Below are 72,089 nucleotides of genomic sequence, written 5' to 3' on the forward strand. Positions count from 1 at the left end.
AAGGAAAATATGTTTATCTGTATCTGCACATTTTTCAGCATCATCTGGTAGTTCTGTATTACTGAGCTTTTCGAAGCTCACTCTATTACTCACCTTTTCAGGTTAAAAGAATTGTACCAGTGCATCTATCGACTTCAGTAAGGGAGTTCTTTCAGCATTGTTGCAGAGTATGGTACATGTGATTAGGGGGCATGTAATTGTATTTTGATTTATATATGAGTCTGAAAATCTGTTTTATTTTTAAAAAAGCGACAAATGATTTTATAAGTTTACATGTTTTGATAAAAAGTTTTAAATTTTCCGCTATTTTTACAGTGGGTCGCTCCGGTGGCCCAAATGTGACACCCCAGATCGGATCGGGTTACCCTTATCGGTCTGGGGGGTTACATTTAGTGGTATCAGAGCTATGGTTTGAGTCAAAAATGTTCAAGATAGACCGGCCGATCAAATGTCAAAATATGTCTGATCAGTACATGCCCCTAGACTGTGATCATACCTCTCTGAGCATGAACTCCAGGGCTGAGTCCCTATCTGCAACGAATAAACCGAAGTTTCTATCCGTTAAGGTTATACTTGTACAAAAAGGAATACTAGTAACATCTGTCTAAACGTTGTAAAGTATCTCATGAGCCATGTGAGAGTTATTTATTTGAAACTCCGGAAATTAAATTGGGATATGCTACTGCTCTATGAGCATATTCTCATGACCAAGACTGAATTGATTACTCAATGCCATTTTCGTTCGGATTCTTTTATTGAAATGAGAGAGAGTTCTGATAAGAATGTATACTCAACTGGTTAAGGATTAGTGGAGAATCCGTATTTCTATAAAAGCTACTCGAAGATATGGAAGAGTTGATGAAAGTTTCATTTCTACAATTATGTGACATGAATGAATTTCGAGGACGAAATTCTTTTAAGGAGGGGAGAATTGTAACACCCCAATTTAGGGGCTAAAATTTAGAAATTTTAAAGTGGTGAATTTAATTGGTATTTTTGGAAGAAATTGGGGATTAAATTATAAAATCGTAAAATTGGCATACCATTTTAAGAAGTACAGGAAGTTCAAATGACTAAACTCATAATTTAGCCATTTTCCTTTATGAGAGAATTTATAACCCCCTCCCCGTGCTGCAGAATGTATTTTTCCAGTTTTTCTCTTCCGTTGACCCAACTTCCAACTCTGATCTACTCGCCGTCCGACCTCCAAAACGACGAGTCGAAACCACCATCGTGTTCGTTGTCAATCGAGGAACAAAACCCCTCAAACCTTTCGTCGTGAATCATCTCCGTTCGTCGTGAATTTCAGTCGGAAGTATCGTCGGTAATAACTCAGTTTTAGTTGGTTTTTCATCGATTCACGACGATCGGGACATCCGTTTACGACACCTCCCACACCATCGTGTTCGTTGCATCGTTCCGAGTTTGCCGGTGTCATCCTTGGCCTCCGTCGACGGCGGCGCGTGAGGAGGTGAAGCGGTCAAAGTTTCCGATTTGTTGAAATCGAGCTCTCCGCCGTTCAAAATTGTGAACCGAGCTTTGTAAGTATCTCGAAATCGCTCAAAATAACTTTTAGAAATTTTTCCGGGATTTTAACACTGTTCACGCGCCCCCACGCACCGCCACTGCGCGTGGGGAAGGAAAAAGTTACCGGTTTGACCGGTTTTGGAACTGTTTTGACCGGTTTGACCGATCATAACCCGACCCGACTCGTTTACCCGATCCGTTGACCCGACCCGACCTGTTGATCCGACCCGTTGACCCGTTGACCGTTGACCCGTTGACCGTTGACCGGCGTTGACCACTGTTGACCAAAACTTTGACTGGCTTTGACCGGGCATTAAACGACCTTTGACTTCGACCGAGTATACCTATCCTGATATTTTTCGACGTTCCAAATCCGATTTCGCTATCCGTTTTACGAAATTCGAACCCGAAGGCCTTGAAATTGCCGGTCAAACCCGTTGACTTTGATTTTGACCGAAAATTCCAAATTTCTGAAAAGTCATATTTTATGCTTTCGACGTCCTGAATCCGAATCTGAAGTCCGTTTCGCCAAATTCGAACCCGGTAAGCCATCTTTTACTGGTTTATCACCCGATTCGATCCGTTTATCGCAATTAAGCTCTGTTTCTGATATAATTTATGTTGATATGTATCTGAGGAATTATTGGAAGTTGAATTGAAGATCAAAGGCGTTCAAATGGAATTTTTATGGTCGATCAATATTGCATGGAAATCGAGGTAATACTTTACTACCTCTTTTGCTTTATGGAACATGTGAATATTGGTAAATGCATGATTAAGATAATGTTGGTCTCATTTGTGTAGTTAATTAGTTTCTACACTCGATCTGAATACGGTAAAAGGGTTCAGTACTTGATTATGGTTCAGATGATTTCTATAAGAAATTGAGGGATTGTTAGAATTAAATTACAAGTTTTGTGCTTAGTGATAAAGAAATCAACATGGGTTTGTAACTTATAGTTTATTTCATCAAAGGTTAAATGTTAAAGGTACTTGGATGGGAAATTTTGATAATACTCTGGTAGGGTAAAATTACGAAAATACCCTTAAGTTGGAAAATGACAAGAATTGTCTCTGGAAGTGGATTAATAAATCTGAAAAGAATTATTGATCTACTAAAACTGTTGATGTACATAAGAAATGTTAGTTTTACTTGGAAATTATGGATAACCGGTTTTTAACCCCAAGAAGGTTTATGCTAGATACTAGAAGTCTTTTAAGGAATCATTTCAAGATCAAAGAATGTTCGAGGAAGCAATTAATCATAGGATCTCTATATTATATTATTTTTGTTAAGAGCTAATATCGAAATTATCTGGTTAAGAAATTACGAAAATGCCCTTGAGAGATAAAATAGTCCGAATTGACCCTGAATGAGAAAGTACTTTGAGGATTTGTACTTAACTCGATTAAGTACGAATTTAATTGTTAAGATCCTGTCTTTGTACAGAAAAATTTATGATATTCTATTTGTAAAATCTGAGAAGACACTTGACCCAAAAATATTCGAATAATGAGTAAATACTTGAAGAGTAATTTATCGGGGGTATTCTATTGTTAGAATTGTTTGAAAGGACTGAAGTAAATGATAAGATTGAATTAAATAATAAGATCGGATGGCAGGAAAAGATTGAAATATCGTAGATCGGTAAAATAACCAAAATACCCCTGTAATAGAAATGACCCAAGAATATCACCAAGCTCAGGAATGATTGGATATCCTCGAGCTCTGACATGAATAGAATAAAACTGAACATCAAAATTACCAAAATACCCTTATGACCTAAATTAAGTAAATGTCTTGGATTAATTAAGGAATCCAAGTAAGCATAAGTATTGTACTACCTTTAAAGGTAATGGAAAATAATTTAAGTGAATAAATCAACCCTAAAGCTATGTCAATACCTGAATAACATAGATATTACTGGAACATGTGTTCGTCTTCTCAAGTTTGGCTCGATGATAAATTTTGGAAGTATTCAGCTCAGCTCTAGATCGTATTCAGTACTAAGAATTGGACGTTTGTTCGACAAATCAACCACGAAGAAACCCTAAAGAATCCTAGCTATTGCCGCCACCTTCCTCATTCATTCCTTATTGTTCTTCATCGAGTCTAGAGCTTTTCTAGGTTTGATTCTTCAACAAGAGCAACGTTCATCAGTCCGCCACCGCTTCCCTATCAATTGGTATCATATTTGGGTCGATTCTTGGAGAGAAACAAGCAATCTTGCTTGTTCTTGCACACAAAACCGTCAAGGTACCCCCAACGGAGCTAGTTCACAAACGATTCAGCGTTTCAGGTTCTTTTTATTTAATTTTAATTTAGATTTAAATCATTCTTGTTAGTTTGCTATTTTTTTCCAAAAAAAAAAGGCAAAAAAAAAAGCCAAAATTTCAAAAAAATTGCAAACGAAGGTATTTAGGTCTGATTTTATGCAGATATCATACTCATCTTAAGTGTAATCTCCATTCCAAAATTCACTTCAATCAGAGTTCATTAGAGTCTTCAAATACATCATTCAAGTTTTATCGGCAGATTCGGTCTAGAATATTGTCGAATTTCTTGAAAATTATACAGGAATTTTGTGCTGAAAATTTCCAGATTGAAACTTCATATATTGGAGACCATTAACACAAAAAATAAGAAATTTTGGAGATCAATAACAACTTCAAAAAAAAGCGATCAAGAAAAACAGATTGTTTGAGGACTCACCGTTCAACAGAGTCTACTGGATACTACTGAAGGTATTTGGTTCTGAAATTTTACAGGTGGTTGCTTGACGCATCGAAATTCATTCAAGAATTGTTCCAGAATTTTTGGACACCGGTAACCTCCTCAAAAACGTTGCTCAAGTTGATCCAGCATTTTCTAGGTTTTCTGGTTTAGTCCCTTTTTCTTTGACTCTTAGTGCTTTAGGTTCTTTTGTTTTTCCTTGTTATTGTTCTTTTGCATTATCTAACACATTATCTTCTTTGTGTTAGTAGGACTAAAGAGTTTACATACTTCTTCCTTCTTTGCATTCTCGTTCTCTTGGAGTCTAACTTTTGTTTGGCCTCTTAGAGCTTTTAGGTTTTTCTTATCGCCTTTGCTAGTAATCAAACTCCGATACGAACTGTGAAAGACTACTTGGTAAAGTGAGTTTTAAAGAGTACAATATCGGCTTACTTGCCTCTCGTTGTGTTACTTTCTTGGAGTGACTTGTGAGGTTTCTTGCTTTGTTGAATTTATTTTATTTTTATTTTACTTTAAAATTTTCTTTTGAGTGTTATGATTTCAGAATGGGCGACACTAACAACAAGACACTTACGGCTATCTTAGCCACACTTTCCCGACTCACGACTCAAGTTGAAAGATTTGATGAAATCGTGAGAGAATGACAAGAACCACAACTGGATCTACCAAACCAGAATCCAAGACCAAACAATGCTGAACTTTTGGTACCCGAGAAAGAACAACCACGTTTCCAATCACCCAAACTCTTTACAAAAACAAAGTTCACGATCCTGTCTTTCAAAGGAGACAACGATCCAGACAGGTACATCGAATAGGAAGGAAAAGTTGATCTCATGTTCGCATACCATGACTTCCCCCAAGCTCAACAAGTTCACCTCATCACCACACAATTCGAAGGATATGCTCGAACTTGGTGGATGCAAACAAGGAAAAAGATCCAGAACTTCCAAATTCCAACAATCACTTCTTGGACCGACCTTAAACAAACTATGAGGAAGCGATTCCTACCGACACATTATACACGTGAAGTTAAACTACGACTAGACCGACTTCGACAAGGTAGAAGTTCAGTTGAAGAGTACTATAAGGAGATGCAGTCCTTACTCAATAGGGCTAACATAACCGAAAAAGAAGAGGTCACCGTGTCAAGATTCATCGTCGGTTTAAACTCAAACATCATTGATCTTCTTGATCTACAAGGGTACGAAAACCTTGAAGACGCACTAAAGAAAGCAATGACAATCGAAGCACAAATCCAAAGGAGATCTCGATTCAGTGAACATTACCAAGGTACTTTATCCTCTTACCAAGGTAATCCTTCAAATCCTTCCTCATCTTCTACTCCATCTTCTCTAAAAAAGCCAAGAGATGACAAACCTGACAAGCAGAAAGAACGACCAGCAAAGAATGACACACTTCCATTCCCTAAAGATCAAATGATAATTTGTGAGGAGGTAGGGAAAGCAAAAAAAGAAAAAGTTGAGAAAAAGGCAAAAGCAAAAAAGGTCACTAGTTATAAAAGCCAAAAGAATAATGACCCATGGGAGGTGAGTGAACCTAAATGTGAGAAGAAAAGAGTGACTCAAAATCTATGTGTGAGCACAACAGAATTGAGAGAGAACCTTCTTTACAAACAGCCTTGCATCCTTGTTCGCTTTAGGGAATCAATTGTTTTGATTTCTAACATTAACAAGGATTTGCCTAGTGTGTTTTCATCTCTTTTACATGATTTTCGAGAACTGTTAGGTGATCTACCTAACGAATTATCACTGAAAAGAGGAAAACAACGCCAAATCAATCTAATTCAAGGTTCCATCATACCTCGTCAAACATACAATCTCGAAGAAACCAAATAGTTGGATTTGTTACAAAAAGGCTACATCCAGGAAAGCCTTAGTCGTGACGCCATCATAATGACGAAACATGATTTGAACAACTCTACAGGCTTTATAGTTCGTGCACAGGAAATCCATGTAAATGATGAAATAGTAAAAGCAACACGAGACTGGCCCACACCATCTTCCATAGCCAAGAGTTGTCGAATAATATTAGGTGACCCTCCTGACGGGTTACCACCTGAAAGCCCTAATCGCTATGTCATATCAATGAAGAGTCACAATTTATGGGAGTCCAAAGACCGAGGTAAACAAAACACAGTAGACGATGCACTACCACGAAGGTATACTCTTACCTATCAAACACATAATAATATTCCGAGAATTGAACATATCAAAGATCTATATCATAATAACTCGGATATTTCTGATATTTCTGATATTTCTACCCATACTTTTAAAAGTGCTTCTAATGAGTTTTATCGTGTATATGAGTTTCCTTGCCAACTAAACAGGTTCTACAGTCCAAAAATATCCTCCAGAGAATTTTTAATTCATGAACCACACTTAAGAGACTTAAGGGATTACTTTAACAAACCAGTTGATATGGTTTTTAATCACTCATTCTCGCCACACACGAATAAAACCATGGAGAAATTATCTGAAGCAATCATACATAAAACCAACAGTGGTCGGCACCATGTTGAATTTCAACCTAAACATCATATTACAAGACTTGTATGCAAAATAGGATTTCAAGACTACAAGAAATCAGTTCCTACAAAGAAGAAACCTCGACTAAAACGCATAAAGACACATCACATTGATCCTGGTAAATGTTTCACAAGTTTTTCTTCCAACAAATATAATTCTCTTTCTCTTGGATTTTCAGATTCGAGGACGAATCCTTTTGAGGAGTGGGGGAATGATACATGCACCAGAGTCATAATAGATGCTTCTTTGGACTAATGTTTCTACTCGAATCTATTAGAAGAACAAAGTCTCGAAGATTCAAAGCATATCTATTCGGTAAGTATAATGTGAATGAATCATTAAATGATTCTAATGTTGCTCCCTTTAATGTTTCAGATTCGAGGTCGAATCTTTTTGAAGAAAGGGAGGATGATACATGCATCACAAGGCTCACATCAAAGGAAGAAGTAATAACTCTTCCAAATGATCCACTCGTCCAAGCATTGGAAAAGAAGATCAGAATAGAAGTAGACTTTTTGAATGGGATCCTGATCTTATTTAGTCAATATGTCTTCTGGAGATACAATATTCTGTCTCTTATCTTTCCAACGGTTCTTGAATCGCATCAATCCGATATCGGGAACTCAAGATATGGCTATTTTACTGAAGACGGTGCATGCAGAAAATCCTATACGGGATTAATACGGGATTTTGTAAATATTACGAATTTTCAATATTTTTATTGATTATTTGTAATATAACTTAATATAGGATGATGCATTATCTTTTAGGATTAGATTTATTATTTTATTAGGAATTAAGATTGAATTAAAAATATTATCTGTACTTATTATTATTTTATTAGGAATTAGAGTTAATATATGTTTAGTTTATTATTATTTTATTCATTAGTTATTTAGGACCTTTAGAACTCAACCCCTATATAAAGGAGGCTTCATTAAACTTTGTAATTCAAGATTTCTTTGATCAATAATACAACAAGAGTTTGTTTTTGCAAGTGCTGATTGCCTTGTGCCTTCGAAGCTTCTTCTCCTGGAGTTCTTTCAAGTTCTTGTGAGGGATATTAATCTTCACACTCCAATTTGCCTTTTCATCACGACTAGGAGGGTTGGTTAGAGCCATATTATCGTGTTTACCTTTTCATTGCGACTAGGAGGGCTCGATAGGACATTATCCATCGATTTTCCACATCCATCCACGCCATCAATCATCTTTACCGTTCACTTTCATAAGGGAGATCTTTGATTTCTTGGTTATTTTCTCTATTCTTAATTCCTTTATCTTTTGTTTATCTTATTTTAATCTTGTTTCTTTTCTTGTTTCTAGCACTAAAAGAAACCCTAAAGAATCCTAGTTATTGCCGCCACCTTCCTCATTCATTCCTTATTGTTCTTCATCGAGTCTAGAGCTTTTCTAGGTTTGATTCTTCAACAAGAGCAACGTTCATCAGTCCGCCACCGCTTCCCTATCACATGCCAAGAGTCGAGGGTCTTATGTGGTCCTTCGGGACAAATATGTGGCACTTCAGTGCAAACCTATGTTGTCATTCGAGATAATTATGTGGCACTTAGGTGCAAATTACGAGTTGTGGTGACAACATTAGTGCACAACCTCATAGTACTCAAATACCTAGAGTTCTCAATAGTATACCTTGGGCATTTGGAACAAAAATATACAAATGGAAACTATTCATAAGTATACTTTGATACGAAACATAATGGAAGCTCTTTGTAAAACATTTTGAATAAAACAAATAAGATTTTATTTATTAAGTTAGCACTCTTAGTATTTGCCTCACTAAGTCATCGACTTAGCGTTTGATTTTTCTCACGCGTAGGTTTGAAGAGAGCTGAAGACTGAGTTATCGAGGATAGCATATTACTTGAAGATCAGAATATGACAAGTTAAATGTAGGTTTTTGTGTTAATTTTGTAAACTGTTGGCATGTATTAAACGTTAAAATTGGAAATGCTTTGATCTATTTTGTAAACTCATATATTTTGATATTTATGTAAATTATTAAGATTGTATGTAAAAATGTATGTGAAATAATGATTTTATTAAAGAAATTTATATCTTTTTATTTTGATTAAAACATTTTAATTTTGTTCTGAATTGTGTATTTCATATGTTTTGAAAAGTTAAATGTGACACCTCGGATTCGTATTCGGGTACGGGTCGGGTACGGGTCAGGCGTGTTACATTCCCTCTCAAGTTTTGGGGAGAATGTGTCCTTATTGCCTGCTATATAATTAATAGACTTCCTTCTTCAGTCCTTAATTGGCTATCACCCTTTGAAGCCTTATACCATAAGCCTCCTAATTTTTCTCACATTCTTGTATTTGATTGTTTATGTTATACAACTACACCCAAAAATTCTGATAAATTTTCTACATGAGTTGTTCCCTCTGTTTTTTTTTTTTTTTTTTTGTTATTTTGCTACTCAAAAGAGTTATCGTTTGTTCAATCTTCAAACTAAAACTTTTTTTGTTAACCGTGATGTTTGTTTCCATGAAGGTGTATTTCCTTTCAAGTTTTCTTCACAGTCTTCTTCAGTTTTCCCCCTGCTCAACCTACTGTGCTTGATTAAGACTTTCTTGTTCTTGATAATTCCTCTAATTGTGAATCTTGTTTATTACATTCATCACAAGACAATAGTTCCCCCATCTTGTTCCTCCTTCACGTTCTACAGTTAATAATTCACCAAATGATGTTTCTTCTTCACATAATTCAGTGCCTCTATTTCTTGATCATGCTTCAACAAATATTCATGAGGTTTCACATCCTTTATTAGAAGTCATTTCTTGTAAGTCTTCTCGGGTTTCAAAGCCTCCAGGCTGGTTAAAATACTTTGTTTGTAATTACCAATCTTCTTCGAATTAGTCTTTTGTTTCCTATAATCATTTACCTTCTCATACTCAGTCCTTTATTTTTACTATTTCCATTGATTTTGAACCTCAATTTTATTCTGAGACTATAAAAAATAATCTTTGGGTTAAGCCCATGGAAGAGGAGCTTCAAGCTTTGTAATCTAATAATACTTTGTCATTAGTTTCTTTACCATATAACAAGATTCCCATTGGTTGAAAATAGGTTTATCAAATTAAGTATAAAGCTTCGGGAGAAATAAAATAGTACAAAGCCTACCTTGTTGCCAAGGGCTAGAATCAATGCAAGAGGATTGATTATGGGGATAATTTTTCTCCTGTTATGAAGATGGTTACAGTTCATTCAGTCTTGGACTTGCTTCCATTTTTTACTGGCATGTTTGACAAATAGATGTTTATAATGCCTTTCTTTAAGGCAATCTGGATGATGAGGTTTATATGCAACTTTCAGAGGGTTTTTATAGTTAGGGGAGAAGGTTTGTCGGCTACAAAAGTCCTTATATGGTTTGAAACGTGCCTCAAGATAATAGAATGTGAGGCTGACAGAAATATTAGTTTTTTTTGCAGGGTTGACACAAAGCAAATATGATTATTCTTTGTTTATCAAAAAGCAAGGGGAAGATACATTTATTTTGTTAGTTTGTATGGATGATCTACTTGTTACATGAAACAATGCGGAGATGATTGATGAGTTAAAGGCAAGCTTGCATCAAAGTTTTAAAATGAAAGGAGAGTTAAGGTATTTTCTTGGAATAGAAGTGTTCAGATCAAAAAAAGGGCATTATTCTTAATCAGCACAAGTACGTCATAGAACTTATCAATGATGAAGGATTGGAATGAACTAAACCGGCCTCAACACCATTAGAACAAAATATGAAATTAACCACTGTTAATTTTGATTACAGTTTGCAGTAGAGAAATGATGATGAATTACTTGAAAATAAATCAATTTTTCAAAGATTAATTGGAAGGTTGATTTATCTTACACATACAAGACCTGATGTTACTTATGTCGTGCACCATCTAAGTCAGTTCATGCATCAACCCAAAAAATCTCCTATGAAGGCATCATTACGAATAGTAAAGATATATTAAAAAGGATCCTGGTCAAGGTTTGTTACTGCCAGCATCACCTAATTTTTAGGTGCAAGTGTTTTGTGATGCTGATTGGGCATTATGCCCAACGTCAAAGAGGTTGGTTACTAGTTTTTGCATCAAGATTGGAGAGTCCTTAATTTCATAAAAATCAAAGAAACAAAACACAATAGCAAGGTCGACTGTTGCAGCAGAGTATAGGAGCATGACGTTGACAATAACTGAGTTAGTTTGGATTAAAGGCCTTCTTGGAAATTTGGGTTTGAAGAAATTGAAACCTATGGAGATGTTTTGTGATAACAAAGCAGCCCTTCAAATTGATGCCAACCCAATGTATCATGAGCGTACGAAACACATAGAAATTAATTGTAATTTTGTGAAAGAGAAAATTAAAGAAGGCCTTGTATAAATAGAGTTTGTTGCTTCAAAGGATCAACTAGCAGATATCATGACTAAGCTAGGGGTGTAAACGAGCCGAGTCGCTCGAGTATTGCTGAGCTCGACTTGAACTCGAAAACTTTAAACATAGGCTCGACTCAACTCGAAAACTCGCGAGCTCAAAATTATCAATCTCAGTTCAAACTCAAAAAATGAATATTAAAACTTGACTCAAACTCGAAAAGGCTCGAACTCAGAAAAAAAATTTCAGGAGATCGATTGAAGCTCGAGACTCAAGCTCGATTGAAGCTCAGTTCGAGCTCGAACTCACCCACTACCACAAATTATGACATAGGCTCTCCTACAATGGGGACTGGGGAAACCTTAGGCGAGCGCCCCTCCCAAGTGCAATGGAGGTCGCTTACCTAGGCCATGAACCTTGATGATCGTCGATTGACCTCGTTCAGGTAAGATGTTGAAAGGAGGTAGCTGCCTTTTATTTATAATGTCAAATAAGTGGTCCACTCATGTACTTCCCCAATGTGGGATATTGCTTCAGGCTATAGTAGCTTCACTTAAAGAGCTTCGTGTAGATTATAGCCGCTCAAAGCCCTTCCTAAAGCAGTTGGGAAGATAGAAATGTTGGAGGTTTTGTCCATGCACTATAATAACATCAAACAATTGCCAACAACGATGACATTTTTGACAAACTTGAAGGAACTAGATGTCAGTTTCAACGAGCTGGAGACTTTGCCTGAGAGTTTATGTTTTGCCACCACACTCGTGAAGATGAACATAGGCAACAATTTTGATGATCTCCGATCCCTACCAAGGTCTATTGGGAACCTTGAGATGCTTGAGGAGCTGGACATTAGTAATAATCAGATTTGGGTCCTCCCAGATTCTTTTAAGATGCTAACACGCCTTCAAGTTCTACGAATGGAAGAAAATCCCCTGGAAGTGCCTCCTAGGCTTGGGTCTCCACTCCACGCTCCATGTTTGTAGAATAACGAGTAATGATAGATACGAGGGGGACATGGACAACTGCCAAGGCCAACACTTATATTCCAATCTCAATTAATATATTGTTAGACTCAATTAATATAATTTTTTTCTAACGATGGACATATATTAACAATACAAGCTTTTATGTGAGTAGACACATAAATGGGTATATGTGTTAGGGTTTAGGATTTATTACAAAGACATTAATTAATCGACTTGGTACTGATTTATGACGTAAGTACAATATAGTGACTTGATATTAAATGCTCAAACCTTTGATATTTATGATATTTGAATCCGAAAACTCAAAATATAACAACAATTTAAAAATTAGTTATTAAAAATATTATCATTAGAAATATATTAAATATTTGTCATTAGATAAATAATTTTTTTATTAATTCAAAATAAATATAAGAATATTTATTCAAAAATATTTTTTGAGGGTAGTTGTATTATAGAATTTTTAATATATTTTTAAAATTTTATAATTATTAATAGTGTATTTTTAATTTATTTTTAATAATGTATTTTTAAAAAATCTAAAATTATAATATAACATTTTTTCGAGCTGCTTACGAGCTTTTCGAGTCGAATATCGAGTAGCTCGTTTCGGCTCGTTAAGAACTCGAGTCGAGCTCGAGTCGAGTCCATTCAATTCGAGTATTTATCGAGCCTTGATCGAGTCGGTCTCGAGTAGCTCGCGATCTGTCTCGTTTCATTTACAGCCCTAGACTAAGCCACTGAGTACACAACATAATTTCTTAGTTTCCAAGTTGGGGATTAAAAATGTTTTTAATCCACCAACTTGAGGGGAGTGTTAAATATAAAATAAGAATTAGTTAGACGGTTATAAATATGTTGTTAGTCTGTTAGTAGAACAGCTAGATCTTTTGTATATATATTATTGATTGACTGTAAATATTCTGGCATGATAATAAAAGCACTCAGTATTATTCATTTTATCTCTTAACAATTCTCTTTGAAAATAATAATTTGGAAGCTTACGTTAGAACAACCATACTGTGCCATAAAAAGGTAATTTTGAAGATTGAAGAGTTAGATTACACATGGGAAACATTAGAGTATCTTCACCATGTCCAAAATTAATATCTTTATAAGAAAAATAAAATGTTATCCCGTTTTAAGGAAAAATGGTTGGCTACAAAACAAGTGTTAGTAATAATCTCAATAATGATGTTTATTAAATTCGATATAAGATAAGAAAAATATATAAAATAATTTAACCTGAAAAAATATGTTCATGGATTGAAATATAAATAATCAGTCATTGGTGGTAAAAACTTTATTAGAATATCAAATTAGGATTAAATTGAACAATTACAAATCTAAAGTTTATAATTTATCAAACTAACAATTAGTACTAAATTAAGATTAATTTAAAATATAGTGACCACGATTTTATCAAAGCAGAAAAATCATTGCCTAATTGTGGTATTCTAAAATATTTCAAGAACTATTTGAAAGAAGCCCCAATTTTCAGGAATTATTTATTTATTTATTTTTATTAACATCGTTATTATGGTCATTTTCTTTTTAGACAACATAAATTTTTTAAAAGTATCAAGCTTTGGGAGTGATGTGGGTGTTCGAACTTTCCCCGCACATACCCGATTCTCAAATCCAATTTTGATCATAATATTAAACATATAACATATTTAAATATCCAATACAGCCACCACAAAATGAATTCTACAATTGGTATTGCAATTTGGGCATATATGTACCTAAGCTGCTTTAATTTATATAAATAAATCCTGTATGGCAGTGTAAACACTATGTACTCAAATCAAATTCAATTACATGGAAATTACGATTTGATAAAAGAGAGAAAGATGGAAATAATGTTGTAGATTCCATCTAGACAGATGTTGTGAAGGGATTTGATTAATGAATTAAATAATTAGAGCAACGGAAGCTAATACCTAAGGAAGTCCACAAGTGGGGAAACTGGAAATCGAGATAACAAAAATCCCATGTGTTGAGGATAGGAATGGCAAACGGGTACAATTTCGTGGATTTCGTACCGTACCCGCTCTAATTGAGGTTGGATGGGTATAACTTTAGTGGGTAGTAGGTGGGTGTGGATTTAGAAAGTGGTATCCGTCGCGGGTAGTAGGCAAGTAATGGGTTTGAGACCTTACACGCCCCGCATCCGCCCCACATCAACCCGCCCACTAAATATCCATTAAATTTTGAACCATTATGAATTTAGGTATAATTTTATAGACTAATTTATAAATCTTAATATTGTATAAGATATAACTTATAATTTAACAAAAATATTAGGGATAAGTTTATGAACCAATGTTTTTATTTCAAACCTCTCGTACTTTGTTTGTTGGTTACTATGCCGATATTCTGGTAGTTCTTTTTCTCTAAGTTTCAAACTCTGGTCTCCAGCTCATTCAGGTACGCCTTCTTCCTCTTCTTTACTCTGGTCTCCTCTACGGGTAGTAGAGTTGTATGTCACCTTATACACAGATCAAAAACCACCTTCCTCAATCTTGTTTGCTGCATCGAAGTTGTTTGTGGCCGCTTTAATTTGTCGTAAGGTGAATACTACAGTTTTCAAAATCTAATCCTCTTAGTTTTGTTCAAGATACAAGGACAATAGTCAATACTCTGTTATTTTGATTTTGATATCCTGTTGAATCTAAGAGCATTCGTATATTGATTTTGATTTTTAAGAAACACGTTATATGTACGTATATTGAATTATCGATTTTGGTGTTCTTCTGAATTTAAGTGCATTCACACATTCGGCTGATTTTGAAAATTATGAATAATTTATACATTATAATTTGTATAATCATGCATTGAAAAATAAAAACATCTTGGAAAAAAAGCCCAAAACCAATACAACTTAGATTTGATCTTCTTTTTTTGGATTTGGATAATGCAAAGGTAAAGATCCAAACATCGGGTTATATTTTACGCATCATGTATCATTTGCTGGTGTGGGGAAATAGATGAAATCATGTTTTAATTTTGGGTAGGTGAAACTTTATTATAATTAGAAACATGTGCAACAACAAACAAAGAGAATGATTAAATAACTCAGAGAAAGTTGTGTCAATAATATTTTCACAACTGATTAAATAACTCAGAGAAAGTTGTGCCAATAATAATTTTACAACTCAAAGAATGGATTTGTTTAGGTGTCTATCCAAAATTTGTAATTTTTATTGTTGATGGTTTGTTGAAGTTTTGAGCATATATAGGAAGATGATTAGGACAGATAATGACTACTAGTAGATGGTTTAGCTTAATATGGTAGTGTGGTTGGTGGTCTATAAATGGAGAGGTGGGAGAGATGAAATCCACAAAAACAACGGAGGTTTTGAAGTTCATAGACGATGGTGTCGTATACAACAAGTTTCAATTTAGGGTTGTACGGACTGGCAAGGCGTGTCTACGCCTTAACTGCAGACTTCTTCTGCGATAGCTCAGGATGAATAAGTCGTGCCCACGCCTTATTCGAAAACCTCCTCTGCTCTTCGAATATAGTCCAATTTTTTTTCAGGTTTTCGAATAATCCGAACATGGTTTTTTATCGATCCGTATCCGATCTGATAATTCGGAAAAAAATTCATATACCCGATCCGAACTATCCAAAAATTGAAAAACGGATCGGATATCTGAATTTTGGGATCGGATCAACGGGTCAATGGATCGGATCGGTCGGATTGAATTTTTTTGCACACCCCTAACTGTTAGACGGGTCTAGCTGGGTACATTTCCAGTAGGGTAGTGGGTGTGGGGATATATTTGAGAATGTACTCTCGTGGACGGGTGTGAATTTAAAATTTTTTTACCCATCATGAGTTGTGGGCGGGTGGTGAATTGAAAAATATTAGATGAGTATGGGGATGGGGGAAGGGTATCCGCACCCGACCCGCCCGTTTGTCATCCCTAGGTGAGGATGTACTACTTTTAGCTTATTGGATTCAGACCCATTTTTTAAATGTAGGGTTTTAAAAAGTTAATCCCATTGTGATGAATTTGGAAGGCGGACAAGAGAAAGTGGAATGCATGATCCAAGCTACACACGCAGCTTTTTTCCCACCCTCCCCATCCATCAAAGGTGGCCATTTGTAATTTTTATTTAAAGTTACATAAAACATTCAAAATAGACAACAGTTTTGAAAAGATGTGGTAAACGTGATAAGAACAATTTGACCATTTTTTATTAATAAAATCATTCATTTTTATTTTATTAATCAGTTAATCTAAATCATGTATCATATCTATTCATAACGAGAATGATCCTCTTAATATAATTTCCATTACAATATATCCGGATCCAAAATTTATTTAATATAAATTTATTGTATTTTGTTTGCTCGACATTTCATTTGACAAACATGAATATTAAAGGGATATTCATTAAGAAATAGAAAATATAATAAAGTGCATGAAGCACGGGTTTTGGGTGGATGATCAAAGGGAAAATGAAAGATCCCCAATCTCTCGAGTTTTCACTTCACAAAGAGGACAACACCTCATCAGGCCCTCGTGGGATTTGGAAGAACTAAACATATAATTGATTAATTATGCAAACATGAAGACATATCCCAAAAGATACAGAAATTAAAAGACGATCAAGGCTGAAAAACTCTCGAGTTTTCACTTCACGGTCCAAGGCATAAAGTACATATAAATTATTTTCATTCCCAAGTTTTCTGCAAATGGCCATTATTAATTCAACTTTATTTTTGGTTGCATTTGTCTTTAGGAAGAATGAAAACTCGTCCAATTAAGAGATAGATTGGACTAAAACGTTTCATCTTCGACCCATTTCCTAGTTACATTATGTTTTATATTTGTACAAAAATTTAATACATTATATTCAGGCTATTATATTATATTTTAATCACCAAAGTACAATAATCGGTGAGATGAACACTAAATTCCTTAAAAAAAATATCAGAAATTTGAATCCGATATCTATGAATTAAGAAAACTAAGTTGAGATGATAACCCTGTATTTTTTACTTTTACGATACCTGATTTACTAATCAAATACCGATGATTATGAAAAAAAAATATAATGATCCAAAGTAATTTGATGGCCCCTTATTACTTCATTGATTAGAGTTTGTTCCAATTAACTAAAAGGGGATTGTATAATGCAGTTTTCTACAATGAGCCCTTGTAAAGATAGTTGGGCTCCCGTGTGAGATTGTTTTATCTAACAACGGGCCTTCTGCATAATGTTATGCTAATTATAGAGGTAAGAATTGGATCATCCAAACCAATGAAATGAATTATTTGAGTTGAAAAAAACTATTTTTCTTAATTAAAATAGATTAAATTGAACTTTTTTTGATAGTTGAACTATATTATAAGCTAATGTTAGTAGTGAATAAAGTCTGATTTGACTAAAAAATCATTTTTTTTTTAAAATTAATATACTCGAATCAAGTTATTATAACAGATTTGATTTGATAATTTACTTTTTTAATGTTTAAATCTTTTTATTCAAGAATTAATTATTATATAATTTGATTTTTTTAAATAATTTTGATATTATATATATATATATATATATATATATATATATATATATATATATATATATTATTTTTCTATATGTATGTAATTCTTTTACAAAAATTAATTAATTTATTTTTGAAATTATAGATATCTAAAAGATATTTACACTAATTTATTAAACATTGTTCTCCTACAGCTAAATTAAAAAAAAAAATCAAATTAATCTGATGTCGGCCATAAAGTACAGAGCCAAGGGCCCCGGCCCTGCTCCAATTTTATGTTTTTTAACCCTAATACTAATATAATTGTAGGAGCCACAAAATGCTTAAAAATAGAGTAAAATATTAAAGTATTTCATAAAAAAACCTTGAGTTAATCACCCTCCATCGACTAAAACTCTTCTAATATTGCTTTAATCTGATTCTCCATTGTTCGACACTCAAATTTTAAAGGTACATAATTAAATAATATTATATTTATTATTTTTTATTATAACTATTTGTTCTTATATTTAATTTTAGTATTCCTTTAGTTAATCTAATAATTGTTAAGGTGAATGGTGATTACTAAATTTGATTTTTTTATGTTCGTGAATTAATTTTATATAAATGCAGCTTGCCATGGGGAAAATCGAACAATTATTGAGCTTTTTAATAGAAAAAAGCGGGGAAACTTCGAAAAATACAAGTACAACAACTAAAACTTCATTTGGTACACCTATTGATGTTTCACCTTCAGAAGATAGACCTTTAAAGATAGTTAGAAATCATAAACCAAGTACCAACTCTAATACTTGGAGCGAGATCCTGGTAAGCGAAAGCAAATTTGAGATTATCCTTTTAAACAAGAAAGAAATGCAAATCGAAGAGCTTATATTGTTGAGGGTTTATATCAACCAGTACTCTCTGAATTCAAAAAAATTGGACATGTTTCTCACCTCGTCGATTTCAAGCTCCTGTTACAAAAACTTTCGTTCATGGTTAAAATATTCTCCTGAAAATGATGTTGCCTTCTGTTTTATTTGCTTTTTTTAACAAACCAAATAGTCATCTATCACACAAGACTTTCACTATGAATGGGTTTCTAAAATAAAAGAAAGTAAATGGAAAAGGTTGTTATTTTAAGATTCATGTAGGTTCAGAACCTAATTCACCTTATAAAATTGTTGAGCAAGAATTGGAGGATTTTCTTAACCAATCTAGACACCTATCACAAGTGTTGCATAAGCAAACATCATTACAAATTGCTAATAGTAGGCTTAGACTTGAAACCTCTATAGATACATTGCGTTGGCTAGCTTTACAAGGGCTACCAATGAGAGGTCGTGACGAGAGTGAATCTTCATTTAACCAAGGAAATTTTCTTGAAATCGTGAAACAATCAGCCTCTTATAATAAAGATGTTGAAAAAGTTGTATTAAAAAATGCTTCTTACACTTCGTCTGAGATACAAAAGAAGATTTTACATATTCTGACAGAGAAAATTAAGAGAGCAATTCGTGAATAAATTGGTGAAGAAAATTTTTGTGCTATTATTGATGAAGCAGAGGATGTATCAAGAAAACAACAAATGGTTATTATTTTACAGTATGTTGATAATTTCGGTCTAGTACATGAACATTTTTTTAATATTATTTATATTCCTAATACTCCAGCAGTGACTTTAAAAGATGAGATGTTTTCCATTCTTTCTCGCTATTGCTTTGACATAAAGAATAATTAATGCCAAGGTTATGACGGTGCAAGTAACATGCGAGGAAAGTGAAATGGGTTACAAGAATTAGTTAGCAATGAGTGTCCTTTTGCTTACTATATGCATTGTTTTGTCCATCGTTTACAGTTGGCACTAGTAGCTGTAGCAAAAGAGGTCACACCTATTTATCCATTTTTTTCCAAATTATCATTTATTATCAATGTTTTTCTTACCTCATATAAGCGCATCGATGAACTAAAAAATGCTTATTCTGATGAGATAAATCATTTGATTGAAGAAGAAGAACTTGAAACAAAAACTGGTTTGAATCAAACAAGTAATTTGTAGAGGGCAGGTGATACTCGATGAGGTTTTTACTTGAAATCAATTTTAAGCTTGATAAAAATGTTTAGTGTCACTTGTGTTTCTCTATATAAACTCATTGATGAAGGAAGTACATCTTCTGAACGTGGAGAAGCGGCAAAAGCTTTAGAGACCTTGACTTCCTTTGATTTTGTCTTCATTTTACATATTATGAAGAAAATATTAGAAATTATGATGCACTTTCTCAATCATTACAACGAAAATCTCAGGATATTTTGAATTCACCACATCTTGTTGAAAGTTCAAAGATACTTTTGCAGAAATTTAGAGATGATGGATGGAATAATCATTTTATGGAGATTACCTCATTTTGTGAAAGTCGCAACATAGATATCCCATATATGAGTTCTATTTATAGAGAAAGAGAAGGTTGTGCTCATTGACAATAATATTATTTTACAATTGAACATCATTATCGAGTAGAAAACTTTTATGCTACAGTTGATGTTCACCAAGAAGAGTTAAGTAGTGGATATAATGAGAAGTTGATAGAGTTATTAACTCTTGGTTGTGCTTTGGAGCCAATAAATGGTGACAAATTTTTCAAGGTTGAAGACGTTTGCAATCTTGTGAATAAATTTTATCTGGAGGATTTCACAGAAGTTGAAAAGAATGATTTACGAACATAATTGTGTCATTATGAGGTTGAGTTATATTGGAACTCAGGTCTAAGAAAATTGTTGACAATCTCTAACCTAAGTAAGTGGTTGGTGGATACTAGGAAAGTGATGGATACTAGGAAAGTGAACACTTATCCATATATATTCCGAATGGTAAAACTTCTATTGACTCTCCCAATTTCTACAACAAGTGTTGAGAGAGCGTTTTCTACAATGAATAGCATCAAGACAACATTTCGCAACAAAATGGAGAATGAATTTTTTTATAGTTACATGCTTATCAACATTGAAAGAGATATTGCGAGGAGCTTTAGTACAACATCGCTCGTTGGTGCATTTTGAGATTTGAAGGAACGACGTGTGTTATTGTGATTATGTGATAGTTATGTCTTTTGCACTTTTTAAAATCGTATTTTTATTATTTACTTTAATTTAATTTTTAATTTGTTACTTTATATAAATATAAAAATATGCATAATTGATGTTATTATTTAAATTTTTGAAATAAACAAATAATAAAGGTAAAATTATATATATAACTTAAAAATGTTAAAAAGATTTAGCCTCTGTTGAGATCTAGTTCTGGCTTCGTCCTGATAAAGTATGATATCTTTAATTTCAGTACATTGATCCAATTTAGATAACTTGAAGCGCTATAAAACCCCAAACCTTGGCTCCAAATTCCTCATCCTATCAATTACTTCTACCTCAGGCAAGAAGCTACTAGGGTTTCACAGCCATGGCATAAAAAAGAGCAGCCTTCCTAGCCCTATTTTTTGCACTCAACATTCTCTTCTTTTCCCTGGTCAGTGCATGTGGTTCCTGTCCTTCCCCTAAGCCTAAGCCAAAACCCACCAAGTGCCCGAGAGATGCCCTTAAACTAGGCGTATGTTCTAATGTGCTGGGTGGTTTTCTCAACGTCACCCTTGGTACCCCTCCTGTTGAGCCATACTGCTCCCTGATCCAATGTCTCGCTGATCTCAAGGCTGCCGTTTGCCTTAAAACCCTATAAAATGTAAATCACATAATAAATTTATTTTAAAATTATATTAACCAACTTTTTAAATGTATGCAATTTAGTCCATTTTTATATTAATATCAGCTTCACATTTTATAATTAATTCAATTTCATCCCTCATCAATGTGTGTTGTTTAATTTATTCAATTTTTTATTTCCAATTTCATGTTTGTTCAATTTGGTACTTTATATACATATATAAACTATAAATTATAAGTATATATATATATATAGTATAAAATATATAATATAAAGTATTAAAGTATATAATATAAAGTAATAAAGTGTTTGGATATAAGTATTAAAGTATATAAATATAAGTATTAAATATAAAGTATATTAATTATCATAATAAATATATTTTTATTATAACATTTAAAAATTAATCTTATTAATTAGTATGATTTATTATAAACTCAAAATCTCACAATTTCTTTAAAATCTTATATTTCATCAATATTAATATATAAGTCACGTAAATGTCAAGTCAGGTAAATATCATATCAGATCAATAACAAGTCGGATCATTTACAGGTCAGGTTTATAACATGTCAGATTGAAAACAGGTCGGGTAATACCAGTTATTTACCAGGTCAATCTCGGGTTCAGGTTCATATTAGTCGGATGCAGGTTGGGTTCAAGTATCATATTTTCGGTTCAATTCGGGCTCAAGTCATTCTCAGGTCCTTCTCAGGTCATTCTCAGGTCGGGTGTAGGTCGGGTTCATATCCACAATTTTCAGGTCTAACTCGGGTTCAGGTCAAGACCAATTCTGACTCGAGTCGATTTCAGATCGCCAAGTTAATTTTGGCAGGTGGGATCAGCTTTTAACACCCCTATTAAAAGGGAAACGTCTATAAAACAAAATGAAAAGCATAATTGAGCTGGTTGTTCATCTCCTCGCACCAACTCAAAAGGAAGCCATTAAGTCGACGTTGACGGGATAAGTTCAGGTAAAATAGAGCCTAAAAGAGCCTGGTGACCTTCGAAGAAAATTAAAAAGGATCAATCCACCGTCTGTCCTCCGCCACCTTCATCTCGACACATTCTGGTGCTTCCTCCACCAAGAAGATATCATCTGAGTCAAGATTGGGAACCGCGGCCATGTAGTGAGCCATCGTGTTTCCTTTCATGGGAATGAAGCTGAACGAACATGCAAAGAAAGATTATGCCCGTCATTGTATCTCCCAAATCAGCGCGCTAATTTCAGAAAAATTAGGGGATCTGAAGTTGAGCTTCTCTATTATCTGAGGTAATCTAGAAACTCTCCTTTGACAAGCACCCATTATAAAGCCTTAATTGTTTTGAATAACAATACCTGACCAGAATGTTTTTATGATTGAGAGAATCGTGCATCATAGTTTACTTTTACCGCCGGAGCAATGAGGGGTTTCCAACGAGACTGGACAGGTCGAGATGGACCCCGAAGTCTCGAGTTGGCCGAGGAGAAATCTGAGCATTGAGATTGAACCAGAGCCACAATGTCTTCCGCCTTCAAAAACAACCCCTTAGTAATGTTTATTTCTTACACACCAAAATGCCCAAATAAAAGTCACAATCTCAGCATGTTTAATAATGGGATAAAATTAAAATAACCACTCTAACCATTCTATCAGAGAAACATTAACAATATTAGGAGGCCAATTATAATTTAAACAAACCCACACTAACGAGGCAAGAGCACTGTAACACCCCAATTTAGGGGTTAAAAATAAAGAAATTATAAAGTGGTGGATTTAATTTGATATTTTGAAAGAAATAGTTGGTTAAATTGAAAAAGTTTAAAGTTTGCAAACCGCTTAAAGAAGTGTAAGAAATTCAGTGGCTAAACCTATGATTTACCCATTTTTATTTTGGATAGAATTATAAATCTCTCCCCGTATGTTTTCTGGAGAAATTTTTCCAGATTTTCCTCTTCATCAACCTCTCTTTGAACTCCGATCTACTCGCCGTCCGACCTCCGATCGACGAGCCGAAACCACCATCGTGTTCGTTGTCAACCGAGGAACAAAACCCCTTAAACTTTTCGTCGTGAATCGTCGTCGTTCATCGTTAATTTCAGTCGGAAGTATCGTCGGTAATAACTCGATTTTAGTTGGTTTTTCATCGATTCACGACGATCGGGTCATCCGTTTACGACACCTCCCGCACCATCGTGTTCCTTATGCCATTCCGAGTCCACCGGTGTCCTCCCTTTTCTACGGCGGCGGCGGCGCGTGTGGAGGTGAAGCGGTCAAAGTTTTTGATTCGTTGAAATCGAGCTCTCCGCCGTTCAAAAATTTGAACCGAACTTTGTAAGTATCTCGAAATCGCTCAAAATAATTTTTAGAAATTTTTCCGGGAATTTAGCATTGTTCACGCGCCGCCACTGCGCGTGTGGAAAGAAAAATGACCGGTTTTGTAACCCATTTGACCGATTTGACCGGTCACGACCCGACCCGACCCGTTGACCGTTGATCGGCGTTGACCAATGTTGACCAAAACTTTGACTGGCTTTGACCGGGCATTAAACGACATTTGACTTTGACCGAGTATATCTATCCTGACATCTTTCGACGTTCCAAATCCAATTCCGCAATTCGTTTTTCGAAATTCGAACCCGAAGGCCTCGAAATTACCGGTCAAATCCGTTGACTTTGATTTTGACCGAAAATTCCAAATTTCCGAAAAGTCATATTTTATACTTTCGACGTCCTGAATCCGAATTCGAAGTCTGTTTTGCCAAATTCGAACCCAGTAAGTTGTCGTTCACTGATTTATCACCCGATTCTATCCGTTTATCGCAATTAAACTCCGTTTCTGATATAATTTATGTTGATATGTATCTGAGGAATTATTGGAAGTTGAATTGAAGATCAAAGGCGTTCGAATGTAATTTTTTATGGTTGATCAGTATTGCACGGAAATCGAGGTAATACTTTACTACCTCTTTATGCTTTATGGAACATGTTTATATTGATAAATGCATGAACAAGATAATGTTGGTCACTTTCGTGGAGTTGAATAATTTATACACTCGATATGATGTGGTAGAAATTCTGTAACTGATTACGGGTCGAATGACTAATATAAGAGATTGAGGAATTGTTAGATTAAATTACAAATTTGTGATTAGTGATAAAGAAATCAGCCATGTATTTGCAACTTATAATTTATTTCATCAAATGTTAAATGTTAAAGGTACTTGGATGAGAAATTATGAGAATACTCCGGTAGGGTAAAATTACGAAAATACCCTTATGTTATAAAAAGACAAGATTTGAATATGGAAGTTAGATAAAAGGATTTTACAGACATATTGATCTAATAAAAATATTGATGTGCATAAGAAATGTTAGTTTTATTTGGAAATTATGGATAATCGGTTTTAATCCTATGAGAGTTTGTGAAGGATACTAGAAGTTTGTTAAGAGAACCGTTTCAAGATCAGAGAGTATTCAAGAAAGCAATTAATCATTGGATCTCTAAATTATATTATTTTCGTTAAGAGCTAATATCGAAATTATATGGTTAAGAAATTATGGAAATGCCCTTAAGAGGTAGAATAATCTGAGTTGACTCTGAATGAGAAAATACTCAGGGGATTCGTACTTAACTCGATTAAGTACGGATTTAATTGTTAAGATCCTGACTTAGTGCAGGAAAATTCGTGATATTCCGTTTGTAAAATCTGAGAAGACACTTGACCCGTAAATATTCGAATAATGAGTAAATACTTGAAGAATAATTTATCGGGGGTATTCTGCTGTCAGAATTGTTCGAAAGGACTGAAGTAAATGATAAGATTGAATTAAATAATAAGACCGGATGGCAGGAAAAGATTGAAATACCGTAGATCTGTAAAATGACCAAAATACCCCTGTAATGGAAATGACCCAAGAATACCACCAAGCTCAAGAATGATTGGATATCTTCGAGCTCTGAAATAAATGGAATAAAAATGAATACCAAAATTACCAAAATACCCTTATGGCCTATATTAAGTAAATGTCTTTGATTAATTAAGGAATCCAAGTAAGCATAGGTATTGGACTACCTTTAAAGGTAATGGGAAATAGTTTAAGTGAGTAGATCAACCCTAAAGCTATGTCAATACCTGAATGGCATAGATATTACTGGAACATGTATTCGTCTTCTCAAGTTTGGCTCGATGATAAATTTTGGAAGTATTCAGCTCAGCTCTAGATCGTATTCAGTACTAAGAATTGGACGTTTGTTCGACAAATCAACCACAAAGACCAATTGAATGGAATGGAAGTACAACATGTATCTGAAATTCAGGAACGTTTGAATTACTCTGGAAAATCCTGAAGTAACTGGAATGGACATGACTGCTAAATGAACTAGGTAACCTCAATGACTGAGGATTTAAATAAGTGATTTGGATAAGTCTGGAAACTATGATGAGTTTATGTAGTTTACAATTACAATGTGTTATGAACAAATTAATCAAGTACGTCAGCATTCCATGATATTGTGGAAACGTGGAAATGAAATAAAGACATTGGAAGATTTATTCAGCGATGATTCTGAAAATGGTCTACGGACAAGAATTTGTGGTATTAAAGAGTAAATACCTTAGAAGGAAAATGAATTGACTAGTCGACATAGATTTTTAAGGTTCTGAATCTTTGTTCTCAAGTTGTTCGATTATTCGATCAATTGACATGGATGTATAGGATTCTGAATACCCTTCTGATTACGTACGGCTTCTGAAAACTGTCCGAATAAGATAATATCCTGATAATTCACATTCTGAATAACTGATTATTCTGTCAGTTAATGAACTCTTCCAATAGTGATTCTAAATTCCAACATTCTATCGACATACTGAAGAACTGTGTTTCTCTGCCTGATACAGTACCTCTAAATAATACCTGTAAACTCTGGCGTGTTTCCTACTCACATGAATATTTTATCTGATTTTCGATTTGAATTCTGATCTGATACTTGACATGGATTCTGATCTGATATCTGACATGGATTCTGATCTGATACTTGACTTGGATTCTGATCTGTTACTTAACCTGATTTCTTATATGATACTTGACCTGATTTCGCAGGTTCCTCGGCTTTGTGCTCAGGGCCTTATATGATGTGTTGGGTTGGGTGTATGGTTCTGGGGAACCTACATATTATGATGTGTTGGGATGGGGGTATATATATATATATATGTTTTAAAAAGATCTGAAAAGTTACATGGTTTTTGGGAACACACTAGTAACCTATTCTGATCTCCTGAACTCAGTCATCCGAAATATTTGTCTGAACTGAAAGTTCATTGTCCGTTACTATCTGAAATATCAGTAGAATCTCTGCTCATCATAAAAATCTATAAATGTTCGGAAATAATAATGATATGTATGTTTATATGTATCTGCACGTTCTTCAGCATTATCTGGTAGTTCTGTATTACTGAGCTTTTCGAAGCTCACTCTATTACTCACCTTTTCAGGTTAAAAGAATTGTACCAGTGCATCTATCGACTTCAGTAAGGGAGTTTTTTCGGCGTTGTTGCAGAGTATGGTACATGTGATTAGGGGGCATGTAATTGTATTTTGATTTATATACGAGTCTGGAAATCTGTTTTATTTTTAAATAGTGACAACTGATTTTATTAGTTTACATATAATTTAAAAAGTTTTAAATTTTCCGCTATTTTTACAGTGGGTCGCTCCGATGGCCCAAATGTAACACCCCAGATCGGATCTAGTTACCCTTATCGGTCTGTGGGGGTTACAAGCACAATCACGAGCAATATGGCTGCCTGACTCCACTACATCATCACTATTTGAGCACATTGGGTGCATGATACGTTTGTTAAATAAATTACGCTTAGACGGGATGTAATTACACGCGGATTTCTAAACATGAATCTTTATTTTTCATTGACACGAGCAAGCCTAAATTTTGCTAAAAACGACTTTATCTTGTTGTGAGACTACAACCCCATCCAATAACAAATGATATCCAGTACGAACGGTGTACAGTCCCGATTTCTCACCTCCCCAAACCCGACAATCTTCTTGGGGAAACTGAGAAAGTGGAATTCTAGCAATCAAATCTACATCCTCAGCATTGAACATCTCAGCAACCATATCAAGGTTCTAAGCTCTCGAATTGGTGTCAATCAAGTCTGCCACCTGACCAATCGTTTCATTCCTAGCCGAAGCAACCAATTTTGGAGGATTTACCGGTTACGCTAAATCATTCTAGATTGAGATGGAGGTGCCCATCCCAACCTTCCACCTCATCCCTTTCAAAAGAAGACCCTTAGCACACCAAATACTACGTCAAATGTGGACGAGGCAGCTCCAACGCTAGAACTCAAGAAGTCCCCCGTCGGATAATACTTTGCACGGTAAAGACGATCGAAAAACGAAGTAGGATAAATAAGAAGCCACCAACCATATTTTGCCAACAAAGCGATGTTAAACTTTGCTAGATATCGAAACCCAAACCACAATTTTCTTTTGACTGCCAAAGGGCATTCCAAGAACACCAGTGAATTCCCCTTTTGTTCTCTAACTTTTGGCAAAAGAAGTTGGCCATTATACTTTTTAATTCCAAACAAAGGGTCTAAGGGAGAAGCAAGTAGTTCATAGAGAATAAAGGAATAGCTTGGAGCACGAACTTGATAAGGACCTCCTTGAGAAAAAGCCTTCACGGACCAATTCCTTATATGGCTTCGAAAATTATCAAACAAATGTACAAAAGCCCCCTTCTTATTTCTTTCAACTATTGAAGGAAGACCAAGGTATTTCTCAGGATTTTTTTCGTTTGATACCTCTAGAATTTGACGCACATCGCTTCTATTTGTATCTAGCATATTTAAACTGAAAATAAATCCTCGACTTATCCAAATTAATGGCTTAACCCAAGCTATCACTACAAACTCAAAGAATTTCCTTAATCTGGAGTGCTACTTGAGCATTTGCTTCCCCAAAGATGAGGTTGTCGTCCGCAAAGAGGAGGTGAGAAATAAAAAGACGATGCTCTATTAATCTCAACTCCCTTGAGGTCCCTCGAAAAAAGGGCTTTCCATAAAAGCACATAAAGACCCTCAGTTCAAATGAAAAAAAGATACGGACTTAGTGGGTCACCTTGTCTAAGCCCCTTTTTTGGAGAAAATTGTTCACCTGTAACCCCATTGAGAACAATTGAATAAGATACTGTTGAAACACAGTTCTTAATGTGGTCAATCCACTCCTAAGCGAACCTCATCTTTTCCATGACAGGCCAAATAAAATGCCACTCCACTTGATCATAAGCTTTGCTCATATCGAGTTTCAAAGTAAAATAATCTTTACGTCCATCTCGCATCTCCAAGAAACTATCCATCACTTCATAAGTTATCCGTTATTAAATGGCCCGGTACAAAGGCGCTTTGGGCTTCATCAATGCAAACATCAAGAGATTATCTTTAACAAAACATTGCATAGATTGATGGGTCTAAATTGGCTTAGCCTCTTTGGGTCTTCAACTTTCAGAATAAGCACTATATACGTCTGGTTTATTGTCTTCATATCAAAATGTCCACTCAAAATCCTAATGCAGAACCCGGAAATCTCCAGTTTTATCACATGCAAAAAATGTTGGTAAAATAACGCTCCAAGATCATCCTCTCCCAAGGCTTTTAACAGGAACATTGATTTAACATCGTTTGTAACCTCGTAAAAAAACTCCTTAAGCAAAGAGGCATTCATACTGCCAGTAACACATAGTGTTATACCATCCAAAACCGTATGATCCATAATAGAAAAGTTTGACATAAATAAAAGCTGAAAATACTCATTTGCGAGCGATCGTATTCCCAACTCACTATCAACACGGTCTCCATTATCATCCTCAAGACAATCAATTTTATTTCTTTGTTTTCTATGCGAAGAGAACCTATGTAAATAAATTGTATTATTATCTCCATTTTTCAAGCAATTAGCCCTCCCCCTTTGTTCCCAATACAACTCCTTTTTATCCACTTTCAAATTTAGACGAAACTTGACATCCACAATTTCACCTAGAGTTTCATCTGATGAGGCAAGCTCCATTAAATCGGCTACATGCTTTCTCAGATCATCTGTAGTTAATCGGTTCATTCGACAAGTATTTTTAAACCATGCATCCAAACCACGACAGACATGGTTTAACTTATCAGGGACCAGACCAAGCGCTTCCGACCACAACCAAATAACCTTTCCCTTCTAGGAATCTTCCAATAACCACGATGCCTCAAACTTGAAGTGTCATCTTCGTTGTTGCAAGTCCATAGCCCTCATATTGAGCAATAAAGGGCAATGGTCAGAAACGCTATGAAGCATGTGATGAAGAGAATAATTGGAAAACGACTACATCCAGGCATTATTTGTGAGACCCCTATCAAGTCGCTCCCTAATATTAGTTTCCTCACGTCGACTTCTCTCCCAAGTAAACTAGGACCCCGTAAAGCCAATGTCAACCAATTCACATTTCTCAATTACTATATAGAAATCACTCATTTGTCTTTCACTACGCACCGAACCCCCTTGTTTCTCCAACGAAAACATGATTTTATTGAAATCACATAAGTCACAAAAGATCAATTCCATCACTTAAACGTCGCAGGAGATCCCCCTCACGGCAATGACCTTATTTTGGAGCATCATAGAAACTTGTACATCTCCATCATTTACCATCTTCAGCATCCGAAATCACTACGTCAATGGGAGAAAGAAATGCAGATCTCAGAACAACATCAATACCTCTTTTCCAGTCCAAACTAAAACCCCGAGTCCCTAGGTGCTCTACCTCAATACCATTCAAAACCCCCCCAAGACTTACGAACCTTCTCCATTTGCGAATTATGTAGTTTCATCTTCATAAAGGAAACTACATAAGGATTTACGTCTCTCAACAAATTTCGGAGACGACGAATAGTCTGCGGCATCCCCAATCCCCAAGCGTTCCAACTTAGGAGTTTCATTGCATCCAGCTAGCCTGCGGACACAGGCTTGCCAATATCTCAATATTTCTTGACACATTCTCAACTTGCACCTTTGGAGCTGCTGGAATATTCTGTTATCGCTTCACTTTGTCCTTTTTATGCAAATGATTTGTTTCCTCTACCGAAGTCATAATAATATCAGATTCGTCAACTTGTGCTATACTTCCTCCCATCTGTTTAAAAGTACGTTCAACCCACACTTTTGTCTGATCTACTACCTCCTTCTTACCATTATTCAGGTCTATAGCCACACCCTTCAAAATTTGTGAAGGGACGTCTTCCATGCAATCCTCACCCAACCATCAACTCGCTAGATTGCCCCGTCTCGGCGGAGGAGCTTTCAGCGACACATTCCATTGAGGAACCAGGTGACCTTCGTCTCGAAGTATAAGAATTGGGCAAAATTTCTCACCACGTCCCAATTTACCACACAAAAAACAATAAATTTCAATTTTTCATATTGGAAAGTGGCATAAGTAAACATACTATTCGGCAAGGCTAATTTCTTTTTTCCTCTTCAGCGGCTTCCTAGTGTCAATGCCAACCCGAATATCCCATCGAGACAGTAATATCATACTCAATTAAGCTTCCAATAAAATTGTTGAATTGTTGCACAACATGCTCTGAAATATAGACAATAGGCAGATCATTAATAAGGACCCAATAATCCACAACATCCAGCACCACCAATCAAGGATCTTCACCTGGTTTTAGATGATACAAAATTTGTAGGTACGAATTAAAGTACCAAGGAGCTTCCGATACAATCATGTCAACGTCAACCTCATGATAAAGCCGAAACATATAGCGATCCTCCCTTAAAATCAATGATAGAGATGCCTCCAATCAGGTGCCATACATTTTCCAGAGTAACTCGCATCGCTTGAAAATTAATTGCTCATACTGTTAAAAATGCCCCACCAAACAGAAGTCAAATGAGATTTGAGAAGACCTATTTGGGGTTGGGAAATTAAAAACATCTTTCTCCCCTTTCCTAAATTAAGGTTCTCCATGACACGCTAAATATCACTCATAAGGGGCCCTGAAAAAAGAAAAAATAAACACCTAATCAAAACTAGCAAAGCTAGAGAACTGAGCCAAATCCAGAAAACTACTCCCGACGGCAGAGAAAGAACTACTAACAAGCAGAGGAAAAACCTTAGCACAAAGGGTTTTATACCAACTTTAATATCATATAAATTTAAACTATAATAAAAATATAAAATATAATTATAATAAAATTATATTTTATATAACTCACTATTAATATTTTTAATATAAAAATCATGAATTTTCTTAATTTTAAAATAATTAAAATAAAATTTTAAAAGTAATAAATTATTTTTAAGGATATTAGTGTTAAATTACAAAAATAAAATGTAAATATATAATTGAGTGGAACCCATGCATTAGCAAGGGTAAAATTATAATTTGTTTCAAAACGCAAAGTTAAAAATGAAAAATCTATAAAAACTTTTGCCGTTGGTTTGAAACCATCATTTTCACGATAATTTCTTTTAGTCTTTTACCTATTTGACATTGATTTTGCGGTCAAAACTCTTTTTTAAGATAAAAATGCTTTTATAAATCATTGCTAAATGGACCTTTAAAAGCTATGATTTCTAGTCTTTTCATTTTTAAATCTGTGTTTGAAATTAAATTATAAGTTTACCTAACTAATGCATGGGTTTCACTCAATTATATATTTACATTTTATTTTAATAAATTAATAATAATATCCTTCAAAATGTAATTTATTACTTTTAATAATTTACTTTATTTATTTAAAAATAAATATAATTTATATATTAAAATATTAATAGTGGGTTATATAAAATATATTTTTATTATAATTATATATTTATAAGTATTTAATATTTTTGTTATAGTTTAAATTGATATGATTCAAATATAAATGTAAAATAATTTAAATGCTATATTTTTATTTATAACATAATGTATATAATATAGATTTTATATTTTCAAATTTATTTTTTAACAGTAGTCTCAAACAATTAAATTTTTATCTACACTTTTTTACAATACTTTTAAAAATTCGTTTCTACATTACTTTTAAACATCATTTTTCAAAAACTATGTCAAGCTGACCCTTAATCATACGGGTGTATTTTATCATCTAACATGGAAAATTATAGAATGAATGTAAAATTGGTATCCATAGCTAATTTTATAGGGTAAAATTTATAAATGAACATTAAACTATATCAAAATGATCATTTTAGACATCAAATTTTCAAAAGTTATATAATGGACATTAAACTTTAGATTTTTTGTTATAAAATGGGCAAAACATCACTATCTATTATTAAAAAGGTTATGAGGCATGTTAAATTGATAGAAAATATCTCATTTGACCCTTTAATTATAACTAATTTTATATTTGACTGTTAATTTTAATTAAAATAATTTTTTTCATATTCGTTCAATTGAAAATACAATTGGTATAAATAAATTAAATATTATTTTTAGTGTTATATAATAAAAAAATTGAATTTATACCATATAAATTATTTAATACATTATTAAAAGTTAAGAATTGTTTCGATTATTTTTTATTTAAGTTTGGATGCATTTTTCTTATTAATGTGATAATGTAATTTTCTAGATGTATTTTTAAAAAATTGTATCTAAACTTCTTAAATAAAAGTCAAATGCTTAAATTACATTGTTTATGTAACACCCTATTCCAATCTGACTCGAAGTCCAAATGATTAGAATGTCACATAGAACCACCTAAGTGGCTAACCATTTTTTTAAAAAAAATATTTGGCCAATTTAAAATTCAACCATAATATAAAGTACCCAGAGCATAATACATTTACAAGTATTTAAAAATATGGGGAGCTCCCAACAACGATCTCTAAATACATAAGTACAAAAGTAGAGTTTACGATTCAAATAATTACAAGGGTCTATGACAGTACATGTCCACTAAATACTCGAGACATACTCTGATAGGCGATCAAGTTTGAAAATCCTGAAACCTGACGAAGAGCTCCTCTGATGGCACCTAAGAACCTGCGCACATAAACACATTCCATATGTTGAGCTATCAAACTCAATACCACACAAATAACCCAACTATATTACATGCATCCAACATATGAGCATGCTACAAGAATGGTTATGAACAATTGTATGTAGTACAACCATAGTAAGCATAATGGTTATGAACAATTGTATGTAGTAACACAACAACCATAGTAACCGTAGGGTCACATAACATCATTGTCTCCCTCCAATCCGAGCTAAGTCTGAGTCACAAAACATCAGAAACTCACTCGGTTAGTCTACTCCTCTAGAGCTCGGGATTTACCTAGGTCACCTATCATTGGCATAACATCCAACTAGAAATTTAAAGTGCAAAAGCACTAGATATACCAAATAATTCTTTACTCAACTATACCAACATCGTACACAAGTAACTCGGGTGTCCTCAGTGTTTCCCGATCATCAAGCAAGGCATAAGTCTTATGGAATCTTACCTCATTAAGATCTTATGATAACACACAATTCATTAAGGTATTCCACTTATAAGCTTATTTGAAGGTTTCTGTTGGGATTTAAGAAGGTCGATTGAACAACCAAAAATGTTGTCAAGAAGGGGTGAATTGGCTTTTTGAGAATTTTAGGGAGTAAGGAAAATTAAAGAGATAGAAAAATTGTGTATAAGGACTTATAGTGGTTAAACTCCCTCAATGAAGTCTATATCTACTACCTAAGCTCCTCACTTAGGATTTTCCAACAAATTCACTAATTTGTTCTTTCTTTTTCAAGGATAAAGAGATAATCTTTACAAACTTCCTAGTTTTTCAAAGGCATAGCTAGAACCAAAACCCTTTACAAAAGGAATAAGAATGTAAACAAGAAAACCTCACAAAGGTAGGTGTTTATAAAAGTAAGCTCACTAAAACACTAATATTTACAAGAGAAATGAAATAAAGAGTGAAAGGTTTCTCTTGTGTTTGATTGCTTGGATATGTGTTCTAACCCTTCTTCAAGTGTCCTCAACTTGTTTTTATATGTTGGAATGTGTTTGTGACCGTTTCTAGCCGTTGGGGATGATTTGGGGCTGTTGGGGATGTAATTTCGTGTAAAATAAAACTTCCCAGAACAGAGGGTATCGGTACTCCCACAGGGCGTATCGGTACTACCTTTGTTATTTTTAAATAAAACTAGTCATTACTACCCATTGGGCTTGACAGTTTCGATACTAAGCCTATGGTATCGATACTACTTTGTAAAGTAGTATCAATACCACTTTGGGTATCGGTACCTATTTTGTATTCTGGAATTTGAGCCTTTTGGATAAACACTAGTAATATCGATACTACCTAGAAAGTATCGATACTTATCTTACCTTTAGTATCAGTACTACATGAACAATATCAGTATTATTCATATAGTATCGATACTGTAAGAACAATATCGGTACTACATACGTGAAAAATTATGTTTGCTCAAATTCTAGTTTATTGGACTTTGAATTATTTTTGAAAACTTTGAATAAATTCAATCAAGTCCAAAAACATTTTGCCTTAATTTGTTATATCAAAATATTAGAAAACATGGTTCAGCAGTTTCCCTCATCGAACCCCTTGGTACTATTTCAAATCCAAGCTAAGATTATCGCCCAAACATTCACGATGGTATTGATACTCCTCCTTGGGTATCGGTACCCCCTCATATGGCATCGATACTTCCCTGAGTACCAATATCAAATTTACATTCGATGTTTAAAAAAATATATCTCAGTATCGATACTCCCATGAGATTATTGATATTCTTCCTCTTGGGTATAGATACTCCATTGAGTAGCGATACCAAAATTGCCTTCGATATTTTGAAAAATACCTTGGTATCGATACCCCTATGGGGAGTAACGATACTCTAGCCTCGATATCGATACTCCATACCAAAATTGTTTTCGATGTTTCTAATCAAGACCCCAATTATCGATACTAGGCCCTAAGTATCGATACCACCTGAGTAATATCAATACTCCTTGATGGGTTATTGATACTCTCCTCATAAACCTTTTTGAAGTTTTCCTTTACACTACCGATAGTACCAGTAATGTTATTACGATACCAATACCCTCTTCCCAGAAAACTCTATTTCACTTGTCTAATCATTCCTAAAGTGTCCCCAAAGGCTCCTAGTGGTGTTTAAAGCTTATTTAGTACTTAAGGAACATGAAAGGTCAATACTTTACACATGAATAACAAAACTACACATGATCTACAGGCAGAAAATTAATATTAGAAATGTGTTACCTTACACCTAGGAGTTGTAGGGTTACCTTCATGCTCACCCAATTACTTCTTTCTCCTTACCTTCACTTTTGAGCTTTATCCCACTTCTCTTACTCGAAGGCTTAAAAAGAGTGAAAACATGACTCTCGACTCATTTGGATCACCCAAGAGCTCTCTAATCCCAAGACCCTTCTAAAACCCCACCCAAGGTTTTCCATTTCCAAAACTTAAAATAAAGAGCTTGAGAGGAAGCTAGAGAGGTGAAGATCGCCTTTCATGCTCAAATTAAAAAGACCCCTTTTAAGCTTTGATGGGCTCAAGCCTAAACTATAACAAGCCAAATTTTAACACAATACTTCTAAATGGTATCTTGGCCTAATTTAAAATCCACTCGATTTACCCGAAATTATGAACCCAAAAATTGTGGCTTTACGGTTTAATAAAACTGGTTACATTGTTTGATAAATCAATTTTTGGATCTTGGAAATTATAAATTTTTAATTTTACGAATACAATAACAAATTAATAAATAATTAGTTATAAAATAATTTATGAATGATTTTTTTCATAAAATTTTGATTTTATTTTTAAAAATAATTATTTTCATATATTTTTAAAAAAATCTAATTTTCTAACTTATTTTCAAATCATTATTTAAAAATATTAAAAATATCAAAAATGAAATTTTAGTTATAATTAAGGGGTTTAAAATATGTTTCCTATCAAAAATGCCTTATAATATACGATTTTAACCATTTTTTTTTGGATTTGCCAAAATGACCAACTAATTCGTAACGCGATCTCCGGTATCGCATTTGTTTCTTAAATGAATTTTCTCTAAAAAGATAGTATTCGCGCGGACGTGTCGAAGACACGTATTACCACGACCACGACCACGACCACGACCACGACCACGACCAACGACCACGACCACGACCCCGACCCCGACCACAACCCCGACCCGACCCGACCCGAGACGAGACGGACGGCGGCTGCGGCGGCGCGCGAGAGTCCCCCTTGTTCTCTATCACTCAACAAGGAAGTGGGAAAGCCAAGCCTTAAATACCATTCCCAATAGTGTTTCCAATACTATGTGGGATTGAGCATTACCAATACTTGTTCCCAATACTATGTGGGATTGAACCTTAAATAGTGATATTATTTTTGAATGTTTTGCTTAAAATTGCAATAATCGCGATTGATTGTAGATTGACATTTAATTATGACATATTTAATCGTATAATACTAATGCAATTGGTTGCTGATTCAGTTGTTTTAAGGTGCATGATTGTTAATTGTTTCCTGAATAATCACATTGTATTGGAAACAAGTGTTGGTAATGCTCAGTCCCACATAGTATTGGAAACACTATTGAGAATGGTATTTAAGGCTTGGCTTTCCCACTTCCTTGTTGAGTGATAGAGAACAAGGGGGACTCTCGCGCGCCGCCGCCACCGCCGTCTCGTCTCGTCTCGTGGTCGTGGTCGTGGTCGTGGTAATACGTGTCTTCGACACGTCCGCGCGAATACTATCCTTTTAGAGAAAATTCTTAAGAAACAAATGCAATACAACCAGTCGTTGCGATTTTGGACTATCGCAATGCGATAGTCCAAGTTCGCATTACGATAGTCGACTATCGCATTGCGATTTACATATTCACATTGCGATAGTCCAAGTTCGCGTTGCGAATCTGGAAACTGATTTGCGATACCGGAGATCGCGTTGCGAATTATCGATCGCATTGCGATTCAGTTGGTCATTTTCGCAAATCCAAAAAAAGTTGATTAAAATTGTATATTATAAGTCATTTTTTGTCAATGAGGTTATTTTCTCTTTTAATAATCTCTTAAATTTAATATTTATTTTATAATTTTTAAAAATGTAACGACAAATAAAATTATTTAAATAATATTTCTTTTAATTACCGAGAATGAACGGAACTAAGGGGAGGGCAAGGAGACCCTTGGCCCCCGCTAATTATAATTTAATTATTATTTAATATAGAAAAAGTATATATATTTAAAAAAATAAAGAAAATTTTATCAAGTCCCCTCAATTTAAAAATTATATTTAGAAAAAATAAAAAATATTTTAACCGACTATAATAAATTCCTAATTTCATTCTTATTACCGAGTCTGATTGATAAGTTTAAATAAAATAAGGAGAGGTTTTTAAGGACACAATAAAACAAGGAAAGGGTTTTAAGAACCCTCCTGTGGGTATTGAAACCCAAAACGGTCAGTTTCGAAACCCTTATATCCATTATTGAAACCCAAAACGGAATTTAGGCATTAAAATTTTGCTTTTGAACCCCCTTCATCGATTTCGACACCATGTCAGAAAATTGGAAAATTACACTTGGAAACCTCCCAACCCATTAAAAATGATCCTCAAGTCATGTGCAACCACAAGATACAATTGTTCAGCACTGGGAACTCATTTAAAACATGTGTGGACTACCATACTTTCTGAGTCTTAAACTCAATGGTTAATCATAAAACACGCTTTAAAAGCCAATAAACTCAAATGACATTTAGGTTATGATTTCACCGTTATTCTTTATAAGAATCGATCGAATTAAGTCAAGTCAAAAATTTTCAAGTTATTCGAGTTAACAAATCTTATTTTATAACTCGAAGTTGACTTGAAATTTTTTTAGTCGAGTCAAATTTCTAAATTTTGAGTCGGATCGAGTCAAATTTATAAAATTTAAGTTGGGTTGAGTCGAGTTAAATTTTTGAGTTCATTTTTAAATTTAATTATAAACATTTATAATATTATGATATTATTTTATTCCAATTTAAATATTTTTATAGTCATATACAATATATATATATATATATATATATATATATATATATATTTTATATTTTTCATGTGATATACATATATTATACTAAGTCAAAAAACATATTTAGTCCATCTGTCATGTCATTATCCACGTCACCTGTCACTGTGGACTGCCACATCACATGTCACTGTGGACTGTCACATCATCACTATAGATCATCAAATCAGAACCCTAAAGTGTCTCATTAGCATCGTAATGGTCAACGATGGAAACCGTCCGTCAAAAGACCACATTGAGTGTAAAAAAATGTCGAAGGCCACAATGATTTTTCTAAACAAATGCAGGGACCTCAAGTATGCTTTTTCCTATAATTTATAAGTTATGTGTTTATTTATTTTACTAATCATTATTAACGTATTATTTTATATTAGTAGCATTTACCAAAAATAAATATGCAAGTAGTTAATAAAATTCAAGAGATTTGGTTTTAAAAAACTTTGTTAACAAAACCTATTACTTTATGTGTCCAACTTTTTTCTGTTTCCGGTAACAAAATATTTGACCAAACTTAGTTAACATTCACCAAACCGTTAAACGTGAAGTTCATTTATGTTATTTTATTTATTAAACAGACAAACATGAATAAGATTTTATGTTTGTTTAATTAAATGAACGAACAAGAACACATCTCGTTCTTTCATTTACGTTCGTGAACTCAGTAATTCGTTTGTTTATGTCCGTTTATGTTTGTTCATTTATGTTCGTTTATTTATGTCCGTGTATATTCGTTTATGTTCGTTTATTTATGTTAATTCATTTATGTTTTTGTAAGTTCGTTCTTTTATATTCAGCTCAATCTCCATGCCCATTTAAAATATTAAGATCCAATCATTAATATTTTAAAACCCAAATAATTTTAAACTCAAATCAATTAAAGAAAATATAAACCATACACATTTGAAACCCAAATAATTTTAACTCTGAAATTGTAAGTTGTATTAATGAATAATGAAGTTGTAAGTTATATTAATGAATAATGAATTTTATGTGGTTATTGTTGTGGTTTACATTCGTTTATTGTATTCAATTATATTCATTTGTTATGTTTGTGCAAGCTCTTTTATATTCATTTATTGTGTTCATTTGCATTCATTCGTTTATATTCATTTACGTTCATTTATTGTATTCATTTATGTTCGTTTATGTTTGTTTGTATTCGTTTATCATTCAAATGAACGAACAAGCTACATTCCTTAACGCGAACACAAACAAGAAATTTTGCGTTCGTTAATGTTCATGTTCTTCATTTATTAAACGAACGAACATGAACATACCACATGTTCGTTCGGTTCATTTACCGGCCTACAAAATATAGATAGCTAGAGATATCCTGTAACTTGTTACCTGACCAAGTGGTTTTTCCTTCTTTTTTAACCTTTTCATAGCTCTCTCCCTAGAAGTTCCCATGATCAAGTTTGTGGGCAAACGCTTCTAACTAATCAACACATGATTTCAGAGGAAACAGAAAGCAATTTCACCTTGTTTGCCATTTATTCTGAAACATGAAAATCGGCAAACTGTTCTGCTTGGTGAAAATTTAAGTACAACTATACGGATGATCTTTACGAACATCATAATCTCATGTCTCCCAAGACGACATGATGAAGTGGCCATGCACATTTGTTCAAAATGTTTGTTTCAGCAAAAAGCCCACAAGTTTACATTATTTTATCGCTGGGTTCCAAAAGTAAATGAAACACATGAAAGAACACAACGACACCATACGACTTTCTCGTACGAGTCAACCTATGGTTCTCCACCAAGCTCCACCCGTAGGTTGTCATATGGATAAACCTTAGGTGCCTAGTTAACAGTAGGAGAAAAAAATAAATCAGCATAAGTATCAAAATATGTAGCTAGCAACACAACTTTAAGAGTATAACAAACTAATTAATCCTATCAAGCAACGATAATTTTAAATCAAATTTAAGAAATGTAGAACAAATACACTTCTGTCTACAGACATTTGTGGATATGGAGGACACCTTACAAAACGCAGGTTGATGTCTCAGTAACAAAAGAAATTAAAATCCATATATGAAATAGAAAGATATAAATCTTCTAAAACAGAGACCACTCAACCAGATGCAGGCATTATTGATTAAAATTTTATCTGCCATATCTCAAGACCACAATTGGAGTATTATGAAAACAAAATATCTATTTGCCGGTTGGAGCAGAGAGCTTATGTTTGGCTGTTTTGTACTCACTATCCTAAAAGCGAAGGCATATCCACAGATTGTAATTATCATTTACAAACAATCCATTTGAGATATCTAAGGTGACATGGTAGTGCTCTTTCATCCCTCAAGTACAGGGATGAAGGGAAACTATCCTGCAAGTGCAAGTGCCTTTTGCGAACCCCAAAACATATTGTCAACTTTGCTAACTGAACATTTAATGAATATAAAACTCCAGCTAGTGGAACAGTAAGCCAGACAACCAAAGTAGTCCCCATTCCAAGGCAAGGGCTCATCTAAAAAATTCAATGTTAAACAGGAAACGCCATTTCTGGTTATGTTTCCCGATTCATTATAAAGGGAATCAAGAACCAAAGAAACGGATCTTACATCATGACCTTGAGCAATGTTCTTTCTTAGAGCTATAAAAGGTTGCTGAGAGCGGCCTAGAATCCTGAGTCCTAGACAAACAAATATCTTCAATTTTTAGTTATGACATGTATAGTCTACATAATTCAGATATCAGATCCCCAATTCTATGATCACCGCTGACTGGAGCATGGCATCAATTTTTCTTAGCAGACAACCAGCGTGAAATTAAGGTGCCATGGCATCTGATTCAATCAATAATATCCAACATTTCTACTTTTTCGAAATTTGAAGGATACCCAAAACACCACAAGCTACAAAATACAAATTACTATCACATGAAGAAATTCACGGGCTACAAAGAAAACTAAACTGAGCCAAGGCAAAATCAGAGTTTCTTTCTTATACTTACAAATGGAATTTTAGAGGCTTTATCATTCCACCAAGCTAATATTCCCAACGATGCAAAGAAGCTCAAACCTCCACACATCCAAGCCAATGCCTCGTACTATTCTCAGCAAATAAATAATAAAATGAAACATAAGAATAAGCAAGGGATATGAGAACAAAATCTCAATTTTTGCAAATAGTCCAAAATCACACTAGGAAAAATTTCCTACCTTTCCGACAGTATCAGCGATTCGATCTATGCAAGGTTCTGGGAAGGCGGTTCCATTGTCCCAAATTAGCTCGTCATTAACCGGAAGCTGAAGCGTAAAAAAAAAGTAAAAATATTTTAGGGTTTTCAGTTAATTGGTTGAATATAACCGATGAATTAATCGGAGGACTTATAGATTGATCAAAAGCTTACAGGCTTGTCCGGCACGATGTGTTTGCCAACAGGGAGACCCATGCCGGAACGAAGGCGGAGAGAGGAAGCAGCTGAGCGCGAAACGATGCCGTTTCCGCCCATGATCTTTGACGCTACGTTACTCAATCGTCCTGCCATTTTTACTCTTCTTCCTTCGCTTTCTTGAAACCAAACAGAAGTTATGAATTTGGTAAATTGATGTGTTGTGAGGTGGAGTCTTGATAACACTCAAAACAACAGGCCCATCAATGGGATAGAGAATTGAATCCAATACCCAATAGGCTTGTCAATATCGACCCATTTACTGAGAAGAATTTTAAGAAGTATTATTATTATTAAATATTCTGACTGAATTTAATTTAAAAAGTGAATTCATCTAATTCAGTTTTAAAAATGAATTTAAGATACCAGCGATTTGGTTCTAGTTTGTATTTCTCAACTTATTTTATTCCAAGAAAAAAATTATTGAAGGCACTAAAATTATGTATAAACTGCAACTAATTAAATTTGATTTGTTGAAAATAATTACCACCCACTCATGTATATATACATATACGGACAGAAGATTTTATAACACGATAAAAAATTTAAATTTTTATAATTTTATGGGTGAACCTAAATTTATAAAATTTTAGGAACGAAAATAAATTTTTAATAAAAAAACAGATAGAAAAAATCTAAAATATATAATAATTTAAAATTTGTAGTGATAATTGTCTCACCCCCTCCCTCGATCTATCTCTCTATATATTTATAAATTTTGATTTTAAATTTTCGTTATGCTAAGCCTTTCTAAAGTAAAATTATGTGGTATGTAGGGTAAATATTTAATTCTCATATATCTATAATTTACAGTATTTATATAATATATAAATCTATATCGTCGGATGTCCCGAAGGGACAAATCTATAATCTATATCTATATTTATATAAGTATATTTTGAAAGAAATTTTTAGACATGCATAAATAAAAATTTTATAACATTAAATTTAAATTACTACAGTAATATACAAATTAAAATTAGTAATTTTCAGTTGTTGAATATTATATTTCTAGTACTAGTAGCTTATCATTGGAGTGGACTTAGGGAGAGAAACTAGAGACAATAAGGTAGGGTAAGAAAAATTGAATTTTTCGCTTTGATTCAACTTGAATTGATTTTGAGTTGTAATTTCATTAACTCGACTTAAATCGAAAAAAAAATCAAATTCAAATCAAGTTATAAAATAAAACTCGAATAGTAACTTAAATAACTCAAATTTTTAGTAATTAACAGATTGATTTTCAAGTTTAAGTCGAATCATTTGACTCTACACGATATATGTATATCACTATATCATATATGAAAAAATATGAATAAATATACATGCATTGTATATGATTATAGAGAACCATTTAAATTGGATTCAAATAGTACTATAATATTATAAATATTTATAATTAAATTTAAATGTAATCTCGAATAAACCAACTCGACTAAGTTCGAAAAATTTTCAAGACAAATTCAAGTTATAAAATATAACTCGTCAACTCAAATAATTTAAAAAATTTATTTTGATTCGACTTAAACCGATCTAACGTTCACTAGTAAGGATTTGAGGGTGGAAAAGTACACTATGAAGTTGGAGAGAGAAAGAGAGGAAGAGGGCAAGAGAGAGAGAGAGAGTGGAAATACTCACGTGCGTCAGTCTTAATATACGAATAAAAAAATGCGTTATTGGTTTTGTTATTGTTTAAATAACAAAATCGGTAAAAAATGACCACAAACGTTATTAGACACTACTAGTTTTGTTATTATTGGGCGTTTTACCAAATTTGGAAAAAATGGCCGGAAACATTATTAGGTGCTACCAGTTTTATTATTGTTGGACACTTTTATCGGAAATGTTAAAAAAAATGATGTTTTAGGTAAAAATAACAATATTTTCGATCATTTTTTACCAATTTTATTATTTAAATAATAACAAAATCGATAATTTTTTTTAGCTGTATATTAAGATGCCGCACTGTAGAATTTTCCGGGAAGAATCAGAATTATGGTAAGGATTTGTGAGAAGAATGTTCGTGAGGTTTTGTGAAGAAAAAGTAATTTAAAATTTAAACTTTTTTATTTTTAATTATAATTAAACATTAATAAAAATATATTATTGTTATATATTAATAAAATAAGTCACATAATGTTTTTTTAGAAAATGGAGGGTGATAAAAAAATTTAGTATATAAATTTAATTATTAAATTTAAAAAAAATTCGTTTAGTGACCAAATTAAGATTAGGAAGAAAGTTGAGTAATAAATTTAGAAAATGAGAATTATGAAGGATTTGTCACAAGAACGTCCGTAAATTTTGGGAAGAAAGAGAAAGATATTGAGGAGTCGTTTGATTCACGGAATCTAATATTACATTTGGAAATAACATTACTAAATGTAACATTACTATGAGAATATTGTATTACTTTGTTTGGTTTGTTTAGTACGAGTGCAACATTATAGTATTTGGTTAGAAGAATATAGGATTACTTGAATGCATATTTTACTAAATTATCTTTGAGATATATATTTTTTTTTAAATTAAATTTTAATATTAAATTATAAATATTTGAATAAAATTTCATAGAGATATTTTAATCGTTATATTATCTAACTTTTGAGAAAAAAATACATTTATAATTAGTATATTAAACTTGTTTTTTTAAATAATTTTCAAAAGCATCATATTTATATATATAAATTATAATATAATATAAAAATAATAATATTATAATTTTGAGTGGATAAAGATATTATTTTTTAATTTATAAGATCTATTTTTAATAACTTAAAGTTAGATATTATTTTAAATAATTAAAATTTTACAATCATATTATTTTTCACCTCATAAAATTATAAAAATAATATATTGAATATTAAAAAATAATTTTAAATGCTCATATTTATTAATATTTTGCTAAATTAGACTCTTTGTATATTATTATTATATTTATAATTTTGAGTAAAGTATAAAAAATAAGAATTGAAAAGGATCATTATAAAAAGAATTCATTAATCTAGGAATATTTTTGTCGAAAGCGGTGGGAATGATCTAATACCTAAGAATTTGAAGATAATGACATTCCTACCATTTTAACCAAAAAAATACTACTATTGGGAAAAGATTACTCCCTAGTAATAATATTTTTGGTGAACCAAATGTGAAAATACAATTCTTGGTAATATTCTTTTCCGCGAACCAAAAGCCCCCTTGAGGTTTAAAATTTTGGAATTAGAGATTTAGAGTAAAATTTAAAATTTTATTTTTATTTTTATTTTTATTTTAAATTATAATTAAATATTAATAAAAATATATTATTGTTATATATTAATAAAATATGTCACATGATGATATTTAAAAAATGGAGGGGTGTTAAAAAAATTCAATGTATAAAATTTAATCATTAAATTTAAAGATTTTTAGTTTTAGTGACCAAAATAAGATTAGGAAGAAAGTTTAGTGAAAGAGTAAGCAGTTTATCCTTTTGTGTAACACAATCCTCTACCTCTCGCATCTTTAAACCGCAGGCAAACCCCATTCCCTAGCATTAGCTGTAAAAATGTAGGCGTTGGCAGAAATAGAGCGAGTCCAGACTCGAATCCTCGAACGCATATTGAAGCTAGAACTTACTCACCTGCCTCATAATGCTGAACCTATCACTTCTTCCTCTCCTCTCACCAAAGGCGATGCCAGGGCCGATGTCGAAGCTCGTCCAATGGCGTCAGCGACTTCATGTTCACGAGCGTCGCCTCCGACTATTATGACCGGCCTCTCGAGTCCCGCCGCGACGCCCTCGGCGCCGCCTCTGTCCATCATCTTTGCAAAACCATCGTTTTGGTTTGTCATTATACTATTTTACTTCAAATTGATAAATGATCAATTAGTTGCAATTTAGTAATTTTTTTCTTAAAAGCTACGAGTTTCTGATTTGATTTTGAGCATGAGATACTGAATCTCGGTAAATTTCTTTAATTCTCGTATTTCCTTGTCATTAGCTTTTTTATTCAAGAAATTAGCGATAAATGTTAGATTGAGAAGCAATTAAGTAGTGCATCTAGATTTTTCTTTTATAAAATAATAATGGATTCATTTCATTACAATGCCGAACTACATCATTGAAGAAAGATTATTTGAAGTAGTGAAGCAGCTGACATTAGAATGTGATATTGGTTGTTCAGAAGGAGAAAAAGCTGGTTGCTTTAGTTAAGGAGGGGAAATGCAAATGCATTTAAATGTACTAAAAATGGTTGTATTGTGCATTTGAAGAGCTAGTGACTTTACGTGTGGCTGTAATGTGAAATAGAGCTGGCATAACCAACTCGTGAAGGGCAATTTTGAGTTGATATTACCTGTTGTCATACACCTTGTTAGGATGATCATAGGGTTAAAGTTCTGATATGAACAGTGAACAATGGCCATTTCCCCCCTTTTGAAGTCATTTAGCATTCAACACCATATTTGTATGAACTGTAAAAATACATCAGTACCTGTCTTGGCTTTTTTCACGTTTGAATTTAAACATTTTCTGTTGTAAGGGGTTTCATGTGAATTGATGAAGATGGTTTTATTTTATGGGTGGTTGGGTGTCAGTTTTCAACATGACAGCCACTTACCTTCACTCCTTCCATTTTTACAGCGGCTTTTCATTTTCTATTGCAAAAGACCATAAGTTGATTTGTTCATTTTAATCTACCATACTATTTACTAAGTCTGCTTTGTCTGCTCAGGTGAATACTCAAGCCCCGCCCAATGTAATTGATTGTAGTGATTGGAACATTTAAACCCTTTCACATTGCAGTATACTGCTAGATTCAATGCTGAAACTGTAGAAAAATTTCTCAACACACTCAACAATGGCAAGATATCAAAGAAGAAATTTTACTGTATGCTTATTTGTTTGTAATCCTCTTTATGTTAAAAATGAAACCTTTAAAATTCAGGAATATTTCGTTGAAAAAATTATTAGATTATTCTAGCTTTTCTGAAATGTATATCTAAAGATCCAACATAAACATTTGACTATAATGAAGATTCGCAGCACATGCATGTAGGAGGCTAGCAGCCAAGAGATAACACTTGGTTGGTGTAAAGGTCCTGGCATATTTGAGTTTAGATGGTTTCAATGTTATATTCTGGTAGATTGGTGCCAGTACACGTCATTCATGCATTAATACGTGATGCCCTAAGTCTTGATTAATCTCTGTGCGGAAAGAATGATGGAGTCCTAAATGCCCTTATTTTCTTGTCAACCTAATTATTTGATAATTTGTTCAAGATGAATCATATTATAAAGTTATTGTCAGAGTCTTACAGACCTTCCTTTTATGTTGTCATAACCATTTTTAGGTGAAACAATTAAATGTTACTTTAAAAACGGTTACGACTTTAAATTGGAAAATTTGGTGATTTTTATTTAATTCGATTAAATGGATAAGAGTTGTAATCGACCTTTGGGTTAGGTAGCTTGAATACCTAAAAACGTCTTTTAAAAACAATTTTAAGAAAAATCATTTTTAAGACAAAAAACTGGTCTGTGTTTACAAAGATTCGATTAAAACAGGTTCGGGAGTTGGTTACAGTCAAGGAAGGATTAGCACTCTTGAACTGCCCTTTCGGTACCATTTAATTTTGTCAGTTGTCTTAATTGCAAAAATTAAAATTTAAAACGAAATTTAAAAATTCAATTCGAATTGCTTACCTTTTATCGATGAAAATTACTACTGAAAAAGTCAAAAAAATGTTAGATGATAAAATAAAATATTGAATGCTAAACAAAAAGAAATAATTTTAAAAAGTTAAATTAAAAAATAATAATAATAATAATAATAGGGTGAAATAATATCACTAGAGAAACAAATAAAAATTAAGAAAATGTTAATTTCTAAAAGAAATAAAAATATAATAAAAAGGAAAGAAATATAAAATTTTAGAAAATAATAATAATAATAATTTTTTATTCTAAAAAATAAAGAAAATGTTAAAGGATTACACAATAATTAAACAAAACACCAAACACATAAAATTATTGATTAAAATGAAATTTTGTCAAAATTAAAAGACATAAATAAAAGAAAATAATTTACATTAGTGACCAAAATAAAACATGCATAAATTCCTAGGCCATATTCAAAAATAAATATATAAATTAGTGACTAGAATGTAAACATAATAAAATTTGAAATCTAAATTAAAAATACTAAAAATTAACTTCAGTGACTAAAATATAAAGATTACAAAACTAGAGGACTACAAACGAGGTTTATCGACTCACAAATTACACAGAAACCCCCTCCCAAAACGACGTCGCATGGGGAGAGGTATTTATACCCCAAAAACCGATCTTCATGGGCCTTAATCATCATTTTCCTTTTTCTCTCGTCTCTCTCTAAAATCCCTCACCGGAGGAAAACCGGCCAACGACCGGCCACCATACTCCGTCTACCCCAAAACGTAGATCTCCTATTCCTCTACCCGAAACTACCCTTCTTTCTTCCTAAAAACCCAACAAAAACAGTAGATCTTAATATTTTACCTTCGAAAATCCGATGTTCCGATGACGACACGGTTTCCTCGATAAGTTTTTCTTCCTCTCATTTTGGCTTGTTACTGCTTGGTGTGGATCATTGCTTGTATCTCTCTGTTTTAGTTTCAAATATTTCTTTATTTTTCGGAATTTTTCTCTTCGAAAACTCTTTATCTCCTTGCTCTCCAATTTTGTTCGATGTTTGGTTCCTGAATGGTTCCCCCTATTTTTTTCTCTCTGTATTTTTCTTCCCATTTTGCATGGATTTATAGGCTTAGAAATCCCCTTTTTTTTTCCCTATTTGGACTGAAATATTGTGTTTGTTGGTATTATGATAGTTGGTTGCGCCGAGAAATCAGAGTTGTTTGTTGCGGCTGGAAGAGGGAGTCTCCAAGGTTTGACCGGCGGTTCCTCCTGGCAGGTTGGTTGGGCGGCGCTGAAGTGTGAAGAGGAGGGAAACCCTAATTCCGTTGGTGGGCTTCCTATGTTGGGCCTAGCGGGTTGGTCATTGGATTGACTTTCATTTGGGCTTTGGGCCTGACACATGTAAAAAAAACAAATGTAAATATACTATATTATAATGTGTTTATCCTATACAATATACTATATATTAAAATAAGTACATGAACATTATACTATAATACGAATTGAGGCGGACGAAATTATGTGTCTACATATGTCATCGTCGTCATATTCTCTTTCCTTTTCATTATTTCTGTTTGGAGAAGCTAATGAATTTTGATTAGTAATAACATTCTTTCTTCCATTCAGACAAACTTTTTTTTGCTTATATTTGGTAGCCTGCATTTCATGTCAGTCTCGAGACAACCGTAACTAGTTAAAGATCTTAAGTTGTTTGCATCCGTCACAGAAAAAAAAAAGTTTAGTTAATTAAACAGGGGCAGAAATTAGTTCATTTATTGTCATTTAACTAGTTTCAGCATGAACTGAATGATTAATTAAGGGAAAGTTATGGAGTGATAATTTGCAAGTTATCATCAACTTACCGTTACATTTTTGGTCTAAATTAATATTAATTCACTTACTGCCATTTGCTGAGGAGGCGAGGAATAGTTTCAGCATCTGTTGAATCATTAATTGAGAGAGAAATAGAGTAGTAAACTGCAAGCTGTTACCAATTCACTGTTGCATTTTTGGTTTGTATGCAAAAGTTGTTGACTAATAGGTGCATTGGTGCTTATGACTGTCAATGGTAATAAAACTATCTGGTGTTCATTATTTCTGATTCAACTGCAATGTCGATTTGTTTGAATTTTATTAAATCATCTATGAAGATATGAGATGTATTCAGAACCCAACTTGTAAGGTTTTTTATTGTTCTGATGCATGGTCAAGTTATTTGATTGATGCTTTCTTCTTAAGGATACCATTTTTTTAATATTGGGCTGAAGAAACCATTCAAATTTTGGTGCAATGTTGGCTCCTATCATTCTCTATATGGTTGAAAGATTTGTTTAAGGTTGAGATCTCCAAAATATGTAGTTAGTTATTACTTGTTTTAAATAATTCAGTGAGACTTGCTCCCGAGGAGACATCAATAAAGTTGACTGGCTATGAACACAATGCAGTTACTTGCATTGGTATGCAAACTGACATTCCAGTAAGTGCTCTCTTTGCAAACCTTTATATTCTTGCTTTACATGACATCTAACTGCTTTTCCATTTCTTTCTACTTCCCCTTCCTTCAAATGCACTAAAGTTTGTTTATTTTGTTAGTATATTGATCTTGTGTTGCTTGCTATTTCTTCTTTGTCTTCCATTTCTGTAAAATGCATTGGGAATTATTCAATGTGGCACTTATCTTCAGCTTGTAATATAGTATAATGGAAATAGAAAGGGAACAAGGAAGTTTTAAAAAAAAATGTCATTTCATTTTTCTTTAGACATCTCATTGCTTTGACAGTACCTCCTTCAATGCCTGTCCCGTAGGATGATGGAATGAGGACCCGAGGTGTCTGTTGCCTGGACAGATATCCATCCTTATCATGTTTAGAACCATTTGGTTGGCTTGTATGCACATTCAAACAGTAAAACTTGTTGTTTTCAAGTCTGTTTCATGTATTTGAGTATAGAAACAGATAGACTCCACTTTTTCAATCCATCTACCAGCTTTCGGGTTGTTCCACTGTTCCTCATGTCAGCTCGAATCATTTGCTGCCAGTCTGCCGCTTCTTGAGTTTATTGTTTTGTTGTGTATATGTCTGCAAATTCCTTTAGCATACGATGATAGCTTGTGTAAGCTGAGGGATGGAACCCTAAGATTCAAAAATTAGTTGCTAGGGTGATGTTTCTTTTGGACAGTCTACATTTAAGGGGTGATCAGTGATGAGAACTGAGAAACTACATCACAAATTTCTTCAAGAAAGAGGAAATCAATTTTAATGTTCCTCATTGGAGGTATGATGCATTTTGATTAGAGTAAAATGCATGACATTGCACGTGCCCATGTATGCACCATGAAAGGCAGAAAAAAAGATTTCATGTTTTCATCACGCTTCTAGTAACTGGAGAATTAAACTGATTTCAGGTAATTTTAGATGAAGCCGTTGTAGAGCTTAATCCCGATTTCTTCTGCGGTTGGGAGGAGGCGAGGTTGATCTGAAGCCTTGGAATCAGAACCTCTGAATTCATCAACTTTGTCAAACCTTTCATTGCAGCTGCAGTGGTAGCTAATTATACCAATTCATTCCACAATAGCAAGAAATTACATGGGAACCCAGTCAGGTGGAGAATGATGCTTCTTTTATTGGTTTCTTTGGGTTATTATATGCGCAATTGGAAATTTTGAGTCCTGCGTCGGCAGCCATGTACTTGATTGCCTTTTAGGTAGTCTCATTAAATATGGACTTTCCTGCGAGAGATCTCCTAATAGTCTTTATGTGATTGTTATGCAAGATATCAAAAGGCCTAAGATAGACTATATTGGCGTTTTGGGTACCTAACGACTTTGAAGGCTTCTTATTGGGTAAGTACAATGACTTGGGTTTTCAACTTTGCTTTCGTTTGTATTTATGCATTTTAATTTTGCTTAATAAATCTTTCTTTTATTAAAAAGGTCATATTTTAGCCATATTTAAATCTCTGAATCTGGGGTTGGTTTAGTCATATTATGCAGAAAAGTAGAGGCAGGAATTTCTAGAGATAATCAGCATTATCACATCACAACCTGTATGTGTAATTTCTGGATTAGATGTCAGTATATATAATCATTTCAACGCGCATATCTTGTGGTGATTTTAAGCTACTCAGGTTATGCCTTTTACTACTTGCTACACAGAGTTAGTTCGGTATTATTTCGAAAAAAATGAGAAGTGAAATATTTTTTAGACATTGATTTAAGATAAAAGTGATTATGCACCAATTAAGTTACTCAGTAGTAGAGATTGAATGTCTTTATAACATATACTACTGGCATTTTAGATTAATAAAAAATATTAAAGTATTTATTATTGTTAATTAGTTTTTTAAGATGACAAATAATTGTTTTAAATATGTTTATCGTAAAATAATAAATATATATTTAAATAATTCAAAATGTCTATTTAATATATGAATTTAAATTATAAAAAATATAAAAAAATATTGAAACTCATTTTTGATATTTTATTATTTTAATTATTATTCAACATGTGGAAATTTGAAAATTTATGGACTCTCTTAACTTTATATTATTAAAAATTGTAGTATTTGCATCTGTTTCAGATAGTTCTTCAAGAATATATTTATATATATAATTTTAAATAATTGTAATAGCTTTCTTTTTTGGTTTTAATTTCCCTCCACCAGCAGTTGAGTCGCTATTGCATGATGATATGGCTGTGAGCACTGTTTAATTAAGTTTCTGCTTCCTTTTCCTTTTATAATAAAAAAATAATTTTTCAAAAAATATAATAAAAAATAAATCTGATAATATAAAATTTTAAAATCCATAAATAATTTATTAAGTATATAATCATTTTTTGTTAGTATATTATAAATTACAAAATAAGATTATAAATTCTTGTATTGGGCTTGTTGGCTTCAATCGAATTTTGTATTGAGGGGAAAAAAAATAAAAGAAAACATCGAAATCTTTAAAATTTTCGATAAATTCATTTCCCTTTCTGGTCTCTCTCTCGTGTCAATCTTTTCTAGTAATGGATCACTGTTCAATAAGATTCGTGATCAGATTTTCGTGTTATACGAATTCTCGATAACATCTCTGGGTTCACTTGGTGTGTAGTTTGAGTTAGGGTGAGCCTTCATTTTATGATAAGTAGGACCATGTGGAAACAAGGTTGAGCTTCCTTCTCCACCTGCAAGCGCTTATTTGTTAGCATTTGTTTTGCTATCACATTACTGAAATGATCTGTAGGAAATGATACTCAAATGTAAAAAAGAAAGGTTGAAACGCAATTGCACAGGTAATGAATATGTTTTTGAAATAACAGTTTATTATTTGCTGCCAGCGTACTGGTTGACAAAAGCCAATGAAACGCTTGTCAACTGTGTAACTTTCTCGATTGTCGTCTTCACAGTGGCTTTGACATCACCATCCATTTCATTCTCGGAGAAGCCATCCATGCATGTATCTTCATCGGTCAAAGCTGCACTGACCCATGTTTCCACATCACTCATTCTGATTGCAAAGCTTTTGCCTTCACTCTCTTCCATTTCAGAAATGGACCTTCTGAATTCATCCACTGAATCACTCATTTCTTCCACACAGTCGTGAAGAGCCGCTTCCTCTTTAGGCTTTAGTCCCTGCGTTTTGCAGAGGTCCGTCAGGCTTTGTGAAGCCGAAAGCGTGGTGTTGAGTGCCACAGAGAGGGACTTGGCGGCTAATATTTTGGGGTTGGCCTGGATTTGGGTTGCGTAGCTTGAAAATGTGGCGAAACACAGGTCGGGGTAGGTGGTGGCGTCACACGAAGTTTTGATGAACTCTGTGTCTGTGTCGGAGCTGAGGATTTTTCTGGCCGATAAACAGTTTGGGTGAGTTGTAAAGAGGATGAGGATGAGAATAGCTGCCGGTGAAAAGTGTGAACTAATTACCATTTTGCTTGCCTTGAGAGATTGATTAGTGTTGGGGAAGAGAGGGACTGAATTTATTGGAAGAGAAAGCTCACGAGTCATGTGGTTCCAAAAAAAGAACTTTTGAGAATGGGTAGCTAGCGAATGAATGAAGCCAATAATTTCAAGTTAAAATCGGACTGCTACACGAGTAGTTTGGGAAAATCATAAATAACTTCCTAAAGTTGTTCACTTTTGTATTAAAATGAAAGAAGTGAACAGTTTTGATGTATTTAACGCTTCTATGTGATGTGATTAAATAATAAATCTTATTCGATCTTGGAAAATAATACAAAAATTAAACGAACAAATATTAAGGTAATCATGGGAAAATAAAACAACACTCAGATATTGCAAAGTTAGATCAAACAACAACTTTAGGAAGTAAAGACTTTCGGTCAATATTTATTCCCAAAGAAAAAAATAGCTGGCTAGCAAAAAAGCAAATCAATACAAAGGCAAAACCTCACTGATGCACAAGAGAAATGGCCATATCATTTATGAGTGGCAGCTGCAGCATAGCGGTTGACGAAAGCCAAAGCGAAAGTCGTCAAATGTGCAACCTTCACCACTCTTCTTCTCACTCCGGTCTTAAAATTACGGTTAATGGATTTCCCAGACAAGCCACCCATGTCAGTATATCATTCATTTGACGTCGAACATCGCTGTTGCCCGCAGTAGGTAAACGTAGTTTCGCGATCGAGTCTTTCAGCCCATCAACGGAGTCTCCTAGTTGTTCCACACAATCCCGCAACACCGCCGCCTCTCTACGCTTTAAGCCGTGGCGTTTGGAGATAGATATCATCGATTTTGTTGTGAAACGAGTCGTGTTGAATGCCAAGGAGAGGGCGGTGGTGGCCAACGATCTGGGGCTACCTCGGACTCTGGTCGCGTATTGAGCGAAGCTGGTGAAACACAAGTTGGGATGAAGGGTTTGTACTTTGTACGGCAAGAGGTTCTTATAAATTGAATACTCCTCCTTCCACTGTGGTGAACCGGTGTCGCGGCTAAACATGAATCACTACAGCAATATTGACCTATTGCGGCGTTTTTTTAGTCCTATAGCGGCGTTTTTAAGCGCCGCTAAAAACACTCGCGGCGATAGTAAAAACGCCGCAAGAAGCGTCGGCGAAACCAGTGCCGCTAAAGTTAACGGCGTTTGTGAACAAAAAACGCCACAATAGGTCGAGATCTATAGCGGCGTTTTTAGGACAAACGCCGCAATAGGTCGAGATCTATAGCGGCGTTTTTGGGACAAACGCCGCAATAGGTCGAGATCTATAGCGGCGTTTTTGGGACAAACGCCTCAATAGGTCGAGATCTATAGCGCCGTTTTTGGGACAAACGCCTCAATAGGTCGAGATCTATAGCGGCGTTTTTGGGACAAACGCCGCAATAGGTCGAGATCTATAGCGACGTTTTTGGAACAAACGCCGCAATATGTCGAGATTTATAGCGGCGTTTTTGGAACAAACGCCACAAAAGGTTAGATCTATAGCGGCGTTTTTTGATACAAACGCCGCTAATGACCGTTCTTTAGGTAATATTAATTGATTTTGCATATTCCATTTTTGCTATACATCACCTAAATTTAATATCATGTAATCCAATTAACAACAACCGTCAATTTTAATTAAGATACAAATTATGCCGAAAAATACTTAACAACAAAATAAATTAAAATTTATAAACACTAAAATTAAATGTAATGTAGTTTGACATTGTTCTCTAGAATTTAATCAAGGTTCTTTCACTTTAAATTAAAAAAAACAGTTTTCATTGTTTGATGAAGCATCGTTAGGTTTTTCCTCCCTGTAAACTGTATATGGAGAACATCTTCATCCATTTCACCAAATAAATCCCCTAGCTCCGGTTCACCAAGAAGACTCCTTGCACGCTTAAATGCTTCACTTGAAACAGATAACGACCTTCCACCTACAATATGTAACTTGATTGGATGTGGCTTGGGAATTGAATCAAACAGTAAACAAAAAAATCAAAGTAAAAAAGAGAAGCGTTTACTTGGAGTAACAGTAGAGGCACCGTCTTCTTCATCGAGGATAGATAATGCTTTTGCAATTGAAGATTCTTTCAACGCCATAGATTTCCCCAATCCGGTTCTAAACATCGAGTATTTATCCACTAAAGTATAGTATTTCTCGGCATTTATATAAAAATGCAACTAGAGTTCGTGTAATTAGCGGCGTTTGTGTATAAAACGCCACTAAAGAACATGTAATTAGCGGCGTTTTTGCTTAAAACGCCACTAAAGTACGACCTTTAGCGGCGTTTGTATAAAATCGCCACTAAAGTACAGTATTTATCAGCATTTATATAAAAACGCCACTATAGTGCGTGTAATTAGCGGCGTTTGTGCGTAAAACGCCACTAAAGAACATGTAATTAGCGGCGTTTGTGCTTAAAACGCCACTAAAGTACGACCTTTAGCGGCGTTTGTATAAAAATGCCACTAAAGTACATTATTTTCCGGCGTTTTCTCATAAAACGCTGCTACATATGCCGCTAAAACCCCATTTTGCTGTAGTGAATTCAGGTTGGTTGCTAGCTGAATGAGGATGACGAGCAGTTATTGAAAAGAAAGAAAACCAGCTGCTGCCATTTTCTCTTCGGTATAACCTCAATAGAGAAGCTTGAAACTTCTCTTTTATGAGGGTCTTCATTTATAGAAATGATCATGTGCTTCTGAATAAAGAATACCAATAGAATATTGTTGTTACCTACGACCTAAATAGTCTAATTAGCTAAGGTTTATCATCCATGATTATGGGGAAAACAAGCTGGACATGTGCTCATTGGCATTACAATTTATTGAAAATACATTTTATCATAACTCAATGATAGATGATGAAAACAGCAGACTTTTGAAATAATATAAAAAATGTGGGTTTTATTTCTCAGAATGAACGTGCTTTCACAACATCCTTAAACAACAACAATAACGTCGTCAATGGCCTGCATATTCTGCTATGTAAGATATTTACCAACAAAACTATTAGGCTTAAATCATGAAGAAATCAAACCTAAGGCAAGCAATACACTAATTAATACATTTAATAATGACAATTAAGACATCAATGGAAGATAATGGGCGGGCCTTTAATTCGATTATTGTAGGGGAAATCAACCAATATGACTCTCATCCAGGTGAGTTTTAAATATATAATGCATACATGCCTTCAATTATTGGGATCCCATATTACCTCGAGTATAACTCCAACCTAATGTTCCAATTTGCTTTTCTTTACATTGCTGAGCTATGCTATGTTTGTGGAATAAACAAGTGAGATGACGTGTGCAGAAAAGAGGAAGATGGCGGATTATCCACAATCGGGCCTCACTTGCTCCAGCTCCTTTGGAAGTATAAAACCCAATAGTTGGGCTTAGGTTCTGCGCAAGGCTTTCGGTTATTAATTGGGTCTAGCTCTGCATCACAACTTAACCCAAAGGGCCCAATATATATTCTGTGGATGTTGTGGTGTCTAATTTATGTTTGTTTTATTAAAATAGATTTTAGAAGAAAAATTTTATAAAATAAATTACATTTTTTTAATATTTGGATGACGTGTAAATCATTTTATGTTAATTGGTAACTTTTTTAGAAAAAAAAATAATCATATTAATCTATCATGATATAGAACTCTGCGTTTGTCCTAATAATGATCATGTAAAATATACTTTAACAGGGTTGGACAATTTGTCCCAACTGATTTTGAAGAGCTCTCAAAATGACAAATCCTATATCATATTCAAATAACAGTTAAGTGTGGGAAACAGTTAATGCTTTGCACCTGCTCTGGCCATGGTCGTGAAGCTTTGAAGTTCATCATGTGGCTCAATCATTTAAAACTCGTTTAGTTCCAAGAATTCAAAATTGACAATCAATTTGTGAAAGGTATACATTAAAATGGATCTCAATTGTAATATAAAACAAGATAAAGGTTTAATATTCTTTTCAAGGTTCGTCATAGTTTGCTGGGTCATGCTGTCTGTATTTAGAAATGATAATTTAGGATGGTTTAATGAGTCAGGTAAATTAGGAGGCGAATCCAAAGCCAAACTAATCTTCTTCTTCTTTTTCAAAAATGAAAAAGGATGGGTGATGAGTAAGGATAAAGACAGACCACAGTAATAACAATGAATATAAAAATAAATTGAGATTTTCAGTATTAAATCAGTAGTGTGTCAGAGAAATTTAGGCCATAAGTTACGTACAAAGAACGTTTAAAAGGGGTTGAGCCATATGGCACTTGATAAATCCTTGTGGTCTGATCATCAGTTCCCTGTCAATTCCATTCATTTATTTCCTTGCAATTTACATCACTTTGTGGGAACTTGTAATCTCTTTACACATTTCATGGATTCTTAATTTCCAATCTCAGCCTTAAAGATTTCCTTTGGATGATTCCAAGACTGATCTTTTGTGACACGTCTTTGCACAAAGAGATAAGCTTGTCTGCTACAGTATTAAAAAGGCGAGACAAGCGTTCATGGTACCTTCTTTTGCTTCATATTATTATAATCCAAAGTTGAGGAGCAGGTACAAATTTAATAATGGCAGATTTTTAAAGCTAAAAGTGTATCATTTCATTCACTGTATTTGTCTCCGCTATAAGCTATCAAGTGTCGATTGACCAAACTTTAGAGTTGCAACATTCAAGCCGTCTGCTACTCTGAATTCATTTCTTATTATTTAGATGGAGTCACAACCGATAAGCTAATAGTTATTCATCGATATTTTTATGTGGAAGATGAAAGCATATAATGGAAAATATGAGTGAAGAAAGAGAATAAATGGCTAGGATCCTTATCTCAGTCGTGGCTAAGATATTATTATATATTTAGCCGATATATTACACATAAGATAATTATGATTATTTCATAGATTGGCTAAATAGATTGGTTGTCAGATCTTATATTTCGCTCTATAGATTAGAGTATCAATTGGAGATCTGCCTATGCATTGAAACTTTGCTAGAGATTATGATACTCGTGCTCAAAGGTAAAGATTTATTGAAAATTCCGATAAGGAATCTATCCCAAAAACTAGTAGTTTACTGAGGTAACTTCCGGAGGTACAACACCTTCCAATAGAAAGGAAAGAGGTGATTTACAGAGAATTCCATAGAACTTAACTATCAAACAAGGAAAGTATTCATTAGCAAAGACTTGGACTCGTTAAATGATACAGTTATAGACATTTCAAGCAGGTCGAGACCCTTTTACACAAAATCCAGGCTGGTACAAACTTTGCTTTCGAAACCAACACTTTTATACATACACCGGATATTTTAGGTTGAATCTAAGAGTGCTCAGTAAGTTTAGCCGGTCGGTGTCTTGCAGCAAAACGATTCACTAATGCAAGCGCATTGCTAGTAACTTGAACAACATGGACCACCCTGCGCCTTAGTGCAACCTTGATGCTTCCGTCCATGACTCTGCCTGCAAAGCCATCAAGGCAAGAATTCTCATCTGTTAGTGCAGCGCTGACCCATGTCTGCACGTTGCTCATGTGAAACATGAAGTCCTGACCTACACCACGTCCCATACGGCCGAGTTCCTTCACAGACTGGCTAAGTCGGTCCACACTATAACCCATGTTTTCCATACAGTCTTTAACTGCTTGACGCTCCCTAGGCTTGATACCCCTAACATGAGTCATCTTGGCAACATAAGCTGCAGCTGACTGAGCCCTGGATAGGCTCACTGATAAGGCAGTTTGAGCAAGGTGTCGGTCGTTTTTCCGAATCGCCTTGGCATAACCCGACAGGCATTGGACGCATAACGCAGGGTAGCTTGTGGTTTTGCACGATGCAACGATGTAGTCCGTTGGACTTGAAGCAGATGAAGCTATGCCAGCCATGTAAAGTAGAAAAGAGAAAACTAGCACAAAAACACCTAGTCTTGCCATGTCTTTAAAGGAGAAAAACTGAATGTTGATGAAATGAATGGAGTATCGGAGTTTAACTATTTATAGAGAAGTAAAAAGGTTGGATTAAATAATGTGTTTTTGCATTGCATCTTTCTTTTGGCTTCTTCCTCCTTTTGAACTGATTTGATCTTCTCCTTTTGCGGTGATTGTTTATTGTTTTTCCTTGTGGTAGGCGACAAGGCATTGTTAGCCAAATCTTCTTTTCTTTTGCTTTTGAAAGCACACTGCAATAAGATGAATATGTTTGGGACAGAAGCAAAATGGAACGAGATTCGGCAATCAAGCATCAGTGGGTCAAATGCAGTGGTCAAAGTTTTCAGCATCTAACAAAGAAGGAACAGTGATCACCCAAATATTTTAGACTTGTCAAAACAATTGAAATTCAGACCGTACCTTTTTTTTTAGTTTACATCCAATTCAAGTAGCATATACCTCTGATCTTTGTCAGCCAATGAGCTTCGATTTTAGATGGCTAGTGAAGTGATGATGGGCAACACAACACTATAGAGAAATACAGATTCTGCAGCAATAAGATTTTATCCTATCCTTTCCATCTTATAAACTTCACCTTTCATCATCAAAGCTCAGAAGAATTTTACTAATCAATTCATGTTCACCGAGCCATTGAGCCATTCTATGAAGTTCCAGAGTGCTCAACCTTTCTGTTTGGGGCCTAGACTTGTCTTCTTTTCATTCAACAGAAGGCCAGAGCCCTGGCAGTGCTGCAAATAATTTACAAAGGCCTCAAGCTTGGTGTTGTAAAATGGGAAATGGGCTTGGATCAATAGCAAAAACAGATAAAATTGGTCCAATACAGTAGACGGACTAATTATTTAACTCAATACAGTACTAAATAAATTATTTAGGAATCAAGGACACATGTTACATTACATGAGAAACTCGTCGACATAACGAGTTTTAATAAAAAAAAATATTTTATTAATTTTTTTAATTTGATGTGATAAAGTTTAATAAAAAAAATATATTTTATTAAAATTCATCATATCGATATGACAAATTTTTTCTACACTATAATATTTATAGTAAATATTAAAATAACAGCTCAGTTGGTAGAGCACAAGGCTTTTAACCTTGGGGTCGTGAGATCGAGTTCCACGGAGGGCATTTCATAATTCGGAGGTCTCCTACGGAAACTGTTCTCAACCTGACGTTGGGGGCAGCCTACTATCCTACCTCCCCCTTACCCGTTACATATAGAAATAAATGTCAGCTAATTTTCTTAAAATAATTTAAAAAATGACATAATAGGCTAAATTTTATAGTCGCCTAGTCTATGGGATAAAGTTTACCAGTTCCAATAGCTTAATGGGTTTCATCAAAAGCTTCATTTGAAAAACGTAAACTAGAATTCAACCCATGAGCTTTTCTTCCCTACAATCAAAACTCTAGTCTCAAATCCAGGACTTTCCGTCCGTCCCGGAAGAGCCGCCTTAGTCTGATGTGGGAGGTTTATAAAGAAGATATCAGTTTGAGAATTAGGATTATAATTGTTATTGTAAGCACAAGTTGAATAGATAACACCTTACACAAGTTGAATAGATAACATCATGTACAAGTACATAATTTAATATTATGGACGAACATTTAAAATTTTAATAGGAGATAAATTTATAAAATTTTAGAGAATAAAAAAAAAATTATCAATAAAAAATATAAAGAAAAAGTTTAAACTTTATGATAATTTAAAAATTTCCTTAATCTATTCCTAAATATTATTATCTCATTATTGATCTTACTCTTAATAAATCGTATGACGTTATCAAAGATCTTATCAAGAGAAAATAAATTAACGGATAAATATAAAAATTCCAGAATTTATAGTCCATGGAAGATATTCTACAAAGATCTCTTTTCACTTCGAAAACTACATGTAATCATTATTTTTATCCCTTTTTATAATTATCATATTAAAATAACAACCAAATGCCCATTAGAAGCCTTGTTACGAATCAATTCTCAAATAATACTTGCCTATCACATTAAACCTTTATAAAATGTAAAAACCAAACCCAACAATCGAACCCCATTTACAAAAAAAAAAAAAAAAAATTCACTGGCCAAGCCTTAACCCATTTCATGTAAACTCAAATTAAACCCACCAAAAATAAATTACATATCCAAGATCTAAACCCATTTAGGGATTGTCCAACAACAGTAAAGACATGTGTACACAAACCCAAAACTTATGCACCACACTCTCCTAAGCCGTCCTATTGAGAGAACCCTCAACGGTTCAGATCAAACCTCTTAAAATTAGTGAAGCATCTTGGTCATTGGGTCCCTGGGGAGATGATGGTTTGGGTCTTTGGTCTTTGCGGGTTGGTTTTAGGCCCAAATCTAGTTATTGGGTAGGAAAAAGGAGGCGACTTTTCGTCATCAAAGCTGGGACGAGAGTTCAGGCGTCGTTTTTACCTCTTAGGCTTCGGGTCTTGGTTTTGAGAGGGGATGACGAGCATTTAGGTTCTTTCGGGGTTAGGTTTTGATCTTCTGGATCGCCTCTGGTGGTAGTCGAAGAGTAAACCTTCGTCGAAGTCCGACGGTCAGAGCAACATCGTTAGGTGTTTGGTCGAATCTCGGTCGTGGGTTGTGTGGGAGAGCTTGCAGCTTAGCAAGAGTAAACACGTGAAAATTTCATTTTTATTTCAATTTTATAAATTCAATTGTCACTTTTATTTTAATTTTATAAATTTGTATAATTATTCGATTTAAAAATTTTAGTTTGTTATCACTTTTATTTCATTTTAATTAAGATAAGATCATTTATCATAAATAACCGTTAAAGAATTAATTATTTGATTCCGTGATACACTAATAAAATGGTTTAATTTTTATTTTAACTTTAAACTTTAAATAAAATTTAATTATGATTTTTTTTTTGTAAATTTAAAGCAGTTTAGGGATAAGTTTACAATTTATCATTTTTTAATATGCTTTTCTTCTTAATTCCTCCTTACACCGCACGTACCATCCCTAATCCGACGACGAAACAGAGGCGACAATGCACCCCGGGAATTACTGTCAGTGATTTCAAAGAGAAAATCTGTTTGGCTTAAGCCTAAAACCCTCACTTTTATATGTCTCTCTCTAGATTATCTCCGTTAATCAATTTATTTAAATAAAAATAATTATTATAGGAATTACTGTCAGTGATTTCGAAGAGAAATCGGTTTAGTGATACTTTTAGTATTTTCTTTTCAATAAAAATATAACAGATTTTAGTAATTTGTATTTTTTACAATCTTCCATATTAATATAAACTAATTAATGTTATTCTAATGATAACCATTTATTTAAATAATTATTATTTTTCAATATATATATTGAAAAGTAGTTACTATTTAAAAATTACTTTTAACTCAGTTGATGAATTTTAATAATTATACAATATATTATTTATTGAATTTGTATTACGATTTTTTTGGAAAATGTATTACGAATTAAATGATGCTGAATTAATATATAAAATTAAAATAAAATAAAATATTACTAATAAATATGAAATATAATTTATTTCAAGCTTATAAATAATGAATCGTCCGTCTTCTCTAAAAAGAAAGAAAACTGCAATTCAAAATTTTGATGATACACTGATTGAATATGTGATAAGTCGTCATTCGAATATAATCATCAATGAAAAGCTTGTTATTGGGCGGAATTAATTATTTGGCCGACAATATATTTAGTATGAAATTTAGATGTTATTTCACGAAGCGAAGAATTACGTTCACTTGCATGAACCAATTTACATTATTAGTTAGAGGTATCATTATTATTTTTAGTGTTTAAACGTTTAAATATTAAAGACTGTAGCAGGATTATTAAATGTTCATTTTCAAATAGTGAGAGCATTTATAACATATATTTATTTTTTATTGGCAATAAATATATTTATTAATTAAAATTTTAAGTTAATAGATTCATTAAAAATTTCTCTAAACTTAAATAGAGAAAAATAATACTCTTAACGAAGGCCGAAAACAACACCAACACACAGCGAAAACAACCAGAGTAATTCATTACGGTCACACAAACTCGCCCACGAAATGGACAGATCAACACCCTTATCATAAAACAACATAATGAACCGAATGTACGCTACAAAGAAACAACCCCCATGCTAGAGAAACTGACAAGCCATACATAAGAGCATCTACAACAGTACTTCAGTGCGTCTTCCTCGTGCAAAGGCAGCCCACCTGTAGACCAAATAACGCCTGAAAGGACAATCTTCCCAAGTAATCTGAACTCTCTAAGGCACATAATATGTTGCGACCCAAAGCAGGTAGGGCTGTAAAAAGTTGACCTGACCTGTAAAATTGACTGAAAACGATTCGAGTCAAAACTGTTTTTGACATGTACTGTGGCGATCCGAAACTGATTCGAGTCGGAACTGGTGTTGACTTGAACCTGATTTGGACCTGGAAATTGTGGATCCGAACCCGACCTGCATCCGACCTGAGAATGACTTGAATCTGAATTGAACCGAAAATATGATATCCGAACCCGAACTGCATCCGACTGATATGAACTTGAGCCCGAGATTGAACTGGTAAATAACTTGTATTACCCGACCTGTTTTCAACCTGACATGTTTTCAACCTGACTTGTTTTTAACATGACCTGTTTTTAACCTGACCTGTAAATGATCCGACTATTTAATGACATGATATGATATTTATCTGACTTATATATTACCATAGAAATCTTATAAATTATCAGTTTTTTAACTTATGATGTAATTAAAATATTAATATGATTACTTTTTAAATGTTATAATAAAATATTTATTATGATAATTATATTAATATATAGACCTATTATATAAAATTATTTAATAAAATATTTAAATGTAAATTAGATAAAACATTATTAATAATGCAAAGGAAAATTAATATAGTCTAATTTATATAAATTATATAGTTTAATTTATATAAAGAAAAAATAATATTAATAATAAAAGTATTTATTATGTATATATATTAATGGTTTACATTAATAATATAATAATTTTGGCAATAAATAATAATTAATTTGATAATAAATGAATATTAGTATAAACGTGATTAATTCTCTAAAATATAAATATAAACTACACCGTTTAATTTTTGTACAAAAAATTATCTAACAATTATAACATAAATGAAAAATAATATAAATATAAACTATACCGTTTATATAAACTATATACTTTATTACTTTATATAGTTTATGCATAGTGTTTCTATAAATTGCATCGAATTGAAAATTTAAGAAGATATTTACAATTAAACCATGACTAAAATGAAATAAATTAAAAATAAAATACAAGTGGAAAAATAATAATTGTTGGAAGAGCATGAGCCTAATTAACCCAAAATATCTTGTTGGCACTAAATTTGGCGCCAACTTCCCAAAATTTTCTATTCCCTCTAAATTTCCCAATTTCCCTCTAAATTTTCTAATTTCCCTCTAAATTCCCAAATAAAATAAAAAAATTTCACACAAAAATCTTTCTTTTAAAAAGTTTTCTCTCCACTCACTTTGAATAATATATATATATATATATATATATATATATATATATATATATATATATAATTAAACATAAGTGACTAAAATAAAATATTCTAAAATTAACATTAACATTTAATAATTAGCCTACATGTATTAAAAATATATGCATTTAATAAAAAAAATAAAAAATCCTAAACTACTCATAGCCGCCAATTTTTGTGGTGTATGAGGGAAAAATTTTGACTTTGGTTTTTGAAAAGAGACAAAACACTAAAGGTTGGCTTAACTTTTTAGGTGGTGTGATGTCACTGATCAATGGCTAAAGGTACCAACAAATTCCAACCCTTAGATCAAAAGTAGATCCAATGGCCAAGATATTGTCTTCTCCAAGAAGACTCCAAGCTTCATTAACATCCTATATATAAATTCTAATTATTTTTAATTTTCCATTCTTTCTTTAATGTGCATAATTATTAAATGTTAATGTTAATTCTAGAATCTTTTATTTTAGTAACTTATGTTTAATTATATATATATATATATATATATATATATATATATTATTCAAAGTGAGTGGTGGGAGAAAACTTTTTAAAAGAAAGATTTTTGTGTGAAATTTTTTGATTTTAATTGGGAATTTAGAGGAAAATTAGGAAAATTTGAGAATATAGAGAAATTGGGAATTTAGAGGGAAATTGAGAAATTTAGAGGGAATAGAAAAATTTGGGAAGTTGGCGCCAAATATAGTGCCCAACAAGATATTTTGGGTTAATTAGGCTCATGCTCCTCCAACAATCATCATTTTTCTACTTGTATTTGATTTTGAATTTCTTTCATTTTAGTCATGGTTTAATTGTAAATATCTTCTTAAATTTTTAATTCGATGCAATTTATAGAAACACTATGCATAAACTATATAAAGTAATAAAGTATATAGTTTATATAAACCTTAAACCCTAAATCATAAACCTTAAATCCTAAACTTTAAACCCTAAATAATAAACTATAAACCCTAAACCCTAAACACTAAATCCTAAACCATAAACCATAAACCCTAATGTATGTATAAACTATGTATAGTATATATAAACTATATATATATATATATATATATATATATATATATATATATATATATATATATATATATATATATATAAACTATAAAGTAAATTACTATATAGTTTATAGAAATACTATGCATAAACTATATAAAGTAATAAGTATATATTTTATAGAAACCCTAAACCCTAAATAAACTAATGCATACATATATATATATTAAAATAAATTATAACATATAACTATATATTTTATAGTTTATATATATATATACTTATATAAATAATATTTTATAAATTATATACTTTTTATAGTTTATACACTTTTAATAGTTTATACATATATAGTTTTATACATAGTTTATATATAGTTCACATAACATAATTTATATATAGCTTATAATTATATAGTTTATAATATAATATAGTTTATAATTTTATATACATAGTTTATATATATTCACATAAATATAATTTATATATAATTTATAATAATTATATAGTTTATAATATACATATAGTTTATATATAATTTTATATTATATATATATTATATTGTTTTTTCAATTTTTTAAATGAATGCAAGTTAGTATATTTTTCATTATTTGTTCACATTTTGCATTTATTTTGATTTAATCCTTTTGTGTTTTTTAATTTATTTCAATTTTAAGTCTTTCACTTTTATATGTATTCAATCTAGTCCTTAAATTTATATTTACATATTCCATTGTTAGTTGTTATTTGTTTATATTTTTGTAATTGGCCCATAATTTTTAAATGTGTTTAATTTAGTCCTTTTTATATTAATTTAAACCTCACATTTTAAATTTATTTCGATATAGTCCCTTACCTATGTGTGCTGTTTAATTTATATTTTAAGATTTTATTTGTAATTTTACATTTCTTTAATTTTGTCATTAAATTTATATTTTTTACAAAATTGATCAATGAATATTTATTTTTCTCTTAATTTACTCGAAATCATATACAATTACAACTTGCAATTCAACAATCACGAAAGATGACAAAACAATTAATCCAAAAAATAAAAACGACTCGACCTGAACTCAATCTGTATCCGATAAACATCTGACCTAAATTTTATATGTCAATGATGTGACCTGATCTGAACGAGATCTGACTGAAGTCCACTTGAACCTGAATTAACCTGGTCTTTATATGCTTCGGACCTGAACTGACATCGATCTGAACTGAAAATAACCCGACCTGAATTCGATTTGGATCTGGTGTAAAATCAACCTGAAAAAAACCCAAACTAATTTGACCTGACCTGAACCCGATCTGGATATGGTGTCAAATCAACATGAGTTTACCTGTACCCGATTTTACCTGACCTGCCAAAATCCGACTGAAACCTGTCCGATTACCTGATTTTACAACCCAATAAAGAAGCTACATATAGAACCATCAACATTTGCTAAAACAAAACAGACTCGCACTCCTCACCAAATCCCCAATCCACATGTTATCATACCCCTGGATTCGTACTTCGCACACTCAGGGATTGAGTTTGAACTTTATCTCCTCCAAACGCTAAAGCTCTGAACAGGCCTGCAAACCTTACTAGCCTGCTGAACTTACCACTACGCTCTGAAGAGTTCGTATCTTCGAATAGCATCTAAAGCCAGCCAGTTCGCCAAACCTTCTCCGTTAACTTGCGTAGAGCAAAAAAAAAAAAAAAAAAACTGAGTGTTACTTATATCGCACCCACCGTTGCCCCTTCCAAATTAACATCTGCCAAAGATCCTGAAAATAAAGCTCGGATCGTTTCTTCAATCGTGCATAAGTAACCCCAAATGCCTGGAACTGGAACCCCTCTTTTACCACTCCATAAACTTTGAAAGTCACCATACCATAAAAATAGTCGGATTTCGGATCAATCTTAGCGATAAATGGCCTACAGGTTTCTCCCACGGTCCCACCAAATGTCCACGTTCACCAACACTTCCTCCTTCGAGAGTTTTAACCAAGTTAACACCCTTAGCTTTGAATTGAAAAGAATATCGTTGGTATTCAACAATTTGCCATTAAACAGTCTATCATTTCACACGAGCCAACAACTCCACAGTACAGTCGCTATAGAGACGAGCCACAGACCCCTAAGTGGTCCAGAGATAGGAGCGACAAAGCAGAACTTCAGAAATTCTGACAAGTTACCAATGCACCGCCAACGAGTGCCCCACCATTGACAGAACAAGATCCAGAACCCAGTGATATTACGACATCCAAAGAACAGGTGGTTAACATCTTCCAAACCAGCTTCACACCAACTACACAAATCTGAATTCTTTATCTGCTGATGATAAAAACGACTTCGTTGGGATACGCTCAAGCTTCACCATCCATAAAAAGCTTTTCACTTTATGTGGAACCTTCAATTTCCATATTCTCTCGAAGTCGAAATTCGACTCTTCCACCTCCAAGTTTACAATTATTTGTGTTAGTTTTCTGACCGAGAACTGCCCACTCTTGTCATGAACCCAAGACAATCTGTCCGAAACGTTGTCTATTAAAAATACCCTTTCCTGCAGAACTTTTAACTCCTCAACCATCTTTTTCTCGTGATCAAGCAGTTTTCTAGTAAACAACTCTTCCCGATTGACTGTCAAAAAGCTTCCGTTCCTTGCTACCGAAGCCACTACCACACCCTTTTCGTCTACCAGCCTGAACAAACGAGGGAAAACTGTTCTTAAAGGCTGATCTCCACTTCACCAGTCTTCCCAAAATAATGCAAATTTCCCATCGTTCACCTTCCAATGAAGTGCCTCGAATTTCATCCACTTTTCCACGTCACCCGAACTCCAATTCTTGACTATCCCTCTCCAAACAAGAGACATTTTCCTCTCGTTGGAAACGTTTAATATCCACGAACAAGGTGATTTCCCGTATTTAGAACAAATTACCTTACACCATAGTGCTGATCTTTCCGTTGAGTAACGCCAACCCCATTTAGCGAGAAGAGCCTTGTTCCTTGCTTTTAGATTGACAACTCTAGCCCCACCTTTGTTCTGAGGCTAGCAAAGTCTTTCCCAACTCACACGTGCTACCCTCAATCGTTAGACATGCCCCCATAAGAACGCCCTTATCATTTTCTCAATTCTGTTAATCACCGTGTTTGGTACCTCAAACAGTGATATAAAATATAATGGCAACGAAGACAACACCGAATTAATGAGAATCACCCTGCCAGCAAATAATAACGTTCTTCTCTTCCTCCCTTCAAGTTTGGCCTAAAATCTTTCAATAATCGGAACCCAAGTGCTCACTTTTCTTGGGTCCAATGGGAATTCCCAAGTTATTAAAGGGGAAATGCCCAATCTTACAACCGCAAATATGAGCTAACCTTTCCACCGTGCTCACCTTCACACCAACTCCCACCACGCACGACTTGGCAAAGTTAATTTTAAGTCCCGAACTCACTTCGAAGCATCTAATGACTCGCTTCACATTTATCACGTACTCCTGATGAATAGGATGGTGTCATCGGTAAACTGGAGATGTGTGAATGATTGATTTGGTATAACCGATCGAATGCCTCTGATCAAACCACTCTCTTCTGCCTCATCCAACATTAAATGTAATACCTCCGTCACCATTATGAACAAAAATGGCGAGAGAGGATCGCCTTGCCTTAGTCCCTTTTTCATTTGGAACTCTCTCGAAGGTGACCCGTTTACTAACACTGAGATTCTTGCCGAAGATACGCACTCTCGGATCCAACACCTCCATTTCGCACCAAACCCCATTTTGTGCATTGCCATATCCAAGAATTTTCATCTTACACAATCGTAAGCCTTCGAAAAGTATAATTTCACCACCACTCCCGCGGATTCACTTCTTCCTTTCTCCATGGAATGGATCACTTCGCTTGCTATAAGGATCCCGTCGAAAATTTTGCTACCTTTCACAAACACACATTGTGACTCACTTATAACTTTACCAATAACCAATCGCAAACGTCTTGATAATACCTTCGCTATTATCTTATATATAGAACTGACCAGACAAATTGGTCTGAAATCAATAATTTACAACAGGTTGCTTACCTTAGGCATGAGAGCTAAAAATGACGAGTTTATACTCGAATGTATTTTACCCGTTGAATAGAATTTTCCCATCAGCTCAACTAAACTCGATTTAACCTTCGACCAACACATCTTATAAAATTTCATATTGAAGCCGCCGGGAACCTGGGCTTTAGATTCATCACAGCCAGGGATTTAAATAGTGTTCACGGCTGAATTTTCTATCACGTCGCGTTTATCGTAGTTGCAGACATAACGAATGTTATCGCGGTCACTACGGGTGTCGCGGTGGTGAATTTTTTTAAAATTCGCACAACTTATCCTAAAATATAATAATTATAGTTATAATTTTAAAGAGTCATTATTAGTTAAAGAAATAAGACTATCATCGTAGAAAAAACTCTAAAAAATTGAAATGGATAAAAAAAATTACCTATTATGATCCACTTACGAAAATCAACATATTATAACTTACTAAAATGAACATGTGTAAAATAAAAGATCCAAATCAAAAGATCAACAAAGTCTCGAAAAGTGACTAAATTGCAACATACATAAAAATTGGAAACCAAATTAAAATACATAAAAGTCTCAATAAGAGGACTAAACTGAATTTGAAACAAAATTATAAGCTTAAATCAAAAAGATGAAGTTTTCATTTGACGACTAAAAGAAAAATTTACAAATGGAAAGGGTCTCATTGAGCGATTTACCCATGTGTCGAATTCATGAAACCCCACATCTAAAAATGACATCGCACATATGGTTATTTATAAAGCAAAAGCTGAATTTTGAAACCCACATTTCATTTTTTCATTTTGTCAAAAAATCCACATGATCTAAAAGAGCCCCCGGCCTTATAGTCCATCGGTCATGGACATCGGAGATGGCCAACCACGGTGGTCGGGGATGGTCCAAGAGTCTTAGAAGACTCCTCTTGTTCCCCAAACTCGAATCTAAAACCTCTTTTTCCTAAAACCAAACAGCAAGCCCTAAATCTAAGAAATTACCTTTTCTGTAATTTGGATTTCGATGACCCTCAAGCTTTCCGACTACCCGCGATGAAGGTGAGTTCTCCTATCTTTTTTTTTTCTTCGTTTTTTTTCTTGTTTTGGATCACCTCGTTTTTTGTTGTATTCGATTGATTTGATGTAACGGAAAATAATGAGAATAACGGGCCGTTATCGCCGTGATCGGCCATTACCCGTTAAGTTGTTGTTGCTATCGACCGCTATTGGTGTGATTCCGCGTTCACACTGCTATTTCGGGCAATATCGATTTCAGACGACGACACTATCGCGAAATAGAGGCCGCTATAGCATTTTCGTTCTGCTATTTGAAACCCTGATCACAGCTCCAAATTGCTTCCTTGATCTCTTCCGACATAAAAGGTTCTTCTAGCAATCCAGCTTCCTCCACTGACATCCTTTCAAAATTTAAATCAAACAGTGTCCTCCGAATTCGACTCTTGCAACTATAATGATGTTGAAAGTATTCAAACAACTTTTTAAATTTCTTTGCTTCCTCATTCCACTTGTTACCATCTCTCAGCCCCTGGAAATTCCTTTTTCTTGTTCGAACCTTCACTACTCTATGGAAGAACGATGTATTTGAGTTGCCGAGAGTTAGCCAATTAATCCTTGATTTCTGTTTCCACATCTCCTCTTGTAACCTCAAATTCTCCCAAAGCTTTAACTTACAAACTTTTAATTCCTCCTGCTTTTCTTTTGGCAAATCTCCACCATCACCTAGGTCCTCTAGTGCGTTTATTTTTGCTTCCAAAGCTTTCATTTTCGCATCAAAGTTTTCAGTTTTCACAGGATTCGACATTCCATTTCTTCAAGGCCCCCTTCAGCCGCCTTAATATTAATGGAAGATCTGATTTGTTCCCCACTTTTTCCTCAAAGATTCGGCTAATCACCTCCAAATATCCCTGCAGCCATCCGTTAATGAATTTAAAAGGAATTGGACCCCAATCCATGTTATCGGATGAAATCAAAACTGGCACATGGTCTGA

General features: G+C 33.6%; 5 protein-coding genes, 1 non-coding gene and 1 pseudogene across 6 annotated transcripts; 1 reads left to right on the plus strand and 6 right to left on the minus strand.

Moving 5' to 3' along the window:
* Window positions 1-11,477: 11,477 nt before the first annotated feature.
* On the minus strand, window positions 11,478-11,646 carry LOC120199371. The gene has a single exon (XR_005523455.1). It is a non-coding gene; the product is annotated as a U1 spliceosomal RNA (small nuclear RNA).
* A 16,023-nt stretch (window positions 11,647-27,669) lies between these two features.
* Window positions 27,670-28,239, minus strand: LOC120199350. The gene has a single exon (XM_039200461.1). The coding sequence runs from the start codon at window positions 28,237-28,239 to the stop codon at window positions 27,670-27,672; it is 570 nt and encodes a 189-aa protein (XP_039056392.1).
* Window positions 28,240-40,029: 11,790 nt separating this feature from the next.
* Window positions 40,030-42,058, minus strand: LOC120199340 (NADH dehydrogenase [ubiquinone] 1 beta subcomplex subunit 8, mitochondrial-like). Its single transcript, XM_039200452.1, has 4 exons — window positions 41,879-42,058; window positions 41,688-41,774; window positions 41,480-41,575; window positions 40,030-40,321 (listed from the first exon to the last, which is right to left on the minus strand). Exons 1-4 carry the CDS (start codon window positions 42,014-42,016, stop codon window positions 40,265-40,267), a joined length of 378 nt encoding a protein of 125 aa, XP_039056383.1. The 5' UTR covers window positions 42,017-42,058; the 3' UTR covers window positions 40,030-40,264.
* Window positions 42,059-45,637: 3,579 nt separating this feature from the next.
* On the plus strand, window positions 45,638-51,165 carry LOC120199341 (annotated as a pseudogene).
* A 1,721-nt stretch (window positions 51,166-52,886) lies between these two features.
* LOC120199342 (21 kDa protein-like) lies at window positions 52,887-53,492 on the minus strand. The gene has a single exon (XM_039200453.1). The coding sequence runs from the start codon at window positions 53,484-53,486 to the stop codon at window positions 52,887-52,889; it is 600 nt and encodes a 199-aa protein (XP_039056384.1). The 5' UTR covers window positions 53,487-53,492.
* Window positions 53,493-54,081: 589 nt separating this feature from the next.
* On the minus strand, window positions 54,082-54,516 carry LOC120199351 (pectinesterase inhibitor 10-like). Its single transcript, XM_039200462.1, has one exon. It carries the CDS (start codon window positions 54,514-54,516, stop codon window positions 54,082-54,084), a length of 435 nt encoding a protein of 144 aa, XP_039056393.1.
* Window positions 54,517-58,628: 4,112 nt separating this feature from the next.
* Window positions 58,629-59,484, minus strand: LOC120199362 (21 kDa protein-like). Its single transcript, XM_039200468.1, has one exon. The coding sequence runs from the start codon at window positions 59,428-59,430 to the stop codon at window positions 58,822-58,824; it is 609 nt and encodes a 202-aa protein (XP_039056399.1). The 5' UTR covers window positions 59,431-59,484; the 3' UTR covers window positions 58,629-58,821.
* Window positions 59,485-72,089: the final 12,605 nt, after the last annotated feature.

The sequence above is a fragment of the Hibiscus syriacus genome, unplaced genomic scaffold (assembly GCF_006381635.1).
Source record: "Hibiscus syriacus cultivar Baekdansim isolate YM2019G1 unplaced genomic scaffold, ASM638163v2 tig00005411_pilon, whole genome shotgun sequence".
NCBI classification, from domain to species: Eukaryota; Viridiplantae; Streptophyta; class Magnoliopsida; order Malvales; family Malvaceae; genus Hibiscus; species Hibiscus syriacus.

Coding starts and splice junctions, on each gene's coding strand:
- LOC120199350 (XM_039200461.1), bottom strand. CDS start 28,239: ATGCTAGATACAAATAGAAGCGATGTGCGTCAAATTCTAGAGGTATCA.
- LOC120199340 (XM_039200452.1), bottom strand. CDS start 42,016: ATGGCAGGACGATTGAGTAACGTAGCGTCAAAGATCATGGGCGGAAAC. Junction 41,576..41,687: donor TCGCTGATACTGTCGGAAAG/GTAGGAAATTTT, acceptor TGCTGAGAATAG/TACGAGGCATTGGCTTGGAT. Junction 40,322..41,479: donor AAGCCTCTAAAATTCCATTT/GTAAGTATAAGA, acceptor ACTGTTAACTAG/GCACCTAAGGTTTATCCATA.
- LOC120199342 (XM_039200453.1), bottom strand. CDS start 53,486: ATGGTAATTAGTTCACACTTTTCACCGGCAGCTATTCTCATCCTCATC.
- LOC120199351 (XM_039200462.1), bottom strand. CDS start 54,516: ATGTTTAGCCGCGACACCGGTTCACCACAGTGGAAGGAGGAGTATTCA.
- LOC120199362 (XM_039200468.1), bottom strand. CDS start 59,430: ATGGCAAGACTAGGTGTTTTTGTGCTAGTTTTCTCTTTTCTACTTTAC.